Source organism: Calonectris borealis, chromosome 3 (genome assembly GCF_964195595.1).
Source record: "Calonectris borealis chromosome 3, bCalBor7.hap1.2, whole genome shotgun sequence".
In the NCBI taxonomy this organism is placed as follows: domain Eukaryota; kingdom Metazoa; phylum Chordata; class Aves; order Procellariiformes; family Procellariidae; genus Calonectris; species Calonectris borealis.
The window spans coordinates 93500922-93571260 of NC_134314.1; the positions used below are offsets into that span (position 1 = coordinate 93500922).

Here is a 70339-nt window from a genome sequence, read left to right on the forward strand (position 1 = left end):
CCATAATACAGAAATTTAGAGGAAGAATCATATTTAGAGGCAATCAGAGACTTTGAGCAGTTGTTTTTCCCCGGTTTTGATTCCCATTATCCTTTTTTTCTTCATATCCTTTCTGTTCTGGTTTTTAATTCCTCCTGGAGGTCAGACATTTGAGGCATCCAATTCTGATTGATTGCTGTGGAAATAGCGATGAGGCAAAAGTGAGAGTGGTGACATCATGGGAGAAACAGATGGTGAGAGCCGATGAACTTCTAAGAAACAAAGACACTTCTGCCAGTAAGTGTTCCTAGAGAACAAGAAAAAGAAAACTGAGAAAAACAATCTTAGTTCATAATGCAAAGAGGGAGTGCTTCGAAATGACTCCTTACCAGCAGACCGTCTGGAAGGAAGAACAACTAGCATTGTGGATAGCTTTTTGGACTCCACTTGGCCTTTGACCCAAACTAAATTAAAGCAGCGTTGAATACTGGAAGAGCAGATAGTAGAAGAACATTCAGGGTGCAAAATCTCCCAGACCCTTCCACATGATTAGGAAGGTAGTTTAGAGTGAGCTCACAAAAACTGTCCCTCTTTGCTCAGACATCTTTGGAAAATTTGCTTTTGGGGAACGAGAGCCCTCACAACAAACGAGGCTTTTCAGTTATGGGTGATATGGTGTCTTTAATAACCTTGTTGAGATGCTGACATTGTGCAAATGTAGCTAAATTTGAAAAGGAATATAGATAAAATGGCAGTCAGCCCTGCTATTAAAGAAGAGAAAAAACAGGAATCTGCGCAAGTGGTTGTCTGTTGTCTTCTAGTGTGAAGAACATGAAGAAACGGTTGGTTTGGGGAGGGGAATGGCAACCACCTGTCATAATACTGGCATTACAATTACTTTGGTGTCTAAATATGAAATTATTTTGCGATTACAAGCTTGATTAAAAGCCTGCTATCTACAGTTGCTGGACTGTCTGCATCATCACTGGGGGTAATAATTGCAATGTCTATTCTTGACGTGATTTGGAGGGCGTCTAAGTATGGCCCTCCATACTTAGATAGTATGAGGTCTCACTGGTGACAAGCTGCAAACTGTGCTAATGAAGGCAACTGAGTTGATACACCTTCTTGATATAAATTTAGAGATGGTGAAGTATTTTGCCTCACATTACTTTGGGGAAACATGAGATAGCATTATGGAAGACTGCATCTTATTGGCATCTGCTCGGTGACACCAGAAAAGCAGCTCTTCTCTCAAACGGAGTTTGCTATGGAGCCATTCTTCCTCTTGCTGAGACAGGACAATCTGACTCCACTGATGGCAGCAGAAATACTTGAACAAAAGTTGTTAGGTTTGCGGCTGAGGCATAAGCCTCACTGTCTTCAGGCATGTCAGCGGATACCACTCCCAGACAAGGAGTATAGGGTTGTGATTCCTTTATAGAAAATCCTCTTCCTTATTTTCTATTACTATTTGATCACATCATGGAAAGCACAAGCATAGATATTACTTCATGCACTACAAAAGACCTAAAGCCCAAAGGTGACTATTGAAGTGCCTTTGTATTAGGCACTTTGAGGACCATACACTTTCATCTCACCTAACTTTTGATGTTTATGTTTGAGCTTCTGCTCCAGGCAATCTTTATAGCCAATGGAGAGAGATAGGCACTTCCAGGACTAGGTTCATCTGAACGCTTTTCAACATCTTCCTTAAAATGAGATTACCCATGCCCCAGAATGCCTGTTTCTCTCTGCTGACTTAAAGTAAGTCTAGACGTCTAGCTCTGATGTAAATGCCAACATCTGGACAGGTTTATCCCACCAGCAAAATGTCCCCTGGTAAAATCCAGAGCAATTACTTCGTTCTCTTGAAAGGACAAACAGCTAAATCAGCTGAGAGCAGAGGAGAGTGAGGCTGAAGAGAAAGTCAGGGAGAAAATTATAAAGTGATCAAATTCCCACACCACTTCAGGACCGGTAAGGAACAGAATCAGTGCAGAGGCCCAGCTTACCCCCTTATCTATGGATTTGGTGGGAAGAATTTATAGATTTCAGAGGGAGGAGACAGGAGTATCTGAATGTTTTGATATGGTCTCTAGAAATAAGCTAATAAGTACTGGCCCTGTATGTAAATGCAATTATGCCATTAGCTTAAACTCTGTGATAGTGTTCTGGCTTTAAAGCATGAGCTGCTATATGCAAAGGATCTGTACATTGTAAAAAAAAAAGAAGAGGGGGAAAAAAAAAAAAAGAAAAAAGAAAAAAAGAAAAAAAAAGAAAAAGGGAAGAAAAGACAAAACCCAAAAATGCTATGGTGTTCTAGAGGAAAGCAGAGCTGCTATGAGTTAGGTCACCCAGTGACGACTGTCCTGCTTATCCACAACAGAAGCAAAAAAGCAGTGCTAGGTGGTGTGTCATTAAAGACGATCGCTTCTTTTATCAGCTGCCCCAGAACAAAGGAGCCTATAGATAGCTGCTTTCTCACATACTTGAGAATACTTGATGATATTTTCATTCCTTTCTTTTCTACCTCTGCTCTTCCATCAAACCAACAGACACTGAATTCTGTCTCTTTAAATTTGATCCCTTAAGATATTGCACATGCAGGGTTGCTGAACTTGACCAAGACGGCACAACACAACATTATTTGCCATTCACTTGTGTGTAGATGCATTTTTCTTCTTCTTCTTTTAAAATTTCCCTCTCAAACATTAAAGATGCATCTGTTCTTAAATTTTCAGTGTCCTGCTGCTACGTGTAAAGGCAATTACTATTTTGTGTGAGGAACACTCTCCGTGTGACTGCAGTGTATATTTATTACTCAGTTTTCTGCTGTAATGGTGTCAGTTAAAATTCATTTAGTGTAAGGAGTAAAATAACAGTGTGACTAGTGGAAAGCAAACCAGCAAGAAATGTCCTACATAGGGGTATTCATATATGACTTGTTATAAAATACAACATAAAATATGAGGGGAAGAATGTTGCTATAATTAAAAACAAAGGACTGGAAGCAAGAATATCTGGTTTCTGCTTTCGGCTGTGTCACAGACGCTCTGTGTGGCTGTAGAAGGATCACTTCTCTCTCCCGTGGGTTTCCCCATCTGGAAAATGGTCTAATGATACCTTCCAAAAAGGTGCTTGAGAAGCATGATTCATTAATATTTGTAAATATCCAGGGATCAAAGGGCCTGTAGATATACAACGTAACATATTATTATGCTGCTGTTCTTTGCCAATTTCCCTTCTCTGTAAGGATGAGCTCTTTGAATTTATTGCTTTTGACTCAAGAAAATGGCCCCGTGGGACTCCGTGTTTTTATTGACTCCAGATGAAGTTTTCTCATGTTTACAAATAAGGCGATAACTTACTGACCTCCAATGCCCACCACGCAAGCCCGCCTTTGAATCTGGCTCCCAAAAGTGGTTCTCTCTGGTGCATGGCAATAAGCAAAATGCCACATTTCTGGTGAGCAGAACCAGTTTTCTCTCTCATAGCCGGATGGCTCCTGTGGGGCGAGCACAGAGGGAAGAGCCCTGGGTGGGAGTTTCGAGAGTAAGCAGCACGAGGCAGGCACAGGGAGCTCAGCCTTGCCGTAAGGAGTGGTCATGGCTACAGATATTTTGCAGACCACGATATGATGCTGTTCTAGTAACGATTGGTCCTGTTTTCCCTGTCCTGGGATGCAGACAGTTTACAGTTCTTCTTATAAGGCAAATCACTTCTGCAGCTGCTCCGCTGTGGGGATCTTTCAGAGCCAGAAGAGCCAGAGAGCAGCTCCTGCAAAATGTTTTCTCTAACTGAAGAGAATGTATCACCAAACCAAAACAGTCTTGGAAATGCTTGAAAATAACACCAGGGTTATAAACTTTCAGCTATTGGAGTGTGTAAGAGAGGCTGAATGTGCGGGAGTCCAGTGGCAGATAACAATTCCAGAGAGTGATTCTGCATAGTTGCAGTCAAAGTGTTTCATCAGCCCTTAAAAGACAGAATTTACTTCAAAATTTGCTTACTGTTATTTTTTTCTCTGGGGACAGCTGAAAGAGTTTGTGATCTGGTAAGATGAATGGGTAGCTTTTACTTACTGGAATACTCATGTCTTTTGGAGTTGGATGGAAACTGTGTTTTGCTTAAAACAAAGTGCTTGAGCATTTCAGATATAGCTGCATTTCTCCAAAGGCACCATACAACCCACTAGAGAAGAAAGAAGTGTGATGGCCTAAAGCCAACATTGGCTAAATTAGGGACAGAAGCTTTACTCAGGGGAAAACTGCTGTAGTTTTGGGTAATTTTTAAAAAAAATTATTATTCAAAAATGTTATCTTCATGGGAACAAGAGGTTGCAGGAGAGGCCAGGGCTGACCACTTTGAGCAGGAAATTATTAACGATTCTTATCTTCTGGAATTTGAGTAGATTTGGTTGGTGATCTTTATAGAACAATATTTATCTTTCCCTGGTGGACTTTCTCTTTGTCTCCACCAGCTATCAGAATTATAACCTGGCGTTCTGCATGAGTGGTCTTGTAACTGTGAGCCGAGGGACCCGGGAGCAAAGACAATAGAATTACGGTTACAGTTGGCAAATTGTGAAGACTTTTTGTTTAAAGGTTGGATGGTAATCACAGGAGATTGGGGTTTGTGATTACTAATGGTCCGTCACTCCCCTTTCCCATGTGAGTCTTTGCCTGTACAAAGCTGCAAGAAATTGCGTGGAGGGAGACTTTCTTTTTTGCATGCTATTAATGTGAGTTAAGATTTCAGTGTGTTTTTTCCCTCCCCCTGTTTATGCAGCTTCTGTGTTTACGAAGGAGAGGAAAAACACAAATGTTCTTTGGAGATCATCTGATGTTTAAAACTTTCTCATTCAAATTCTTGTCTTCCTCAATCTCTCAACTGCCCTGGGCAAAATTTCTCATTTTCTTTTCTTCCTACACCACCTTATCTGCCCTTCCTCACTGTGCTATCTTGTCCCATAAATACCCTAGAATCTATATGTTTGTACAACTTCAACTATTTTTCTTACACTATCTTGAGCTATTCCTGCTGCATATGCAATAGTAAACAATGATAGCACAAACTGATGGCGTTTTTTACTCTTTGTATATAAATGTGTCTAATCCCAGTTGTTGGAGAAGTTGCTCTTCGCTTCCCTACTTGAAAACTGGTAGTGTTGTATGGGCTAACAGTGTGAGAAGTGTCCTACCACAGAGGAAATCAGTGCTGGGTTCCTTACCAGATAGGCCAGAGATATACTAAAAATTCAACTTATCGCTAGTGGGGCTGTGCTGTCCCTGTTACAGCAAGGTCTGTGCTCCCTTATTGCTTTATTCAAAGTGTTTTGGTGGTGGTGCACAGCCCACAGACCAGACCACAGGCTGGTCTGTTGTGTTGGTAGGCATATCGGAGTCCTTTCCTACCAAAGCCTGGGCCGTATTTTCCCCGATGAACCAACTTCTTCTGAAAGAGAAAGTGGGTTCGGTTGGAGGGAGAGCTTCAGCAGGAGATGACAGGGTTATTTTGACAGAAAGATAACGCCAGAGAGATGGAGGTATCCCATGGGATTCTTGAGCCTCAGCTCTCTCCAACAGGAGTATAATCCTGGTTTTCTTCTTTGGGGTTTAGCAGCCTTGCCCCAAAGTCCTCTACACACAAAGAAAATGCTCAGAGTAGCTTCAGTGTGCTCAGGGTCAGGCCTTCTAATGGCCTGATGGGATCTGGGGAGCACAAGAAATATGAGGTGCAAGGCCAGTTGCATTTCACTCTGGAATTTGTCCATCTTCTCGCAGCTAGAATACATTCCCTGGAAGGCCCAACTAACATGCCCCTCCATTAGCCGCATGTTAATTATTACCAGCTATCTCAGAAACGGAAATCTTCACTCATTTTTCTCCTTAATCCCTATCTTCAGCAGAAAAGTCCTGTCTTCAGAGGGTGGCTGGCAGGAGGGGACAGACCATTCCTTTGAGTTAGTACTCCTGTATCTAGCTTCTTAGTAATAACAACAACAACAACAATACTAATGAGTTAATTTTTAGCAATCTATTTCTGCTGGGGTTATGACCGTATTGTCAGAGGGCGCAGGTAATGGGATTGCGCTTCCACTTCCAGCTATGAGTCATGCAAAGCGTGAGGTAACATTTGAGTTAATGACATTCCTGTTCGCACGCCTGCCCAATAGCCTTTGTAGCTCTTTGATGCTGTTGAGTCTTTCCTACAGTGGCGTTTGCAGGCAGAGGCTTCCTTGGCTTGGGTGACTGTGTTTACATGGGCTTTATTTTCTTGCTAGCATCGGCCAAATAAAGAGGCATTCCTCATTGCTCCCCTCATCCAGGCTGAAATTCATGCCCTGTCGAAACACATGGGTGAGGGATATTTAATCCCGCGTACCTCCAGGCACGGGACCAGCTGCCATCGTGATCTTTTTCTGTATCTCACCTCCAGAATTTGAAGTAGCCAGAAAAACTAACAGAGGCAGAAATGGGCCAGTCCACGGCGAGGGCCGAGCGCCGGTGTGACCAGCAGGGGGGAGTGTGGGCAGCGCAAAAATTTAGTCACTTCGAAGTTACGGGAAAAACCAACCAACCGACCAAACATGATCCAAGGGTTTGAATGCTGGTGCAGGAGATGGAGTCTGCTCTGGGTCCCTTCCCTGCTCTGCCACAAACCTGGAGTATGACCTGGGCAAGCTGTTTGTCATGGGAGTTGCCTTACCTGCTCAAAAGTTGCCTTTAGCTGCCTAAAAATTTGCTTCTGACTCAAGTCTGAGGCAGTTACATAGCTGCTCTCTGTAGCCGAAGAGAGAGACATGGGGATCTTTCAGGGCATCTGTAGGGTCTTTCTCCAGAGACATCTCTTGGGATTTAACAGAAGGAGCAGGGCTGGAGGAGCGTGGAGACTTGGGCACACTGGGACAGGAGTGGAGCTGTGGGGAGCCAGGAGTGACCTGTGAGAGTTTGAACCTTGCGGAAAGCAGGAGGGAAGGTAATGAAGCAGACTGCTGCTTCTGGCTACAGAGATGAAGAAGGAAAAAAGGCTCTCAGGAAGGGAATCGCTACTCGATGCGGAGAAACAGCACTGACTGACCAGCAGGAAGGTGTGAATCCCTATTGTAATGACAGCAAGCAACAAATATACCCACAGAATCCATCAACTTTTGTAACAAATTCAGAAACATAGGGCAGAAGGGACTGTGGTGACCATCTGATCTATGTAACACCTGCCAAAGGATCTTCCTGAGTTCATCTCTGTTTGAATTAAGGAGAAACATCAAAGCTCTTTTCTAGAAAATAAATGACTGAAAGATTTCCAGTTTTCAAAAAATCCACCAGAGCTTCTTGTAATTTTTGTCAGTTGTATTTTTGCCTTATTTCTAATCTCCAGGATTGCCTTGCATAATTTCGCCTCATTGGCTCTTTTAATATTTGTAACTGCTAAACCAAAGAGAACCATTTGTTATTGCATTGCTATCTCCAGTGTAAGACTCTTACACGCCATGACCAAATCACCCATGACCTTCTCTTTCATCCAACGAACAGACTGCGTCCTGGCAGCTTTACTCCATGGCATCTTTTCCAATGCTGCAGTCATCCTCTGGCTTTTCTCAGCTCGCTCCTGACTCCTCCCCGCCTATGCAGTGATCCCAGCAGCAGTTGTCTTGGTGCTGAAGGCTGGGATAATGCAACCTCCCTTTTCCTGTTTAACATTTCCTGTTTTGCAGCCCAGGATCTTATTACCCTTGACACCATATTTCACCCTGGCAGATACATCCATGACCTCCAAGTCCTATCCAGATTTCTGGCTTGCTTGGGTAGAAATCCCCTTTTGGTAGGAGGTCTCCTGCTTTCTTCCACAGCTGTGAGTCATACATTTCTGCATTAAAATGCATCGTGTTTGCATGAGCCCGTGCAATCTGTATTGTTCTGCACCAAAGACATATCCTCTTCATTACTTAATAGTTCCCTCTTTGTTCCATCTTCAGACTTCAATAGGAATAATTTCATGTCTCTTTCTGAGCTGGATTTGAAGGAACTGGGCCAAAAGCACCACCTGCCAAATGGTGACTCTTCACTTACAGTATCACTTCCTGAGACCTGCTAGTTAGCCAGTTTTTAATCCATTTAATAAGATCCATGCTTATGGTTCATCCTATGGCATGAACTAAAATGGACTGAAGAAGTCCAAGTAAATTACATCAACCCTGTTACCTCTGTCAAGCAAACTTGTAATCTCACTGATAGAAGTGGTAGTTATTCTAACCAGATCAATTTTCTACATATCTAGGCTCACTGATGTGAATTATGCTATCCCATTTAATTAATTCTTACTAATTGAAAAGCTCAGGAATGGCGTCTCCACCAGCTCTCTGGCTATCTTGCTGCAGTGCCACACAACCTTCTTTATATACTCATTGTAATACTGGTACAATACCACCCCGTTTCTAGGCCTATGAAACGCTTTTTCCAAAACTCATTGAAGCCCCTCAGAGTCTTTTTCTGCCAGCTCTTTTTAATGCTTTGCGGGTTTTTTTTGTGTATTCAATCTAAATCCCTGCCTTCAGGTTTCTTACACTTCTGTTAAATTCTTAAAAATCTCCGTAGTCCCTATTCGGAAGGAAATACGTGTCATCACTGTCCAAAGTCTACAACAGTCATATTTGTTGGCTACATCTGTTCTCTGTATCATTATTGGATAATTATTTCACAACTACTTCCACGTAGAAATGGATAAGAATTGTTTTATGATATCCTTTGTTTTGACTCTGCTTGAAAAAAGCTGTCTTACTGCCCTTAAACCTACTGTCCACAAATACCTTCCTGTCCTTTTGCTCCCCCTATCAATTTTCTACAGTTGCAATCAATTAAATTATCAGTCAAATTAATTATTGCTACCAGCTTCTCTCTTCCCCCCTCATATCTACATACACACAAATCCATACAGAGCGCGCAATGTCTACATATTTAATATTTGCAACTGCTTTATTTTCCCTCCAAATCAGCCTTCTTTCTCAATTGTGATGTTTCAGCACCAATAAAAATATTCAGTTTCCCAACTATTCCATTTCTTCTGTTTGCGTTTCTCTCCCAGCTGATTTAGCTCAAAGCTGAATTGTTTTCAGCTTTGGAAGCTGGCCCTTTTAAAACTCCAGGTTTGCACATTAGCAGTTTGGACTTTATTCTGTTTGCCCATAACAAATCATATTGAGTCACGCTCATTTGACTCTGAACTAATCAATAATTCATTTTTAGTTCTGTAGTTGGTAGACTTCACCTAGCGCAGAATACCAATAGGCAATGAGTTTCCACCAAAGGAAGGTGTTTTGGAAGGTCCACCCTGACCCCTCCTACCCCACTCTGCCTCCGTTCTGCCTGCAAATGTGTGCTCGCTGTTGTGGGATCACCTCCCACGTCAGCCTAGGCACCACTAGTGCTGTCAGAGTAAAAGATGGGATGCAACTGGCTGTTTTGCTCTTAATCCTGCACTGCTTTGGAGTCGTACATGCTTTGGTGCCTTTGGGACAGGAGCAGCCTGGATAATATTTTCCCGTTTGCCAGCAGGTGACTGTCCCCAAGGTGTCTGCAATGACAGAGCACAGGCCATCTTCTGTAAGATGGCACAGAGTCGCTGTTCTGGCTGGCTCCAGCCGTGTGCTTGGGTGCCTCTGGCTAACTGTTATCCAGCAGCGTGTAGGGACCTCCACGTGGCCCACCTCCCGATTCTTGTCTGGTTTCTGCTACGTCTGGTGAGGAGATTGCTCCTGCATTGAGGGCCTGCCTCAGTGGTGACCCCATCAGACACCTTCGTTCTCCCAGGTGGCCAGATACGTACAGGTGGGATGCCAGGAGAGAAGTGCCAGCATGATCCTCCCAGGCCTTCCCCTGCCAGAATGAGCTGCAGACCTGGGAGAGCAGGTAGCCAACCCGATAGCCGCTCTCTGAAGCGCACGTTGTTGGAGAGAAACACAGCTGGCTCAGGCAACCTCAGCAGCTGCTTAATGAGTCTTGACTCATCTGAGTACACCAAACATTTGACCAGATGAAATCGGTGCTGGCTGATGCAGCTCCTCAATTCCCACTGCTCAGTCCAGAGCAAAATGAAAGGCAAGCGCTTTCGACCGAAACCTGGCACGAGCCCCCAGTCACCAGCCTCAGCTCTCTGCACCATAGGATGCTGTCCAGCAGCGAGGCCAGTCTGCACATGGTCTGCACCTGGGTCAAGGATGGATGTTATTAAAGAAGGCAACTCCCTTGGCAACCGCTTCATTCTCTGAGGTGGTAGCCCTTGGGCTTCTCAATGTCTCCAGTGTGTCAGAGGTGCTCTGTTACATCGTGAACTGAGAGGTTGTCCTCTTCCCATGGAATCCTCTAGGTATGGTCCCTTGGGTGAAGGGCTACAGACCCTCCTCCAGCACCTCCTCTAGCGGCCTCTGCTCCATCTCCTCACCGTGCACTCTCTGCCCAGCCCAGCCTCGTGTGCCCAGAACGCTCCTCAGTCCTGGGCAGGACAGCAACACAGCAGAGGTGTTTGTCAGTGAAGGAACAGAAGTACAGAATGAGTAAGGTATTTCTGTTTTGGAAGTCACCTCTTCCCTTCAAAGACTGCAAAGCCACCTTCCTTTTGAACAGAAAAGGCCAGCTAAATCACAGGCACGAATGCTGCTTCAGCAGAGCTTTGGAGCTGGAGCCGTTTGCCATTGCAGGGTCCCTCTGGCTGAGTAAGTCAGAACCGCAAGGGATCAAAGCAAACTCCCCAAGTGAAATGCAGTGAAATGGGCCAGTGTGCAAGGGGGAGCGCGAGCAGAAGCATCAGGGACGGACTGCAGGCCTCCAGAGCAGGGCTAGCTAGCCAGGCATGGCGCTGCATGAAGCACACTTATTCTTGCATTGAGTTCGCTGCCTGGCTTCGTTTGCTTAATTGTTTGTTTTCACAGATAGTGCTGGGTTGTGCAATCATTTTCTTTGAAAACGGGATGCAGCTCACGTTATTTCATCTAACTGGGCTGATGTTGAGTGAAGCAAAAGCTGTTTTGCTGATAGCCCTGGTCCCCAGCCAGTAACATGTACTAGGGATGTTGCCTCAGAGAACGATTTCTTGTCCTGATGTCAGGCGTGTCCCGGGGCCCCAGTACAGCACTGCACATATCAACTGGGAGACATGCAAGCCAAGCCCCCAAAAATGAATGGCACGCAGCTCCAGCTGTGGCGTAAAGGTATTTCGAATGGGCAGGAGGGAGTTTTTGCCATCCAAGCTTCAGGGTTATAAGCATTAAAAGGTAAAGTGGTTTAAGCATTTAGTCCTGGGTAGAAAGGGTGTTTTGGGGCTTTTGAAACTTTTGGGGGCTAAATGCGAAAGAAAGATGGAAAGAAATGGCATGCTGTTATTTCTAAAGGGTGAGGGAAGCTTTATTCCAACTCGGCCTACTTTTCTTGTATTTGCAAACTGGTTGGCTCTGTAAATGGGCTGTCCAGATATAAATGCATTGCTGTAAGCGTTGTTTTATGGCTCACTTTCAGGGAAAACAAACTGCTAGGTACTTCGTAGCAAGTTTTTTTTTGGAGCAAGGACTGTGTATTTTCCTTTGCTAGGAAGGCAGCTTGCTCTTTGTGAGTGCTGCTGCCTCACATTGTAATGGTAAGAGAGCACTGCCCTGTGCAGGTCTGGAGCACTGCCCTGATGGTCCTGTGCTGCCTTGCAAGATAATGCAGATGGATGAGATGTGAGTGGACAAGATGCTAGTCCACCCACAATGTAACTCTCGTGAAGTGTCCAGGAAGGGGATGGGGTAAAGCTGCTCTATATTTTTTGCTACCAGGATAGAGACAATATGTTAGATTCGCTGGAGATTTGCAAACTCACATCCCTTCCTCTGTCCATCATCCTTTGGAAGAGTTAATATTGCTCCCACATAATATGGGAATACAGACAATATTGAAAAGCAGCTTCCCTATCAAACTATAGATGTCAGAAGCTAAGCTCTTTGACCTATAGCTTAGTTCCAGAAAAACTACTTCTTTTTAGATGAGCAGAAAATAAGCTGGAAATGATGAAACTGATCATATGTTTGAACTTTGATTTTGTTGATGGATGGCAGTTGTATGAGTAGCTGCCCCTACGGTTTTTGTTTTAAATCATCTGGGCTTTTAATATTGACCTTTCTGTGAATTGGTGACATCAGAAAACCTATTACCCAATTCAGATTTTGCCAGTCATCTTCTTCAAAAGCAGTTTTATTTATGAATATCGTATTTGTAAGAAAGGGGGCATTTCTGGTATCTCAGGCATCTTAAGCCTTGGCTATGTTTTGTCCTACTGGTGTAAATGAAGTTTTCCCAGAAGTGACACTAGTGAAGTGTGTCTCAAGCTGGAGCTGTTTGGACCAAAGTTCCTTCCTCCAAGATTTGCCCTAAGAACTCGGTTTCGAAATGCTGAGAGGAAAAAGGGATTTGGGCAATTAAAATTAGCAAGGAGGAGGCTGATGAGCTTGGCCAAGGATGAGGAAGGTGCTCTCTCAAATTCTGTTCTCGAGAAATGCTGTACAGGCTGCATTTCAGTTCCAGAGCTGAGAAGTACTCCCCCAGGAGACTGAGAGCTGGAGAATTCAGGAATCTCCTAACAGCCTATTTGCCCTTGTTTTGATCTTTTATTAGTTGGAGTATTGCCCAGCCTTTTTTTGGGTGTGAAGGTGTGGCTCTGGGCAGACAGCCACCAAGGTGTGTGGGCATCTGTAGAGTCCAAAGACAGAAGGAATTTAAGAAAACCCCCCTGCTTTGAGCAAACCAATGTGCTCTCCTAAAATTGCTCACTGAGCTGTATTCAATACACTCTACTTAAGGTCCTGACGAAACTGAAATACTATCTTGTGTAAACTGTGATTCAAAAGAGTTATCAAATTTCCATTTATCCAGAACAATTTGTTGAAGTCTGTTATTTAAAAAAAATTGCATGTTTTTGGAGTGTAGAGCCAGACATTAATATACCTCTGAGATGGAAGCTTTACAATTGTATGTATGGTTTGTGGTTTACACACCAGATAAAAATCTAGTTTCAGTATGGAAATATTTAACTGGCATCCAGTTGTAGATTTGATTGGAGCATCCTTTGGTTGGGGTTTATAGCCTGCATGGTTGAGTGGGCAGGATTTCCTGAAGGGATCGGGCCCCAGGTCATTCGTGGAGGTGAGTCTGGGACGATCACGAGTTACTTGTGGGGAAGAGGGTGGGAGGAGGAAGTGGTGCAAGGAGGTCTAGAGTCACCTGTGGGGTAGTGGTGCTTGGGGATGGGGAGGTTCCCTACCTCAGACCCTAATTGCTGGGTAAGAGGCATGGGTGTTGCTTTGGTGCATATACATTTCACACCCCTCTGGTACTCTGGGATGAGGAACCACAAATGGCTGGCCAGTGGCTGCTCCCCAGCTTTTCACTCTAAGGAAGTTATAACTCTCAAACCTCCTCCTTTCACTGCAGAGGGGCGTTCGAGTCTTACCAAACAGATCTGAGAGGAGGTTGGGTCAGTGCTTGTTGGCACCATGCCTGTGCGGCAATAATCCCACAGTTTCCGAAGGGAGGCAGGAAGGGTTTCTCCTGCCTTGGAGAGAGAAGGAGGCATCAGGGTTTCTGCTGCAGCTTCTTCCTTCTAGGGGAGCACTGGTGAGTGAGTGGCCAGAGAAAAGATATGGTTTGTGACAAGGTGTATCTGTGACCCTGTCCCCATGTCCCCAGCATTTAATCTGACTGTCAGATCTGTGAGCAGGAGGGAGTTTTTCCTTGGTCAGATAGACACCACCAGTTGGGGTTTGTTACCTTCCTCTTTAGCGCTGACAACTTCTGATGGTCGTGTGGGGCACTGGTGCAAACCACAGCCTGCCACTGTCAGGGCTTGAAGACAGCCTTGCGCTCTTCTCTCTTTCTGTGGCACGTTACGTTTGTGGTATTTGGCCTTTGCTACACCTCTGAAGTGCGGTGTGAGGTGCTGGGAGGGTCTTTGTGGCCCATGGCACGTAGAATAGATGCTTTGTGGGTACCTCTGGACTGAAGTCCCATTTGCTTGTCTTTGCAGAAGACTGCACATGCTGACTGTCCAACTTCTGTGTCCCTCTGTCACCGTACTCATTTGATGTGTCATTGATGTGATTCTGATTTGGTTGTTGTATGGGTTTATTTATTGTTCGAGTCAATATTGCTAACGGCCACTTGATTTGCAGGGGAAGCGATAGGCACACTTGAGTTAGTTTTATTTTTGTTTGGTAGTTACCAAAATGTTGAAATCTGAGGCCAAGTCATACCTCCTTCAGCAAGCAACATGTGTCCAGCACCTGGGACAAACATCAAGTGATCAACCTCAAACAACAGAACAGCTTTTCTGAAATTAGCCTTTGGTTCTTAGACTCATAGCCATGAATAACACCCACTCCCTGTGCTGGGAGTGTAAAATACGACCTCCAGGACAAATGATAATAAATGAGCCCAAATGAATTCTCCCCTCCTGGAAACGATTTAATATGTAAGGCTGCCCCATCAGACGCTTCTCCGGGGACTGTGATGTAAGTGTAAGGTGAAGTACTATCGCAATAACCACGTGTGTATATTCCTACCAGCTCTATTAGCTGGGGACATGTAAGTCAGGGTCAAGATGCCTGTACCCTTAGGCTGACATTACATGTAGTTTCAGCAGGAAAAAAGCGGTTTGAGTCTCTTTATCTCTCTGTAAATTCTAAAACAATCTTGCTGATCGCTGGGGACCTGTGCTGTTACCTCCACTCGCTTGTCACTGCCTCTGCTGCCTGCTGCAAAAGGATCATATGAAGATCCAGTGAGAGACAGGAAAATATAGATGGAGAGAAGGAAAGAGGAACAACTCTTTGTAACCCCCTGTAATTGTTGACTACGGGAGAAGCACCCAGGGTACAAAATCAAGTCAGGAGGACAGAGTGAGTGATGGTGCTGCGCGTTCGTGAGCATTTTTCTCTCTTTCCAGGAGCTGCAGATCTGTGGACAAACTCCTGAGTGACAGAGGCAAGTGAAACTGCCAGTGGGTGGTGCATGGGCATCTCTAATGCTTGCAAATACAAGCCTAGCACTGCCCGTGCCCGCTACATGTATTCTATTTATACCACAGCAGAGGGAGCGTTGGCAAAGCATCTCAGAGGAGCAACCTTTTGTTATACCTACAACTGCTCCCTTCCCTGTGAGTGCAACCAAGATAAAAATAATCCCAATAATAAGGATCGTGCAGTTAATTGATTCGCTGCCTTGCGACCATGCTGCAGCCGACTCGGCCATAGCTTGGTCATTGCATCTTGTGTCCCTGTGATTTCTTACAGGGAAGGAAGCACCTGAAATACCTCAGGACATTTAGGAGCCGTTCACCTGGCTGCTCCTTTCAACAGCTCACTCCATTCTGGCCTTTCTACCATGTCTGCTAGAAGGCCGGATCAAGATGTTGATTTTCCTTGTGCTGTTCTCCAGGCTCAGCACTGAGGGACTATATTTGAAATCAGAGAGTGAGCTGTGTGTTAGGAAATAGCTCTGGCACTAAAATGTTTAAAATTACTCTTTGTTTCCCTGACTTCTCTCCTAATTTAGATTATCCAAATCCAGATTCCTCCCAGACTTGCCCACAAGATGGAATTCTAAGAAAATATTGTTTTGTTTCATTTGTTTTTTAATGTCCACATTTCTCACATTTCCTGTTCCAATTTCAAAGTGGGCCTGAGCTCCTCTGCTAGCATTGCTCTGGCTGTTATTTTGGGGATCTGAGAGAGGGGAGAAAAAATAAACAAAGTGCGGGGAATGCGTTTCGTGCATTTCCCGCTTGTCAGCCACAGGTTCTTTTAGGTGAGATGGTAAAGAGTTACTGACATTCCTCTCTTTTCAGGTTAAATAGAGGGATTAGACGAAGGGTATTACTAACGTGGGTTAAGGTATTAAAAAATGGTTGCCTAAATTTAGGCTCCTAATTTTGTATTTTGAGACCCTAAATAAGGGCTTGATCTTGTGCCCTTTGAAGTCAATGCCAAAGCTTCCACTGGATTCAATCTGCAAGATGAAGTCCTAAATTATGGTCAGGTTCTTAAAAGTTCTCAGCGTCTCACAGCTCCAAATAAATCATCACTCAGCCTCTTTGCAAATCACGCGTCTTCCCTTAAGTGCCTAAACATGGAGCTCGTGCTTTTAGGTATTCCATATTTAAAATCCTGCCTGTTGATGCCGTCTTTCTTTCTGTCTCAGAAGCCTTTGGCATGGGAAAGATAACAAGGCTAATAAAGAAGCGTAGCCTGGACACGCATTGATTTGCTTTTTCGGTGAGCGGTGCTTAGCACGAACACTGTGGATTCTATAGCAATATCATCAGTATTTATTACGGTGTAACGTTAACATGGAAGGCACATGAATGTCCTTGCTGGCGCCAGAATTCAGGCAAGTACATGACCATTTGCACAAACTTCACATACACCGCTCTCCTGGTAACAGGATGTTGGCAGGTGGGAAGATCACAGGATCCAGATGAAACGTAAGACGAGATGAGCAATCCTGTAGTGGTAATTTTAGAAGCTGGGTTCTGTACATTATTTACAGTACATTGTAGCTTTAAGGGCATAAGGCTCCCCCTTGCCACTCGTGGATTTAATCTTTTCTGTGAGATTTCTGTGTGGGACTTCCAGCAGTGCAGCAGCCGGAGGGATTTCGTCCATCCAGAGGAGTGTTAAAGTTGCAGGTTATTTGCAGCAGAGCTACCTTCATTCCTAAAACGCTCACCTAGCGGGAGGGGAAAAGGCATCTAGGTCCTTCTACCAAATAAAGAGAAAAAGGTACTGAGTGAACTATCTGCTTGCTGCTGACCTGAAGGGCAGAGGCCTGGCATGAGGAGGAAGGTGCTCACAGTGAACTGTGACAGTCGGAAGCGGTTCCTGCCTCCGGGAACTTTAGTTTGGCCTTACCTTCAGTTAGTGAAATATCCCCTCTTTTTCCCAGGGGGGACTTGAAAGTCTCCCTGTCTCTTGGAGGACATTTGTGGCAATTGCATTCTGAATACAGGAAACTCCGGTTATTTTGGATGGATATTTGTTTCTTCAGAAACCCTCTGCAACAATTAGTTAAAAAAAAACAGAGAGAGCAAAGAAAAAGGGATTCTTTTGCAATGTTTGAACAACACCCACCACTCTTCTGTAGAAATGGGATCCCTGAGGGGAAAGGGATTATATTCTCCTCCAGGCTTTCGACTAGGCTGGATTTCTCCCCTTGCCCAGAAGGAAGGCCGCGGGCAGCAGGGGTGCAGGGTGCGACCCTGCAGCTGGGGCAGCGGAGGGGCTGGACGGGAGCTGGAGTTGCTTTTTGCTCAGACAGACCTGTCACTCATCTCCCAGCCTTACTCGGGATCAGTGTGACCTGGGCGACATCCCCACATACTGCACCAAGCGGTGACACAAAATCTTTAAAAAATAAACAAAAGGAAGAACAGGTCTAAGATCTACCAAAAGCAAAGATTTTTTTTTTCTTCTTTCGTGTGTTTCCCTCAGCCAGCAGGTGCCTCTATAGAGCCAACGCTTTGCCTGTATCAGTAGGAGTCTGTGGCACAGCACTGGAATACCTGCTTTCTAATGATAATATGGCCTTTTCTTTCTTGGGTGGCTTTTTCCCCTTCTCCTTCCTCCAGCCCATGGTGAGCTCCAGGAATCTGCCAGTCTGGACTTCCCCTCCGTCCGCCACCCAAGGTCCTTGGGAGGACGGTGGCAGGAGAGAGATTTATATATGTTGACACACGCATATTGTTACTATATATCCCGCACGAGGAAATCTTGCGTGTGACACCAGCGAAGGAGCTCAGCTGCGGAATGCCTGCGGTAACCCCAGTGAGACAAAAGCTGCCTTTTTGCCCTTCAAATACCTTCCCAGAAAGCAGGGTGGGGTTTGTCTGGCAAAATCTTCACCCCTTTGGTACGACACCCTTCTGCACACAGGGGCAAGGCTTGGCCGGTGCCGGCAGGCCCCCTGAGCCAAGGGGGGTTGGCACTGGATAAAGAGGAATAAAACCCAGCTAAGGATGATGACCTCCCCTCCATTTAGCACGTAGGTGCTAAGAAATCGCTGTATCTGAAAGCGGAGGCCTGTGGGGGGGACGGGTGATGACTGTGATCACAATTTGTCCCCTTCTGCCCCCTCCCCCCAAATGGCTCCGCTGGACTTTGGAGCAATTCCCACGGGCAAGGTGAATTTTGACCCGAACGTGCACCCATCGGCAGGGCAGAAAGGGTGGAGGAAGCGCGGCCCGTGGGGCGGCCGGGGGAAAGGCAGGGCGGGGAGGTTGGGGGTGTAACGTGGGAGCCGCGGGGGGCCCCGGTCCCGAGTGGGGCGGGCGGGAAGGGCGGCGGAGGGGGCGCGCACCCCTTTACCTCCGTGGCTTTTTCGCCCAGCGCGGAAAGGGATGGGAGGGGAGGAGGGAGGGGAATCGCCGGGGAGGGTGGGACTTCGCCGGAGCGTCTCTCCCCGCGGCCGCGCCGAGCAGTTGCAGAGCGCCGGCGAGCGGGCGGTGGGGCGGGCGCTGCGCGGGGAGCGGGCGCTGCGCGGAGCCGCCGCTGGAGTGCGCGGAGCGCGGCCGCCGCCGCGCCGGGGGCGAGGAGCGCACGCCGCGCCGGCGGGGGACAGCGCGCCGCGGGAGCAGCCCTCCCCGGGCACCGGGACCTGCTGTTGGCTTGCCGCCTTGCTTTATCCTCTCGTTTAATTTATTTTTTCCCCACCTATACTTTGATCCGCTGGGATTTTTTTTTTTCCTCCCTTTCCTGCAGAGCCTCCCCCCGCCCCAGTTCCCTCCCTCTCTAGCCAGTTTGGATTTTTTCTTTTTTTTTTTTTTATATTACTATTCTGATTTTTTTTTTTTAAAGCGTGGACAGAGAGAGGGAGAGAGAGACAGAGACAGGGCAGGAGGAAAGCGCTCTGTTCGTCCCCTTCGCCACCACCACCCCGACTTGCGGAGAGGGGTCGGGCCGAGCGGCGGCGGGATCAGCCCCTTCCCCCCGGGAGGCGACCCCGGCTCGGGGAGCCGCCGGAGGCTGCCGCCGCGAAGAGGGGGCGCAGGAAAAGAGATGCATTGAAACTTTCCGCGCAAACTTTGGCGTGAGTGCGCGAAACAAGCGAGCGCGGCGCGGGTGCCTGCCTGCCCCGGCGCGGGGAGAGCGGGCGCGGACGGGCGCCGCTGTGGAGCTCGGACTGCCCGGCGGCGGGGGCCGGGCGGCGGCGGGGCGGCCGCGGAGCCTGCGCTCGGCCCGGCGGAGCGCCCACCGAAAGCAGCAGCGGGGGCCGGCGGAGAGCCGGGCTTATGGAGGGGTGAAACCGGAGACCCCGAAGAGGAACCCCGCTTCCCCCGGAGCCCCTCGCAGCGCCCGGCCGGCGGCACCCCAGGAGGCGGCGGCGGCGGGCACGGAGGAGGCGCGGGCGAGAGCGCGGCGGGGCGGCGGCGGCGGGGCGGCGGCGAGGCGGAGCGCGGCGGGCCCCGCTCCGCGGCGTGCGCCGGCAACCATGAACTTTCTGCTCACTTGGATCCACTGGGGGCTGGCGGCGCTGCTCTATCTGCAGAGCGCGGAGGTAAGCGGCGGGGACGGGGACGGCGGCGGGACGGGGGCTTTGTGCCCCGCGTACGGGGGGGGGGAGGCGGCTGAAAAGACCTTCCGCTCCCCCTCGCTTTTTTTCTCGCCCTCCCCCTTGCCTCCCACCTGCTCGGTGCGGTGCCGCCGCGCTGCTGGCACCGGCTCCGGGTGGGTGCCTGCAGCGCACACACGTGTGTGTGCGTGCGTGCAGTGCTGCAGCGGGGGCGGGGGGGGGCGGAAAGCGCTGCCCGGCGCTTCGCAGGCCCCCGGAGCAGCCGGCAGCGCCGTGCGGAGTGCCCCATTGCACGCCCCCGGGCGTGGGGTTCCCGGGGCGGCGGGGCCGTGGGGTCCCGCCGGGGCCGGGGCCGGGGCGCTGCGGCCGGCGGGGCGCGGGGCAGGGAGGCAGCGCGCTGGCTTCTTGCATCAGCCTCGCCTCCCGTCCTCGGGTCTCCTGACATTGCAAAAGGGTGTTTCGGCGGTATTTGCCTTGGGTCCCAGTTCGGGTTCGTGCCGCTGAGTGGAGTTCAAAATACCTAGCTGGAAAAACAAATAGAGATCAAAGAGGACAAAATGGATCCTGAATTTCTTCCAGATTGATTTTTTTTTTTTTCAAAATACATATCTCCTGCACCGAGATTACAAAACCGCGCATTTTTCTCTCCTCTTCCTCCTCAGTCACTTTTACTTTTGCCTCATTGTCATTCCTGAGGGATTAGAAACCAACTCTTCCTCCTGTCCTCCCTTTTTTTTTTTTTAAAGAAAAAAGAAAGGCAGCTTTCTGTGCAAACCTGGCTTATAAATCTGTCTGTTTTCTAAGGAGTCAAGAGGGCTGTGTTGCCAAGAGATATTAAGGGGTTTAGACAGAGTGCCCACATGAAAGTGGCTGTTCCCTAGGCAGGCACGGATTACGTTTTAAAGGCTATAACAGGTTAGTTCTCTCCTGCCATTTCTCCTCGGCACTTGGAGAGAACGCGGGCCAGATCATCTCCCACAATTGTGAAAATAGACTTCACTTGCAAACTAATCAGTTATTCACATTGTTTGTTCAGCACCGGTGCTGGAAGGTAACTCCCCAATTAGGAGCCATTTCAGCTGTAACTGAAGTCATGCAGGCACTGGGCGCTTTGTTTCTAGCCTGTTATATCTCTACTTTCTCCAGTGACAGCCGCACATTAGGCGCAGCTCTCGCTCGAGAGTGGCACAGACCAGCTCCATGCCGCCTGCCAGCCACATTTGGCTCGTGGGACAATTCTTTCCACTCTCCAAGAGTTTTTCCACCGTCATGTAAAACGGAGGTTTCTTTGCCTCCAGCTCCTCAGTAAACTTACACAGTAGCCTCTGTTCCCTGGCTATACGTTAGACAACTCTGTATCGGTGTCTAGTGATAATATCCTTTAACCCTCCCCTTGCGCCTTCTCCCCTCCCCTTCCTCTTCCCCAGAGGAGGAAACGGCGGATCAGGTAGAGTCCAGGTCTGTCTGTCCTCAGGAGTCGTGTAAAAGCCTCGTGCTGCCTTTTCTCCTAGGCAGGAGGATGGTGCCGACGAGAAAAGAAAGAGGATGATGGTGGGAAAAAAAGTAGGGAAGAATTACGGGGTGTCGGTGGGGTTGGGGGGAAATGTTGCGGGGACAGATACATGAGAGATTGCGAGATGTTCAGATAGCTGGGTGATGCGGGCCATATAAGTGCTCAGGCGGATCGACAGTGAGGTCTGCCCTTCGGTTCTGTCCTTATTTGTCCGTTGGTCGCCCGGGCACCACGGTGATGGGAACGTTAGAAATACCAGCAGATCTCACGTAGGCAGCTTGACGATGACTCTGGGCATGGCAGAAGGCATGACTCTTCACGCCGGGGCTAGGGTTTTGTGCTTTGATGATAATATTTATCTGTACTGTTAATCTGGCTGTGTGCTGAATAAAACCTATCTAGCTAGCCAGGCGCGTTGGAAAGCACTAAATAAAAGCGCTGGCAGAGGCTGAGTTGGGAAAGTGGGGTCCAGCGTTTGTCAGGCAGCTTTCCTGAAGGCAAAGGAGGAGGGACGCAGGAATCATGGTGAAGGGAAAGCTCCTCTGGAGAAGGTGGCAGGGGGATGCCGCCTTACTGAAGGAGTTGTTACGGTCACTCCCGCAGCGAGGCCGGAACGGTGGGAAATCGTGTCACGGTCAGGGCTGCGCGGCTCTGATGCCACAGGTGTCTGCCTCCGCTGGCGGCAATAGCCTTTCCGTGCGGGAGAGGGAGGAAAAGGTGGTTTTGAAGTGCCACCTGCCCAGCTGTTTGCCTGTGCTGAGCTGTGGTGCACAGTCCTCACGCCCCACAGGGTCAGAGAGGTTGCGTTGTTGTCCCCTTCCAGTCCCCCCTTTCCTAAAGAAGGGGGGATGGCAGGTTGTTCCCTATCTTCCTTTGTCTGAGGGTCTTGGTGGCAGCCTTGTGGCAGGTCACCCCTGATGAGGGTCTGGGAACTCTTCCCTTCCTGCCCTGAACTGCGGAGGGACCCAGATACACCAGCTGTATTGCCATAGGGAACAGGCAGCTATCAGACACCAAGGTAGGGAGAGCGAGCCTGTGACTAGACTGCTAATGATCGCACACTCACCAGGCTCCCTGCCTTTGGTGTGCCTCTGCGCCAGGCCACGATGGGGAGCCACCAGAACCTGCTTCCCCAGCCCCTAGGCAGCCGGGATGCAGTGGGTCACCTTCCCGAGAGCCGCTCTGGGCCCGTGCTCTGAGGACAGGCTGGGAGGAGGAATGCTCCTTTGGGAGCAGGGGACAGGGAAGCCCATACTGACATCTCAGGGGGGGACTCACTGATTCCTGAGCAACCCCAAATCCGCTCTCCTGTCTGTCCTGCTCCGAGTCAGAGGTGCCTCGGCTGTGCTTGCAGCTTGTGGGATTACTGACCTCTGTCTGCATGTACAATGGAGAAGGAGTGCAGTGAATCCTGTCCCCCCCCGCCTTAAGTAGAAACCGCTGAGAAGAATTTCTAGCGCCTGAGACGAAAAGTGCCTTAACTCCTGTCCCAGAGTCCCTCTCAAAGTGGATGGATTGTTTGTTCCAGTCCTAAACAGTTACAAAGCTCTTTTAATGAGGCAGCACAGATTAGGGGGAGGGGAAGGGAGAGAAAGAGTACTGGTGGTGGTGGTGAGGGGGGTGATGGTTAGAGAGGAATGACTTGATTAACCTTTTCTCTCCCTTCAGAGAATAACTTGCTTTGGACAGGGACTGGGGGAGAAGGGGGACAGGGAAGGTGCAGACACAGGGATGGTATGAGGCGGGTTTATTTATTAGGGAGGGTTTTACTCCACTGCAGGATGTGCATTTGCTGTGACCTGCAACGGGCACAGAAAGGAGCTTCCCCTTGGTCAGCCCCATTGCCAGTGTCATTCGTCCTGTTCTTGAGCCCAGGGGTTGCTTCCCCACCTCTGTGAAATGCTGAAAATCTATTGGAAGGAAACTGTGTTACAGAGCTGTTGGGTAATGCCAAAAGCCAGCAGAGGAGAGCGTGACCTTCAGGCTCCCACCGAAGGGCACGCCGGGCCTGCTTGTCCCTTGGGAGGCTTTTGGTTCCCCATTGCCCTGTCTGATATGTAGCAGCCTGGTTTACAGTGAGGCAAAAGCCCCTGCCTCACCTGCTGTTCTGGTGAACGGGCTTTGAGGGCACTAGCCACAGCTGAAAGGCACTGCCGAAAGGGCAGAAAAGTTTCTTGGTAGAGTAAGCAGAGGGCGCGTTACTGGTAGTTCTGGGAAACCTTTCAGGTTTCTGCAGAGAGCTCCTCTGGGAGTGCTCAGAAGCTCTCTGCAGGCTTCGTACCGATCTTGTTTCCTGTCCTCTGGGTGGGATCGCACCCCAGGTCTAGGTGAGCGCTGGGAGAGTGTTCTGGCTCCTGCTCCAGTACGTCAGGGGCAGGGCGAGGTGCTGGCCGGGCGCAGGTGAGCAGTGAAAGTGTGTGGCTTGCTTCTGCTTCCCATCACCTGTGCACTACGTGTGCTTGCACGTGAGGAGGCGGTGGGCTTGGCAGCCGGCTGGGCAGCCTCGCATAGAGAATGGGCAGAATGACCCTCAAGGTGTCTCTGAGCTAATTTTGCTCAGTCCGTCACGGTCATTCTGTGTGTGAACCAAAAATCCCTCTGCGAAAGGTCTTGGGGGCGTTGTGACTTGGATAAACTGAGTTGACTCGTGATCCTCTTCCTGTGCTACGACACAGATTGAGGCTTTTCTGCCCTTGATGTGGTTTTCTTTTGACCCATAGATTGTCAGGCGCTGAGTGGCTTTGGAAGGCCGCTGCAGTCTCTGCTGCCTCCATTTTGTTTGTGCTGTTGCAGTGACCTTCACACTTCAGGAATGAAACTATTTCTAGGAACCTGCTTTTTAAACTGTTGTCACAGCATTGAGGTTGGGCACACAGCCCTCTCCTCCCCAGAGAAGAAACAGATCCACACATGGGGTGGCTCAGGTCTGGGCTGGTGAGTTATGCCCAGGTACAGAAAGACGTTGGTTGAAATAAGAAGCAAGGAGTTCGGTCAGGGGGACCTCAGACAAAGGGAATTGTGCCCAGACACAAAGGAATGGCTGGGAGAGGGGCTTCTAGGGCTTTGCCATCTCTCTTGCCCCCTCCTTTTAAAAGCTGACGCTTTGGGCTGCTGGGACGGTGGTGCTGTCCTGGGCACGAGGCTGCCTAGAAGACCATAGGTGGCAGATTCCTGTTGTGAGCTTGAGGTGGACTTTGCCTGCTCAATTCAGTCCTGTCTCTGGCTACAAGATCAGAGGGCCTTTTCTAAGCCTAAATGCAGCGTATCGCTGATGAAACAGTATTTTGTGTGTATGTATTGCCACGCTCTTTATGGGCCTCTGGTGAAAGGCAGCAGGTTCTGGGGTGCATGGCGTCACACAGGTGGCAACATACCTCGGAGAAGTGAAGAAAGCTTGGCATTTTTCCGTTTTGGTTCGGAACAGAACAACAGGGGGAAACCTGACTTGGCTGGAAAGTTACGTCAGAGCTAAAACCCTCACGCAGAGCAGGAAGAGTGGAGTTTTTGTTTCACCTGGAATTAAAAGGACTTCCTTAGTAAAGCGGTGTAACGCTTCTCCATCCCGGTCTGGGGGTGGGTTACCTGTTGACAGTCCTGCCTGCGTCAGCGGTGTGGAAATGCCCCTGGTCCCAGCAGGACGGCAGGAGTGAATGCAGAGCTTGGGGCCTGTTTGGTTTTTGTCCCGGGGAAGCTGCGGGGAGCGCAGGGACAGGAGCTGAGCTGCCGCTGGGCCACGCAGGGGCTGGGGTCGGGCCCTGTGAGGTGAGGGTGCCCGGTGCCCTCCCTGCCAGAGGAGAGGAGGGAAACGCGGGCGGTTTGGCGGCATTCGTCGGCGAAGCGGTGCTGTCACAGTTAATCGCCCTGACACCCGGCCAGATACCGACACCTCGGTGGCCACCGACAGACATCTCTGACATTGAGGGGAGAGCGATGCCCTTTCGTGCCTGGCCGCCCTTCTCCCTCCTCTGCCCTCCCAGCTCCCCTCCCGGGCCAGATTCACCTTTACCGGGGGGGAGATGGAGGCCTGGGGGAGAAGAGCGGTGCCCAGGCCCGCCGGTCGTGTCAGCTGTAGAAGGTCACCCCTGTCATTTTTCTGCCCCGGGCCCAGGTTTGCTCTCTGCTTTTCGACCACAGTCACTGAAAGTGCCTCCCGAGGGACGCGTTTCTCCCTTTGGGACCTCTCTCGGGCCCGTCGCGCCGGAGGCCCGGCCGCCTCCCTCCCGCCTGCCCCTTCCCTCCGCCCGGGGCCGTTCCTCTCGGCTCCCCGGGGGCCGGGGGGGAACAAAAGGTCCCTCTGTGCCCGCCAGGCCGGCTGGAGGGGAACGGCTCCACCTCGGGGGGGCGCCCCCTCCCGCCGGGGCCTCCCTCCGCCTCCTGCCCGGTGGGGCGGCGGCGGCGGGCCCGGGAGCCCTCCCGCGCCCCGGGACCGCGTAACGGCTCCGTGTTGTGACTGATTTTCTGTTATCTTTGCAGTTGTCGAAGGCAGCTCCTGCCCTGGGGGATGGGGAGCGGAAACCCAATGAAGGTAAGCGCTGGGCGGCTTCCCGGCGGGTGGGGGCGGCCGGGGGCTCGGGGGAAGGAGGCTCGAGCCCCGGCAGCCGCTGGCGGCCAACACCGCCACCTCCCGGGGAGCGGCGGCGGCGGGAGCGGGGGGCTGCCAGCGGGAGGCGCCGCCGCCATTAACCCCTTCGCGGCGGCGGCGGCGCCGCCCCCCGCGCCCCACTCCGCGGGCCTGGGGCGGCCGCGGGGCCGTGGTGGCCGTGGGGCCGTGGAGCCGGACCGTGGGGCCGTGGTGGCCGCGGGGCCGGGCTGCAGGGCGGCCGCGGGGCCGGGGCTGGCAGCAGGGCCGGCCCAGCCCGCTGCTGGCTTCCCACAACTCTGAGGAAAACTGCGTGCGTGCACCCGTGCACATACACACGCTCATTTTTTTATATATATATATATACACACACGCGCGCGCGCGCGCGCGGGCACACACACAAAGAGCTGAGTAGCGGCGAACAGTTTGCTAGGGATTCGCCACAGTGCCGTAGGAAGGGATTTGTCATCGTCCCCGGCGGCGCTGGCGGTGCCCGGCTGGGTGGCCAGGGCTGATCCCCGAACAAAGGCTGAAGCAGCGCCCCGACTCTCCCCAGACGGCCAGGCAGCAGGTCTCCCGCGGGAGAGAAGGAAAAAAGGACAGCCCAGGGTGATTTTCCAGAGTCGTGCTTCCTGACAGTCGCGGGTACCCCCCCAGTCAGGATATTGCTAAGCACCGTGCAGAGCCAGGCTCAAAAAATACACCCTTTTACTCCGGTTTGAGCTAGCAGGCTTAGAGGGTTCAGGGGACAGCAGTGTGGCCTGATAGATTCTGCTTAATTCGTTGCTGGTGGTCCAGTGCGGACAGGACCATTGCTTGGTGAGGAAATGTGGTGGTGCCTCTGCAGCCGTTGTGATTTTGTGTCTCTCCGGCTGCCCAAAGGCCAGGCTATGGCAGAGTCCTCTGCTTCATTGGTTTGTGTGAGTAAATGTAGACCAGAGGAGCAGTGGGCCCCCAGGTTAGTCAGAGATGCCTCCTGCAAGTGCCCTGTCTGATGGAGCCCTGTGCGTTGCAGCAGGTTGGCTTTCTGCCTGCAGTCCTCAGTTCAGAAGTGGGGTAAAAGGGCTGTGGACTTTGGAGCCTTCAGGCTGAGGTGATCATCAGCTGCTTTAAGACCAACTGACTGTGTTCTCCCCATACCTTCATAGCAGAGCAGACCACTCGCTGTGTGGCAGGGTCTGACGAAGGTCTTGCAGGGTCCCCACGGGTTGTGACCTCCAGCGTTATTCCAGCTGGAGGTCAGCAGAGGGCTCTAGCAGTGTGGGCCCAGATTGGCTCTTTTTTTGTTGCACTCGATTTCAATTTCTGTAACTTTATTGGTGTGACAGGCTGCATGTGCGTTGCCAGAGGTTTGTAGCAGGCTGACTTTGGCATAGGTGTCCATTTTGCATGGGCAAAATTTCTGATTTGTTGGCGGGCTGCTGCCTGTTGTGCTTGACCCTTGCTCCTGCTGAAGTCAACAGAAGAAGGTTCAGTGACTCCAGAGGGATCGAGATGGAGCCTGCTGTGAGGCTTATTTTGGTAACCAGTCCTCTGCTGTTGGTAGAAAAGAGCTGGTATCCTCATCTGTGTCATTTGTTGTGTCCGACTACCTTCCTGGGAAGGGGAAGAATCAAACAGAATTTAATTCCCTGACACAAGAAGGCTGATGGTATCGTGGGAGAAGTTGATCTGGCAATGTGAGCGCCGAGACTTTGGTGCTATTGCCTTGGTGCTATTTCTGGTTCTGCGATGCAGATATATCTGTGAGCTAGAAATCAGGAGTCTTGGCATTACCTTCCTGGCTCTACTTCTATCCTGGTGTATGACCTTGGAGGTCCTCTCTCAGTACCTCAGTTTCTCCTCTGTGAAGAGGAGACGATGATGTGCCTCTGTTCCACAAGGACAGTCCTGCAGTTCCTTCCACTGAAGCTCTTAGGGTCTCTGGGGTTGGGGTGAAAAGTGATTTTGTGTCTTTGGCCATTTTGTGCTTGCTCTGAGATGTCAAGCTGTGACAGGTTTTTATTTGGGATGGACTTGCTCTGGTTGGAGACTGTAATTTTAGCTTCAGCGCCTACCCTTTTGTGCTCAAGAGAGCCTTCCACATGTTTTGTAGCACGGGAAGTTGTAGAGGAGTCAGACAAATACTCTTTGTTCCACGAGAAAAGATTTTCTGGTATAAATAAAGGAAACCACCAGTACTTGTGGCTGCACTTTTATTTTTAAAAGAACAGTGTGTCTGTATTGCTGCTAAGCCATTGACGGGGGGGAGGCAAAATGATCATAGACTTATTCCTTTTCTAGTCTAGCATGTTCCCACTCGACTGCTCCAAATTTGGACTTAATCCTGCCTGCTGTGGCTATGTCTGCCCTGAAGAGTTAATGTGGGCCCTGACTAGGTTTTAACCTTACTTCCCCTTCCATTCACAAAGAAGAACCTCTGACTCAAATCTGGAGGTGTTTTGCAGGGTAGGGGTGTGGGTTAAATGCGGGATTAACTTTTAACGTGGGCTGAAGCCCAAATTGCAGGAAGGGAGCAGGCCAAGTGGTGTTAGTCCTTCAGTGACCTTCCTGTGTTTCCCCATGAAAGACAGACCTTCTTCCGTCCCTGACACAACCAATGGAAAGGGAGCACAGACTGAATCAGTCCGGCAAAGTGTGGAATATGACTCCTGGTACATAGGAATAAGTGTAGGTACCGTAGCAGGGGCAGGGCTTTGCTGTGAGGATGACTGTACCTCAGTGCAAACTGGAGTCTGGGTGCTAACTGTGCAAATGAACTATGGAGCATTGCACAGTCTCTGTGTGAGTGTTCTGTGTCCAGCGAAATCAAGGCAACGCGCCTTTCGTGACAGGATGTTCTGACTGGCAGCTGGAGAAAGATTCCCTGTTTCTTTTTCAGAGGCTGATTCAGGCTTTGCAATATCATTATATGTTAAAGTAAAGGCAAAAACTCCCGGATTCTTTATGGGAACAATTTGGTCCTGTCAGATCTCCCAAATCTCAAGTATAGTCATCAGGGTGCAGTCAGGAAAGTAAAGGCTCTGCAAAAGAAGTTAAGTGTGCTGTTCTGTGGCCAATCTGTAGTCTGGATTCTCTGGTGTAATCCAGCTGCTTGCGCAGTGCAAACATTTAGAAAGCATGGCAGATGTGAATCAGTTTCACTTCAGTTTTCTACTCTGTTTCGGTTTCTGCCTCTTTATGTCCCAGACTACTGCGGTGAGCAGCATTTGATCTGCACAGGTAACTGCCACTTTCCCTCCCTCTTTTCTTCCCTCCCTCCCCTCAACGTAGGTCTGTAAGCATTTTTATCCAGAACTGTGCCTTTACTGCCAGAGTTCCCAGATCCTTTCTGCTGGCACAGTGTGAATAATCAACAGTGCAGTTCAGTAGCTGTCATTGTGCCTGCAGAATTTCCCACATATTAAATTGTTCAACTTGTTGGAACATAGGCGGTGACTAAGGTCACTCCGAAGGGGAACGGGAAGAAGGAGGTAGCTGCAGACAAGGTAGGAGAACAGACAGGAGGCTTACTGCAGTTAGGGGAGGAGGGAAGAGGAAGGGAAGGGACAAGGAGCAGAAATATGCTGTCTTCTAGATGAGGAATACCAACAAGCAGTCCATGCCTGCCAGGCTACATTTCCCTTTCACAAGCCACTTTCTCTTTTAATAGCTGCTCACGCTCTCTGACACTTCAAACTCCCTGGATGGAAGCTCCTCCCCTCTTGTACCCGCTCTCAGCACTGTGGCACTGTCAGCTCTGCATGACCTAGAATTAACTTTCAACAATTAACTGCGGGCTGTGAGCTCCAAGCCCTGCAGCTTTTGCATTTTTGTGGCAAAGTAACCTTTATGCCAGTTTGTCACAAGTTCAGGGCACTTTAGAAACGCTTACTGGAGACCATTTTTTTCCATGATGCAAGCAGTTTGTGCTTATCACTCAGAGTTATCAACCTTGGTGCTGGTAGGACTCTGCATACTGTACAGGTGGATCATTTATAGTGCATAACAGCATGGGGCAGGTACTATCTCTTTGTGCGTACTCTTATCCTCTGCTCCATTTGAGACATCCTCTTTTGCCTGCGTGCAGGTGGAGCTAGGAGACCTGGAGGGCTCCAGGTACTCACTGTTTGCAGAACTGTACCAGCAGGTGGGTTTTGTGCGTGTGTACTTATCTATCCTATCTCTCATCTCTTTAAAATCTCTCCAACCCTTGACCAAGCAGCAAAACGAAGCTTTGGCAAGAGACTGGGAAACATTGAGAAACGCTTGTGAAATCAGCGCAGATCGCGAGCAGGTAGTGTTTGCTTCATTCAGAGGGAAGGCAGGGGATAATGGCAGATCCACCCTGTTCCCCCTCCCACACTGCCTCATTGTGGTTCAGAAGCCAAGTATATGGTCTAGTTAATCCTGGAGGTGCTGTGGGCTTGCTTTGAATCTTTCAGTGGGTGGCTTGATTCCTTGGTCTGGGAGAGCGGTCAGTGTGGAGACACGGAGGCTGTGACTTGTAGCAGGAGCTGTTGTGGTTCTGAGGTGGCCTGTTGTGGTGAATGTTCTGCATGAGCAAAAAGAGGTAGCTGACAGGAAGGGTGAAGATACGTGGATGCATGGTTCAGAACCCTCTGTTTGTTCTTGGAAGTGTCTCTGCGCCGAGGCCTGTAGAAAGGATGCTTCCGGCTTACCCCCTCGCCTTCTAAAACCCACTGGGACATCCACTGGCTGTTTTGAAAGGGGGTGAAAGGCAAACCGGTGAAGGGCCTTAATCCAGACCGTAGATCATCTGCAGCAGCCTCAGGTGGTTTTTGGCTGAGCTAATACGCTTTGTGGCAGCATATCCGAGAGTTTGGGGGATAGCAGGGAAGGGGTTTGGGAAGGAGGCACCTGTGGGATGCATCATGGTGCCAGGGAGGCAAATAGCGAGGCTCTCTTGACTATCTTGCCTCTACCCTGAAGCAGTGGTAGGAAGAGATTGTCTCTTTCTCTTCCCCACTTGATTTGTGTGTGTGTTTGTAGGGCAGAGACAAAGGACTTAGGCCTGCAAGACTGTTAGCGAAGAGCATAGGGTAGTTGTGTTGCAACTGTCTGGCTCATTTTAAGGGGCGAAGCACTAGACGTTCTTGAGCTAAGTTTGCGTTAACTTATTCCCTCCATTCCTCCTTTTAGTTATCAAATTCCTGGAAGTCTACGAGCGCAGCTTCTGCAGGACAATTGAGACCCTGGTGGACATTTTCCAGGAGTACCCTGATGAGGTGGAGTACATATTCAAGCCATCCTGTGTGCCTCTGATGAGATGTGCGGGTTGCTGCGGCGATGAGGGCCTAGAATGTGTCCCTGTGGATGTGTACAACGTCACGATGGAGGTGAGGGCCCAGCTTGCAAGCTGGCATGCTTGGATGGAGGAAGCAAGTCAACCATCACAGCTACTCCAAGTCCCAGTTCCCAGCTAACTCAGAGGAAGGGCAGCCTACCTCAGGGAACTGGAGGTTGTCGGATCAGGGGGGCTCACCTCTCTCCTGACCCTTGTGCCCAGCATTACATCATGCAGGGTTAAAAGATGAGTTGCGTATCTCTACTCAAGGCTAAGAGGAGAATCTGTTTTTTGGCTCTGACCTCTCAAGTGCTCAAACATGGTAGCTAGGAGCATACAAAGGAACGCTTCATGCTTAGAGAATGCAAAGGAACATTTCTGATGCTGTTATCTCTGATGCCCCAAAGGAGATACTCCTTGGCCCCTTGCTCCACCTTAACTCTGCGTTTGGTCCACACAGCTGTTGCTCTGAAGGCAGCTGAGTAGTGCAAAAGGGGAAAGCCTGTCAGTACTCTCTCCCGGAGGGCATGTGAGGTCAGTCTTTACCAACAGAGCAGGGGATTTGGGTCATTAGCTACATTGGCACAGCAGGGGTGGAAAGGGGCTCTAAGAAACACACTGCTTCAGTGTCAAGTGGAAAAGCCTTTCTGCCTCTGGGCGTCCTCCTCCTTTGTTTGGAGGCTGCTGGATTCATTCCTTGGAAGAGACAGAGATGGCTGTGATAGCAAAGGCTGGGCACATGGGGAAGATGCAAACTCAGCTTTAGAGGGCTTTGTCACTGCCCTTGTCTGCCAGCCTGGATCCCAGCTTGTGTCCACAATGGTGCTGGTGCCCATTACCTTTATCCCATAGCTCCTTCACCTACTTTTGTCCCTCAGCCTCTTGAATGGCTACTGTAAATATTGCCATCACTTTTTTATATGGATGAGAGACATGCAGGACTATGTGATTACCAGCAAGCTCTGTTTACTTGTCATTTGAGCTGTGTTTGAACTCTGGTGGAGAACTTGTCTGTTCCCTTCCATGGTTCCCCATACTGCTTTTCCACTTGCAGGCTCCAGCCTGGGCCAGAGCCTACTAGCATGCTGTAGCTAGGGATAGTTTTCTTCCTACCATTCCTTGCTGAATTACAGTTTTTGGCTGGTATGCCCACATGCCTGTAAAGTGTCAGAGGCACTTGAGCATATCTCTGGTGCAAATGTTAGAGCTAGTGGTCCAGCCAGGTTCTGGGTTGAGAGACTGACAATACATGCATAGCTTCCAGTATAACTTCCCTGGAGGCACATGGGGCTGGCAGATGGGCAATGTCTGGCTCTGCAGGGCTGTTTTAAGCACAGATCACCAGGTTTATTTTGTGTGTCGAGTCAGTGAGAAGGTGCGATGTCAGCTGGGAAGGAGCGGTGGCTTAGGGAAAAGGAGTCGGATATGGAGCTTTGGGCCTTTGCATTAGACTGAAGCATGCCTCTACGTGAGAGCAGGCTAGATGCTCCGTTATGTCTCTCTAGCATCGACCAGGGATGGCGCAGTGAGAACCTTGCCGTGGTGTTACGCCCTCTCCCGTGCCTATCTCCAAGGCAGTCCACCAGTGCTGGCACCTTGCATGCATGAGCAAACAGAGCTTTGGCACGAGCCTAGTGTTGCCGCTTGCCTGTGATCAAAGGCCTTCCCTGACTGGGAGAATGGGGCCTCAGAGGCAGATCAAACTCTGCCATGCTCTTCCCAGGAGCACCTGGGGTGCAAATGCTTTGCTGCGCAGCGGGCTGATTTGGAGCTGTGAGTATAAATAGTGAATGGGCAGTGACCCTCTCTGTTTCTTTCATTCCAGATCATGAGAATTAAACCCCATCAGAGTCAGCACATAGCGCACATGAGCTTCTTACAGCACAGTAAATGTGACTGCAGGTGAGAATGGAGCAGCACTGGTTCCTCTTGCAATAAACTTATTCTGAGCCTTTCCTTTTTTCTGCCATTGGGTTGGGACTGTTGTCCAGGGGCTTCCGCAGTCTCCTCAGGTGGTTTGCAGTGCAATGGCTGAGCCTGGGAAAAGAAGTCCTTTGCTGGGGAGGCCTCTCCATCTCTAGATATCACAGGTGGAGGATGCTAGCCTGCAACCTGCAACCTGGGTCTTTTGGCACTGGCTGCCAGCGAGGTGCAACAGGAGAGCAAACACTTTGAGAAGGACCACTTAACCTGTGCTATGGGCATCCTGCAATGCCAGCTCTACATGTCCTTCCTGGGACTTGGCGGGAACTGGGGATAATACTGGAAGTGTATGTGGTAAGCTCCCTTCTAATGAGGCCTTTGTTCTCTCTTCCCCAACAGACCAAAGAAAGATGTCAAAAACAAACAAGAAAAGTAAGTGACAAGCCTTTCCTCCTTTCTCTTTTGGTGGTTGGTTGGCGTTTCCTCTCCCCACTGCCCCTTGCCCTTTTCTTTGGTTGGAGATACTCACTTTGAGAAGGTGTTTTTGGAAATGGCATATGGTAATGCATAGGGCGACACTCTGAATCCGTTCCAGGTGGGCACAGAAACCCAGATCTGATGGTCCTTCCTTCATACCCCAGACCTGGAGCTTGCATGACCCACAGCCTTGGCAGTCATTCTTAATGCTTTATCCCGAGTCAGGGAAGTCCCATCGTGCGTGTCCTACCAGAATGGATTCAAGGTGCAGCCCCCATTCTCCCTTCCCTCTTCTGGGGTATTTCTGGTTACTGCAAATCACTGCCTTTCTTTATTATTAATTTTTTTCTCGCTGCTTGAGTGAGTACTTGCTGGCTTCTTTCACAGCAGCTTGGGTAGGAACTCTGCTGGCTACGAGGAGAGGTGGCAATAGAGGCCTGGTGGAGGCAGGACTGATGCCATGCAGGATGGGATGCTGGTTTTGGTTGGGTGGGGGCCCAGGAGGGTGTAAAGGGAGGTGGATGTCCTAGCCAGCTCTTGGTGGAGGCTTTCATGAGAGTTTTTTTCAATCTGATGGATTTGCGCTGGTGACCTTAAGAAGGTTAAGGCACAACCTTCCCTTTCCTTCCTCCCCAAAGTAAAAAGGTTGTGGAAAGTAGAGAAATAAGCTCTCGTCCTGCAGTAGTCGCAGGGACGATCACAAAATGTGGAACAACATCGAAAAGAAAGAGTGACCTCTCTGGGCGAGAGGGTCAGCTGGACTGCGCATGGCTGGGATAGCGACTCTGCCATTTAGAGGTGCGGAGTTGGAGACGAAGGGGGTGAATATTGGGAGATGAGGCTGAAACAGACAGAGAACAAGCAGGAGAGTGAGAGAACTTCTTTCACCCCTCTCCTGGTGGTTGTATATTTCTAGCTGCCTTCCAGCCTCTCCTCCTCCCCCTGGAAATCTGCTCCTGGCTGCATTGGGCTGCGTGCAGCCAACACTCCTCTCTGTGCAGGGCCGTGTCGGGGACGGTCGGTCTGCGTGGCTCTGTGGTTTGAAGGTGTGCGAGAGTTGGGTCTGTGTGAACTCTGGTGAGGATGGGGTGTGGGTGAAGCAGCCAGCCCGGACTGCGTTGCATTCCCTTTCCTCTTCTAACAGCACCTTGCCTGCTCTTTGCTGGTTCTGCACTCCCGGGGAAGGAAGGGAAGGGATGGGAGAGATTGGTGTGCTTTGATTTGTGCTGGATTGAAAATCCTGTTATATTGGTGCCCCTCTCCTCCCTTCAGGTCGATTTTCTTCCCCTCACCTGTGACTCCTGACATGTAGGGCAGAGGCTGGGAGCGAGCTGATGCTCTGACACTCGTTCCAGTGAGACGACTTGAACAGGGCCTAAGAAACACCTATGGTGCTTTCCCTTCTGTCCCCCCCATGTTCCCTCGACAGCTCCCTCCCGAGACGGGCTGCTCCAGGGAACAGGGAGCCTTTGCTGAACTGCCACAGTGCTGGGGCTCACTTGCCTGACAAGCCCTGGTGCTTTGCCTGGGGCCTTCTCCTTGCATGTCTCTCCCTTGGTCCTGTGCTAACGTGGCTCAAGGAGCGGCGCAGGCTCCAGCCTCCCTCCCTCCCTGTGCTCTCACTGGCCTGTAGGGATCCACGGTTAGTGTCCAGGCCTGCACGTCCTAGTCCCTGCCTGCCCCAGCTCCTGCCTAAGAGTCAGGAGCAACTGGTGAATTTCTCAGAAGAGAGTCAGTGCCTTGGCTCCGTCCACTTGTCTGTCTGGCAGATCCGTGTGGAAGGCGAGAGGAGGGAGGGAAAATCTGACAGCTGCTCTGCTGGTCATCTCCTGGGTGTCATAACTAGGTCAGGCCTCCCTCTTTCCCCTTCGGTACTCAGGATGGAGGCTGCCAGAGGGGATGTTAGCAGACATCCAGCGAGGTCTCCTGAAGTCCTCCGGACCACAGGCAGGAGGTGAGGTGGGTGAGCAGAGCCTTCAAGCTAGGTAGCCCTCTCCCACATAGCAGACTAGGTCTCTCCCCATGTCTGCGGGGTGCTGAGGCCAGGCCCCCTTTGCTCCCGTCCCAAGGCAGGGTTACCGCCAGCCCTGCAGCAGAGCTGTTGGAGCTCGGCTGCCCCCTCCTAGGTCCGGTGCTGGGCGGCGCATCAGGTCAGAGCGGTTTCCTTTTCCCTGGGGAGAGCCCCTCTGCTCAGGTTGCCTCTTGTCAGTCAGCGTGTGCCTGCGCTTGTCGCCTGGAACGGTTGTCTGCACTCACTGCGGTTGCGTGATGCTTTCACGAAGCTTTCTGTTCCTTCGCCCTTGCCCCCTGTCCCTTTCCCACTGCCCCTCTCTGCAGGGTGCAGGTGCCCCTCTGAGGCTCCAGCAGATCCGCCTTGCTGGCAGCAGCCCTGCTGAAGGGGGTCTCTGCTGAGTCCCCTGGCGTTGGCTTGGCTGGTGGGCAGGCTGGTTGCGGTGCTGGCAGGAGCACAGGAGGGCCGGTGAATGTGTGTGCGAGGTCGAGATCTGTGCTTCGGCCCTGGGACTTGCCCTCCAGTCCTGCCTCATGTGCTTCCCCCCTCCCAGCAAGGCACATGGCTGTATTTTTTTTCTCTCCTTCCTTGCATTTTCTTCCGTTTTCTCTCTGTCTCTCCCTTTCTTTCCTTCTCTCTCTCTCCCTTTCTCTTTTTTTTTTGTTTTTCTTCCAGAAAATCAAAGCGAGGAAAGGGGAAGGGTCAAAAGAGAAAGCGCAAGAAAGGCCGGTACAAACCACCCAGCTTGTACGTTTGTGTCCTCTGCTTGTAGACTTTCTTCCCTCCCTATCCCCAAACCAATCCGCCTGCTTGCTGCTCACTCAAATCTCACCCTCCCCTCCCAGTCACTGGTGGGCTGCAGATCCTGCAGGGGCAGCACTGGTGGTGGCACCGCTCTGGCACTAAGGGTATCTCAGGGAAGGTGGCTTTAGCTTGCTTGGCTCTCTCTAATCATCAGTGGCGACCATTTTCTCAAGGCACAAGAGCGTGGGTGGGTGGGCGAGCACCCTGCACCTCTTTTCCATGCCTTCCAGTTGCAACTCTGTCATCCGCTTTCCCCGACTCGTCTTGTGCCCTCGCTGCTACGACTGGCGACAGGCAGGCTGGCATCTGCCGTGCATGTGTGTGTGTGCGTGCGTGCGCGCGTGTGCGTGCGTGTGTGGTGGAGTCACAGGTGGAGAGGAGAGGTGGGACGGTGGGAAGCCGGAGAGGGGGTGCTGGGGAAGTGGGGGGGCTTTCTCCCTCTTTTTTTCTCTCTTTCTCTGCTGGATTTGGTAGCTTCTCTCTCCCTGTCTCTGTCTGTTTTGCTCTGCCTCTGTCACGGTGGTTCACAGAATTCTGCATTGTAAACTCATGGCCCCTCCGTAGGAGACTCCTAGGTGGCAAGGTTGGGATGGGGCTTACAGAAAGGAGGGCAGTGCCGGCTGCAAGGGCTAAGCACGTGATGGTGGAGCCCAGCTGCTTTCCAGGGGAGGAGAGACCCTGTGTATTTAACTCGTTTAGCCGCTGGCCTCTTTCTACTCGAATAGCCCACTTTAGAGAACTCCTTTCATTGATACGTCAATAGCTGGTTGGGACCTCTCACCTTCCCATCCTTGCTTTCCCCTTCTTCCTCCCTCTGGCCTGTGCTGATGGATCCAATGCAGCATTTGTGAATACTGTGCAGAGAGCCTGTTTTCTTTCTCTTTACGCTAATGCAAGGGGGTGCTGTCCTGGGGCTGCCGGGGTGCTGCTGGAAAATCCATCAGGCCGCGACGCTCCAGTGGGCAGCGTGGGGGCTGCGGGAGGGGGCAAGGGGATTGCTTTGATGTTTAGGGTGTTGCATGTGTATTTTCTTTCTGCTGAAGCGCTGTAGCTTAGACATCTTTCCTTTTGCCTTTTTGCAGTCACTGTGAGCCTTGCTCAGAGAGGAGAAAGCACTTGTTTGTACAAGATCCCCAGACCTGTAAATGTTCCTGCAAATTCACAGACTCACGTTGCAAGTCGAGGCAGCTTGAGTTAAACGAGCGCACTTGCAGGTTTGTGTCCTGAAGGATGAAAGAGAAACACACAAAGAGAAAGAGAGAGAAAGAGAAAAAGGGGGGAGCTCGCTTCCTGCTGACTTCTGGCACCAGTGCTATATGATTACTTCTTTTCTCTGTCCTACGTGGGCCAGAGGGCAGAGGGGCTAACTGAGATGAGGACAGAGTTCCCCTGTGTCAAAGGGCGGCTGTGCGTTTCAGATGTGCTGTCAGGACTTGGATGGGGACGGCTCCCAGAGACAGGGCATTTGTATCTATGGTACCTTTCCTGTAAAACAAGATAACGGAGTTCATGTTGCTGAAGTAGCCAAGGGGAGGGTCTGTAGCCCTCTGTACATTATCTGTATGCAACTCTGGGTGTACTGTTGGACCAAGACAAATCCTTAGCTGACCAGGATTTGACCACCCCTGTCTTCCAACCCCTTGTTATGCGGCTTGTGGACACTCTGCTGTGTGCAGAGTGAGGAAAGCCAGGCCAGGAGCCTCCCTCAAGGCTGTCCCCACATTCTCCTTTGCCTCTTTGTTATTAAAAGCCAGGGAGAGCACCCTGTCCTTTTGCACTGTGCTCACAGTTCCCTGCCCATGTCTCGGCCAGAGTTGTCGTTTGAGGGACTGGTCTCAGGGCTGTGACGTGGGATACAGCAGGATTGAGTCTGTCTCTAGGTGAAGGCAGGCAGAGGTCTGTATTTTAGGTGTGAGGTGGGAGATGCAAAGACACCGTATGATTAGTGTTTGTTCAAAGACCCATGCTGTGCATGTGTCATCTGAGTGCTCTCTGCCACGCGCCATCTGTGGCATAGATGTGGAGAAACTGATTCCTGGTTATCAGCTGCACGCGTTGGTGAACTCAGTGGGGTCTCCTGCCTCGCACCAGCTGCGTGTGCATCTCTGGTGTGGGATCATCCTACCTATCCAGAGAGAGACATAGAAATAGGGTTGCTAACGAGCCTTTGACTGTGACTCTGAACTCAGGCCCCTTTCACAGAGATCTAGGAGATTCCTCCTGTCAAGAGAGTATTGCAGTGGCAGTGGCTGGATGGGAGAGAAGAAGGGAGATACCTGGGGTCCTCTGTGGCTACATCCTGAAAGAGGAGACATCCTTTTGCTTCCGTTTGCCTGCCTGGAATTGGCTAGGTGACTAAGGCTGCTACAAGTAGCAAGTGGTTCCTTCAGGTGTGAAAATGCTCTGTGCCCAAACCAGAGAGGTGTTGGCACTGCCAGCGTGGTGGAAACTGCTCTGTATACAGAGGAATTTTCTGGGGTGCTGTAATTTCAGTGGGAAAGTGATTGATGAGGGGCCAGAATAGAGCAGCTTCTGGAATTAAACTTCTCCTAGCAAGCATAACCCTTGAGGCGTGAGACCAGACCTAACTTGGCCTTTTCCCTTTGTTCCTGTTCCCAAACTCCAGAATAACTGGAAATTACCCTACAGAGTTTGAAGAGCGAGAAATAGTCACAAATACAAAGAAAAAACAAAGAATACCCCAAAGAAGTCATGACGGCAGAAGGGGTTTACTAGTTTCTCTTACTAGTCCCTCTCTGTGGTGGGATAATTGGCACTAAGGGAGGTTTCCAGAGCTGGTGTGTTGGCCAGAAAGATAGGAAGGAGTCATAGGAGTGGGTAGCTTATCTGTTTCCAGATAAAAAGCTGGTTAAGCTGAAGTTCCTCATGCTCTTTCTTGTAGAATTAGAATTGGGCCCTACAGGGGAGGGTAAATTCTCATTTCTCCTGCTGCTTCTTGAGGCTGCTGCTGCTGTTCTCTGGTGCTAACCCCTGCTTATGGCAGCTAGTGGAATGAGAGGCACTTTCTTTTCACCTCCTTGCCTGCATGAGGCCTTGTTGTCTCCACTGCTTCCAACCCAAACAACAGGCTAGGTGGAGAGCTGAAGGGAGTGTGTCTTTCTGCATGTATTGCTTAGCCTTGTTTTTCTGTGTGTTTGTGTGTATCTATGTGCGCATGGTGTGAGAGGGTGCAAACAAGACACTCAGCTCATCTGTGAGGAAGCCTCTGATTCTGCTCCTAAATTTAGTCCTGTACCAGTATCCCCCCCTGCACCGTCTGAGTGAGCCTGGGGGAATAGAATTCATCGACCCATTCATGGGTCGAGATTCTCAGCTGTTTTGCCCCATCTGCACAGCACTTCACCCCACCAGTGACGTCATGCCATGTCTTAACACCATGTGCTCTTAAACACATTAGCCACCTCCCTTCCTTCCCTTCCCTCTCCTACTTGCACCCCCATCACAAACATTAACCCCTCCTCTCTTTTTTTCCTTCCCTCTCCTCTCTGACAGATGTGAAAAACCGAGACGGTGAGCAGCGGAAAAGAAGGGGGAACAGCCCTGTTTCTGGAGCCTGATTTCTCGCCTGGACAGAAAAAAAACAAAACAAAACACTAATCCAAATGAACCCTAAAAATGAAGGATCGGTAGAGCACAGCACTTTCAGTACGGACGATGGACTCCGGAAGGAACATTCCCCAAGGCACCCGCCGCACAGAATTCACCTTTGGGTTTTGAACTGTTTTACTTTATTTTTCTTTTCATGCTGCTAAATAACAGAGCCAGGAAGACTATAGGGGTGTATTTGATGGGTTTTCCCATGCATACATATATATGTGTGTATACATGCATATACATATATATATATGTATATATATTTTAACCACATCTATATATACATATATGTATATCTTAACCACACACACACACACATATATATAATATATATATATATATACTGATTATTTTTTTTAACATTGCTAATGTTATTGGTGTCTTCACTGGATAATACTCGACTGCTGTGGACACAAGCGGGCTACTTGGGGCATAAGAAACAAGCTAAGACTGGACTTGAGTAGAAGCGCTGGGTGTAAACTTCTTAACTCTAACTGACTTGTGCGGCCTCCGCTGTTTCTCTGTAGAGTGTGCTGTACCACAAACCACCTTCTCCTTGCCTGGGACAGGGAGGAGAGGTGACGGAGAGGATGGGCAGGGAGTTCCAAAGAGCGGCATCCTAGGGTGCGATGGGTCAAAGGCCAAGGAAATGGCCGTCTGCGTGATCAAGGATTCCTCCTCCCCTCTCTTCCCCCAACCTTCGCCCTTACTCGTCTCATAACCTGCCTGCCTTGCTGGGACATGGGATGTCAGTGTACATTTTGCGTTGACTTTATTCGCTATAGAAACTTTGCCAGAGAGACGTGCTGGCTTCTCTTAAGGATGGTGGGCAGCTGATGCGCACTAACTTTCCGTTCAAGGAAGTATCACAGGAGTCTAGATTCCCCGCCCTTGGTGGCTGCAAAAGGACACAAGGCCTAAGTGTGCTGAAGCAAGAATGGGGACCGGTGCATAGCCACACAGTTGTTCAGCACTGTCTGCTTTCTTCATGCACAGAGCTGCCACTCAAGAGCATCCAAGATGCTTACGGAACATTTCTGGAAAGGGATATTAATCAAAAGTATATACACAGTAGGGGGGTGTGTGTGTGTATGTGAATGTGTGCATTTGTGTCTGTGTGTGTGTCTGTTTGTGTTTTTCTCTCTTTTTTATATATATATATTTATTTTTATACATATATATATATAAAAAATAATATATATGTATGCCAAGATTTAAGGGGGGAAAAAGAAAGCAACTTTGGCTGCCTTCAGTTTGTGTGCCCAGTGTGAATGACCCTTAAGAATGTCAAGATTTTTTTTTAATGACGTGCTGTAAATATCAGGCCCCTTTTCCACATCTTGGGCTGGGGAATCAAACGTGAAGGCAGCCAGAATCCCTAAGCCGTGTCTGAGAATCTTGGCTAGGTGTGTATCTGCAAAATACGCTGTGGTGTATGTGAAACCCACCTTACACACGTGCGCACACACACACACACCCCTGAAAGCGTGTTTGTACATCTATGTGGATATATATAATCTAGTTCTGTGATTAAAATTATTATTAATAATAATAATAATCAAAAAGGTACTCGGTCTGTGTCAGAATGCTGCCAAACATCATCTGCAATTGAATTTTCAACGCCTGATAATGTACAACACGGAAAGCTTCCAAAAAGACAAGACAGTCTAAAAACAGACTCACAACAAGCGACTACTAACCACTAGGAACTCCCCATCCGACTGATGGCTTTCAGAAGGAGAAAAAACACACGGGTGGGTGCTTGCATCTGCAATGTATAATACTCATGCTGCATCGTGCGCAAGACAGAGGCTTCCGATGGGGGGGAGGGAAGAGAAAGTGTTTTATATACTTATTTAATATCCCTTTTTAAATTAGAAATTAAACAGATAATTTAATTAAAAGAGTAGGGATTTTTCAGTATTCTTTGTTAATATTTAATTTCAACTATTTATAAGCCGTACCTCCTTTTTTTTTTTTTTTTTTTTATTTGTACTGGTTGTGTATAAATTTAACCTTCCTGTTGTCCCGTCCCATCTCTCCCCAATTGTTGGCAGAGTCAGTAGCATGTTATGGGCAGTTATTTAATTAATTTCTCTAACACCTACCCCTACACATTCCTATTGAGACAAGGGTTAGATATACATCTACATACTATATATATATTTGGCTATGTGTTTGTATATATATATATATGTTTATGTATATGTGTGATTCGGATTAAATAGACGCTACGATTTTTTTATATATGTAAAAAGAAGAAACAGGAAAAATAGAAAATTCTACATCTTGAATCTCTCTCCTTTTTAATTTTAATATTTGTTATCATTTTATTTATTGGTGCTACTGTTTATCTGTAATAATTGCGGGGAAAAAAGATATTAACACTACATATTGTGTCTAGTGAATTTTTTCAAGATATTCCTTAGTACATATTTATTTTTAAACAAAGAAATTACAGATATATCTTAAAAAAACGACGACGACGACAAGAAACAAACTTTTTTTTGTATTAAAGAATTTAATTCTGACCTTGATTTCCTTTGCCTTCTCCTTCTGCCTTGCATCCTGGTTTTCTTCCATTGTGTAACAGACCCTCCAGCATTGCCTCTGGAGGCTACAGGGCACCAGCAACCTGCCAGTCGGACTCTTGGATTTGGGCCCAGAGCCTCCAGAAGCATCTAGGTACCTAAAGCCCGTTGAAATGAATGGGAGGTAGGCACCAGAATACTTGTGTAGCTCAGCCCGAGTTCCCAGCTCAGTGAGAAGAGGGTGGTCTGATGGGCAGGAATGAGGGGGCAGGACTCCAGGGTTCCTTCCCAGACTCTGTTGCCAAGGAGCGCGGTGATGGTCCCAACCCTACCTCCGTCGTGTCAGGAGCCAAGCCCCATGTCCTGGGTGCTGTGCAGGCACGAGTAGACGCGATGCCGGTGGAGCTTACAATCCAAGACGAAAGTAATGCTCTGAGCCTGCCCTTCACTCGGTAACGGACTTGGTGTTTGCAGTTGGAGCAGCGTGTGTGTAACCAGCTGCCAGTGATGGCTCAGCAACACCTCGCCATCCTGGCTGACGTTGAACAAAGAACTGTTCAGCTCTGACCGTGCTCATCACTTCCTGAGGGATCTTGATACCGTTGCATCTTTTGTGATGTGCCTTGGGGTCTTTGGGAGGAAGAGCTCTTTGGAAGTGGTGTCGTTTCCTCATCAGCCATGGAAGTGAGTGTATCACCTGTCAGTCATCTGGCCACGCTGGAAAGGAGCATACAGGGTGTTCCTGGATGTCTGGGAGGCGACTCACCTGGGTTAATACAGACCACTGAGTTCATGGCTGCCTCCGTCCTGCTCTTGTGAACGTGAAGGATATGGCTTTTATTTAGGGTGGACTTAGGCAGCTTAACAGGTGGATCTGCAGTCACAGCCTCTGCAGAAGGCAGAGTGGAGGAAGGAGGTCAAGTACTTGAGGAGGCTCTGGTTCGTCTTGTTCAGTAACATCTTGTGGAGTGCAGCGGTGAGGTGAGAAGGTGAGCGGGGCTGAACATGGATGCTGCTGCGTGAGGAATCCACGGAGTTGCTTCCTTGTGTATTCACCACCGGCTTTTGGCTTGTGAGGATCTATGGGCTGTTTCACAGACGGCTGTGCAAGGTAACAAAGACAGCAAGACCCGCATTGCCTCTATGTGAGCTGGGAAATGTTTACAAGTCAGCAAATGGAAAAGATTGAAACCGGTAGATCAGTGTTGCTCCCCTGGGCTGAGCTGGATGTGAAATCTCAGCATGAGGGAACCCACGTCTCCCGGATGGAAGAGGCAGCGGATCCCTACTGTCAGCTGCAACACATCAAACGCTGCCCGCTGATGGCGAGCTGGGCTGGCTGCTCCTGGGGCATGGAGGAGAATAGCGTGCTGCACCCTTCTCTTTTCCTTCCTCTGAGGGCTCAGGAGAAGTAGGATATCTGCAGAGCCGGGTGACCTGGTAACCACCTGCTCCATGAGGCAGCGGCTGTGCCTGACTGGATGGCACGTTTCAGCTGGGACAACTCTACCCGCTCCAAGGATTCGCTTGTGTGTGGCTGCAGCAGAGCCGAGGCAGCTGCCTCAAACCACTGCAGTGGGAACCTGCCCAAGGCAGCTCCGAAGGAGGTACCTGGGGCCCTGGAAGCACTCCAGCTCTTCTCCTTAATCCTCCAGGGTGGGTATGGCTGGGCTGTCACCTCTTGCGAGGAGAGTGATCGCAGCTCGATGTTGGAGGGGAGCTCAGCCTGGCTGGAGAGGCTGCACACGGGTGAGGATCCCGCTCCTGGAGGAGCTGGGATGCAGAAGCGTGGCTGCCCCTCACCCTGCCCAGCCTGAGCCTGTGTCTCACGCCCGGCTAACGTGTGCCCTGTCCCAAAGTGAGGCGAGGATGCGTGGAACGAGGCCAGGTTTGCAGGCTGGTGCTCTGATCTTGGTGTGCAGCCTTTCACCCTGCGCACGAGGACTTTTCCTCAAAGGCTTTTCGTCATGTCTACATTTTGGTGGCTGGCTAATTAAAATGCTATCTTCAGGCAGCCGGCTGGTGCTTTCCTCATGCCCGCTTCATTTATTCTGTGGGATTCAAAGAGCGGAGGCACCTTAAGAGGGAGAAAAGGGTGCCCCGGCTGACATGACAGAAATCCCCACCAGCAATGGGAAAAGGATGCTTTTGGTTGGAAACCCCTTCTGTCTTTCCCGTTTGGCACCTGCTAGCTCATTTAACCCCTTGTTGCTAATGTCTTACACTGCTGATCGGGTCTGTAAGTCCAGCTTAGGCTCCGCCATCACCTGCAGCGCCTGTTAGAAATGCCTGTAAAGCTTCTGTCCTTCAGCATGGTCCCACGAAGGACCTTGGAAGCCCAAAGGAAATCTGTCCCACAGGCCACATCCTCCACTGTCCGCCCGCAGGAGCTTTGGTAGTGAGAGACAGGTATTTTTATCCCAGGCCACGAGGTGAAAGTGGGGGGAGCCTCTCTGTCCTTGGGATGCCTGAAATTTAAGGCTAATCCCATTCGTCCAGCACAAGGTCTGCAGTCCCGGTCCATGGAAGCACCATGCTTGCTCCCAGCACCCTGTTCAGGGCTGGGCCAGCATGGCCCCACGGCACCGTGCCACCCCACAGGCAGCTGCTGGCCCCTGCCATGCCCTGCAGCACCCAACACCCTGCAAAGCAACAGGGCTGCTGAGTTGCCGGCCATCCCAGAGGGACCAGGCGCTCGTGCCTGGATCTCCAGCCAAGTCCCCCCATATCTCGTAGGAGGTGGTGAGTTGTGGATAAGAATGGAGAGGTGATATCCCCTGCACCAGCAGCGAAGGAGGGTGCGAAAGGAATGCAAAGAGCGCCTGACCACGGCTTTGGGGAAGGCTTTCCCTTTGGTTCAGGGAGCTGGGAGAACCATGGGGGCTTTGCACCACGGAGGGGACAAGGGTCAGGTCCCCCCTCAACTGTCAGTGGTTTGCTGGCAGCACACATCGGGGAGCGGCACCCAGGTTCCTCTGCTGCCCACCCCGCGCTGCCCGTCTCCTGGCCGAGCCTGGTGCACAGAGCAGTGGGAAGGCACTCTGCTGCAAGCCCGATGGGGGCACGGCAGGGGTTCAGCTAGGGCGTTACTTTGACACCTCCTTTGCCAGCTATTCCGGGAGCTTTTGGTGCGCTCTGTGCTTGGGGCATGTCGCGTGGTGGGACCCGGGCTGGGAAAGGCGACTGGCTCTGCTGAGCACCCTGCCAGGACTGCCGATGAGTGGCAATTCCTGCTGAGCACTCCCCAGGGAGGCCCATGTAATGCCGAAATAATCTGGGATGCAGGTCAGGATGTCTTGCTCCCAACCTGTGTGGTGCCTTGGAGGTGAGAAGCTTTGGCCGTGGCTGGCAATACCTCTGAATCTTGGTTGAACGGGTCTGTGGCGAAGGAAGGGTGTGTCTCACGCAAGCCCTTGGGCCTTTTGTGTGCAACCCTGTTCAATGGGAGCATTATCTAAGCAAAAGGGGAGAGACCTAACCCCTTAGCTGCAAGCCCTACAGACAGCTCAGGAGAGGTGGCACAAGATGAGTGCAATGATCAGCTTAAGCAAATAATCCAGTTCCATCACCTCTTCAGAGATTTTATGGCCAGAAGAGTGACCTGCCTGAACCGACCAGAGCCCTTCTCCTTCGTCTTGCCCATAACTCCTACCTGAGCCGTGGTGTAGACTTTGCAAAGGCATCCAAGCTGCCATCTCACTGCCTGTCCTTCCTGTCCTTCTCACCCACAGACAGCCTGCTGGCACTGGAGGCAGCCTGTGCCACGAACATGCTGATACCTGGGGGTATGTGTTTGTGTCATCGGCCTCTTCTCCAGAAGCTGGGCTCCTACTGGCACCCCTCCCTGCCCTTCCTGCCTGTGCTCGGCTCTGACTCCATGAATGCAGAAGCAAAAGCCCCAACAGAGCTTTATGATGGACTCATTCCTTTCAAAGAAACCCCTCACCTGGCTGCTCAGAGGCCAGTGCAAGTACTAACTTCTGAAAAAGCAACTTGCTGTCAATCACCTCCACTGGTTTTTTTTCCAGCTTGAATTGGCTCATTCCTTTGTCAAGTCCCCTTCCTTATGTTGGGCAGCTTGCCGGAATGTTCATGCCTTCTTTTTTTGCATTGCAAAGACCTCATATCTGGGAGAAGCAGTCTGGAGACTCCTGAGTAGATCTTCTTCTAAGGTGTTGTCGCTCCTGGGGAATAAGGAGCCAACTCCCACTTGTTTTGATTTATCTCACCATTGGAAGTGCGGCGAATGGGGGGTCAACAGCACTGGATCTGATTGTTTCCAGTCTCCATAGGCACCAAAAATTATGAGTCACAGGATCATCCTGAGTTATTTGGTGACTAATCTGAGGCTGGTCTTGAGGCTTAGGGCCAATTTCTTGCTCGCAGTATTGGCTTGCCAGAGCTCTGTGTTGTGAATGTGTAGTGTGGACCTAGTCAATACACGGCACCTAGGAGAACTGGCTGAGCTGCCAGAGGTGGTGCTGATGAGTCAGGGAGTGGCACTGCCCACTGCACCAGTACCCCACTGGGGTGGCTGGATGTACAGTGCAAGAGGCTGTGACGTTCGTGAGTCACTTTGTGGGACTGAGTGTGATCCACACCCCTGCTGAATTGTTGGGACCAGTCATGGACTCAGAGACATCCCAAGAGGAAAAATTTCTGGGTTTAGGTTGTCTTGTCAGCCAGTTGCAAATGTGCTGCTGTTCTGAACATGTCTATCTTCGTGCAGGTCATACCCCGCAGCCTAACATGTTGCACTGCCTGGACTCTGCCCTGCTCTTTAGGCTCTGTTTTCTCTGCCTTAATTTCACCCTGTTGCTCTAAGTTTGCATATGTGTCAGTAGACGTGTTCCCTTCCTCTCTGACATAGACCCCTCAGATGCTTGTGGAGTCTCATCACGTCTCCTCTGCGGACGTTTCTTGGCCAGTGACATAAAATGGTTCTTCAAAGCCCCGGCATCAGCTCATCGAGCTCTGCCCTCGATCATTCCTCTTCCTCATCTCCTGACACCTTTCATGTATAACAATACTCCTCCTTTTCCCTCAAAAGGTGTCTGCTGCAGAACACACTCAAAAGTGGATCACTCCAGAACCACAGAAAAGGAAACAGGCAGCTGGCTCTGAACGTATCCCCTTGTGTCCCTCTCTGGATGCATCTCTCCATGGTTGCTCTTTCTCAACCTCTTCTGGCAGTTCTGCTTTCCAGGGTGTCCCCTCCCACCGCAAAGCAGCTTTGCCCCAGATACATTAGCTTATCTTTTCCCAAGTTAAATCTCATTTTGTTTCCTGCTCATTTCTAATCTCTCTAAATCCTTTTGGAGGATTTCTCAGTTTGCACTGGAATTCCTAATCATTTCTGCTGGAGGTTCCAGCTCGGGGAGTTCATGGGGGAACCTTCTCCTTGGTGCTGCTGAGTCAGGAGGGTGCTGCGGCTCCCAGTGCCGGGGTGGGAGTGGTGGTGCCCCACAATGTGGGTGCAGGTGTGGCCCTGCACGTAGCTGTGTTCAATCATCTGGTGAGCTGTATTTCTCCCTCACCATCAGATAGGAATTGCCTAGCGCAGCTGGAGGAACCGTGGGAGTCAGCGGGTCCCAGTCTTTAGGGCAGAGCAGAGGTGTGGGAAGTGAAGGAGCTGGGTTGAGTTCCCAGCTGGGCCACCGATGCTCTGCTTTCCCTCCCCGGCTTGATTTCTCCATGCATAAGACAAATCCCATCCTCCTCTTTTGGGACCCTTGACAGATGATCAAGTGCCATTCACTGCTTATTATTTTATTGCCAGTTAGTAGAAGGCTTCCCATCTTGCCGAAATTGTTAGGGATCTCTGTGTACTTTCCCCAAAAGCAGGTGAGTCATTGTCCCCTCACCACCCAGTCCCAGCTGCAGTCATGTCTCCCTGCTCCTCTCCATCATTTGAGAGAGAACCTCCACAGATATTTTGGTACCGATAGCACCTCCTTCCATCTGCTCTTTGGGAAGGGGACAGGAGCATATGGGGTACGGGGGTGGAGGGGAGGGGAAACAGCAAGGTACAGCTCAGGAGGGGCTTTGCTGGCTGGGAGAGGTAGGGGACAGCACAAGGCCCCCGATGAGGGGGGAAGGTAAGGGATGCCCTGTGAGGTGGGAGGATGAGGAGGAATAGGCTGACTGTGTCTCAGGAGTGGGGCGGGGCAGGCCTGAGATTATCTGGCAGCCCCGGGCGCAGGGAACCCTCCCGCTTACGAAACCTCCTGCACTCCCATGGACATATCTCTCGCTGGTGTGAATTGCTTTGAGTGCTGGAAAACTCGTGGTTAGGGTTTGCGGGAGTGCCTGAGCTGCCAGCTTCACCAGCACCTGGGGAGCCTTCCCTGGGCAGCCCCTCGGCCTCCCCGTGCCACGGAGAGCCCTGCTGCAGAAAGGGCGGTCGTGAGACGCTGCACGGCTGCTTCCATGGCTGTCGACTCCCCGGAGTCTCCCCTCTCTCTGGGGTGACCATGCAGGCGAAGAGGCAGCTGCTAGAGCCCAGGCTGGCCAATGCTGAGAATCTTGTGCTACTTACACCAGCACAAGAGCCGTATGGTGTGCAAGGCTACCGGCTTTTGGTCAAACCAAAAAGCTTTCAATCCTTCATACTCGTCAAAAAATAAAATCCAACATGACCCAGGTATACTCCAAAAGCTCAGAAGGCAAACGTCCCCAGATTGCGTTAGTTTTCAAACTGCTGTGGGGTTCAGCTGGGCGGGTGATTTGCCAGCAATGATTTTCCCTCCTAGCCTTAAATCCTGGCAGTGAGTCCCCCCGGGCACGCTTCAGACTCTGTTCTCCAGGCTCTCGCCATATCTCCAGGCTCTCGCCATATCCCTTTACGTCCAGGTTCCACCCTATTTTTAATCCACTCCCCATCTTCTGGTGTTGTCAATCTCAGACCTTTCCTAAGCCTGGAAGAGGATTGTATATAGGTCCTTGTCTTGCTGTGGATATTTTTCACAGTTTCTCTCCTGGTTTTAAGTCATTTGAGCCCTGTTTGCCTTTTGGGTTGTAGATACACACAAAAGCCAGTCATCCAATCAGAGGTATCCACAGCAACTGCTAAATATTTTTTTCCAGAGGGGACCTTCAAGGCCTGTTGGTGGAGAGGTGAAGCTTTGGCTGTCCTGTGCCAGGGTACGTCACCTTGCACCTATCCAGAGGCCGTTTCAGAGGGCTGTTGCACTGCTTCACTCCAAAGTATCTTTACATCCCTTTCAGGCTCCTCCGACATCTGAGCACCATGAGCCAAACCCATTAGCTCCTCATCCTCGGTGTCCTGGGATCATTCGGTGGTGACCAGAGCACCGGCACCCTGTGGCTTCCTCATTGGAGGCTCTGCTCCGAGCACAGAGTTTTCACTTTTTCTTTAATCACATCACCAAGTTTTAATGCCCAGCAAGAACTTCGACCCTTATCCAGGGATTAGTTGTTATCCTTAAGAGCTTTCTGCGGCAAGCCTTATAAAAGAACTCCAGCTTTGGAGAATGCGGGCAAATCATGTCCACTGGGTTAATTTTCTTTATTAGCTGACTACCTCCTTTTTCCGTCCACAGCCCTCGGATATTGTCTCCTCGCTTCGGGAGAAGGGCCGTTCCCATCAGTTCACAGGAAGTTCACTGCCGGGATCCTTGTGACCACCAAACCACCCTTAGCAAGAAGGGAAAATCTCGGCCTTGGTGAAATTAAGGGAAAAACGTTATGTTCCCTCGTTGGGCTGTTTCGCATCCCGCCCCAGCAAAATTAGGCAGTGCTGGAGGGCTGCCAGACAGACCCTGTAAAGAGGCAAAACGTTTTAAATAGGGACTGCAGAGGCAGCTGGGGTTAAGCAGAGGTAGCAAAATCCATTCAGCTGTTTAGCAAGTTGTCTTCTTGAAAAGAAATGCGGGCATCTGTCTCTTTCCTTGTATCTCTATCACAGCCTATTTCAAGTATAATCCTGTTTACTGAGCAGGATTTTAGTAAGGCATAAAAGGGGATTTTTGTTCTGGTTATTGACTGTTGTTTTGCATGTGTCTGCAAGGTACTCAGATACGGGAAAACCGGGAGCACAGTGTTTTTTGCTCTAAGTAATTAGAGGCAGGATTCACAGGTATATTCTGGCTGCTTTCAGCCTTTCCCGTGACAGAAAGCAGCTGCACACCCAGCATTAGCCAATCTGCTAATAGGCTGTGTCACAAGACACAGCATCACCATGTCTCACAAAGCAACTGCATTGTCCTCTCTAAGCTTATTGTGCGAAATATCACGGGAACAGCACCAAATCGTGTCCCGCAGACCGTTCCAGACTAAACATCCACGGCCCGGCTCCCTGACCTGGATTGGGGTCCTTGAAGGAGGAGAGGAGGTATCTCGCTTTTGCTATGCTGGGAGCACAGGAGGTCCGTGCGCTTGTTTGGCATCTCTGTGCAGACCTGCCTGTATGCATGAACTTCGATGCATCCAGAGGCTCCTCATTTTCTTGTTCAGACGATAAGTGCCTGGAACATGTTAGTGACAAAAATCAGTCTGTGGGTACCTCTGAACCAGGTCCTTGGCTCTCCCAGCCCAGGCGGCCAGGCAGACCGAGCCCTGCACCAGAAAAGAGTGGATCCTTTGAATCCAAGGTGCTAGCTAGCACTGGATGGCTGATCTCCGACTCGCTGCGGGTAAGGGGCTGTGGGTAAAGACGGAAGGCAGAGTAATGACAGGAAACCTGCTTGAAGGTTACTACAGAGAATGAAGGCAGTTTTGGATAGGATCTTTTAGCCAAGACGAACCAAAACTGCAGCCTCTATGGAAGATATTTCGGCAAACCCTGTGTTTTGGCTTGGTGTAAAAGAAACTGGCTAAAAGGTACAGGGTTGTGCAGTACAGGTGATCCTGTACCTTGGTGCTGTGCCAGAGCTGGGACTCCTGGGTCCTCTTCCCAGCCCTATGCCTCGCTTGCTAATTAGAGCGGTGTCAATCACTACTCTGGTCTCTGCCTCAGTTTCCTCATCTGTTAGTGGCGATAACAGTACCGGGGCGATAACAGTACTGAGCTACCCTGGGGGATGATCTGTGAGTGAATTAATGGCAAGGAGTTAAAGACGGATTAATTGGTAGCCTCTGTCAGGTGCTCAGAGATTCCACGATAGTGGGCAGCGAGTGGCGAGCCCAAGTTTTGCATGCTGTGCAAAGCACGACTTTTGCTTACATTGCAGCCTGTCTCTTAGTCTTTGCTCTTCTCTGTGTGGCTCCAAAGGAAAGTCCCGCCTTGATTAAAACAAGCGCTCATCAGTCACCTAATGTTATTTCCAGGTGTGCAGCAGTCTGTGTGGGCAGGATGGAGTAGCTTCCCAGCTGCAACTGTCTTCCCCTGGAGCAATATGTACAGAGATAATGCAGGGGTAACATCCTCTAGGAGACCCCCGCATGTTGCATGTGATGACAGAGAAAAGGGAAAAAACTAGGAGAAAAAGAGCAAGGTGGGAAGTTGCTTGTAGCATACTAGTGCTGTAGTGTTTAACCAGAAACTGGTAAAAGCTAGGGAGCACAGCTCTGGAGGAGAGAAACCTGGAGAGTGCAAAGCATCACACAAAGTCTGCTGGGAGGGTAAGATCAGGGACTGGAAAGAAATGTCTGCTGAGAGCTGGATTTGGCCTCCACCTCCACAGTATGAACTGTGAGTCTGGGGTATGACAACTGCTTCTCAGGTTTCAAGTTTTTTCAGTCTCTGAACTCCTACCCCTCTTCCAGGGGCATTTCAGAGCTCTTCAGAGAAGTCAGATGCGTAGTTCTCTGCAGAACACCCAGTGAAGTGCCCTACTTGTTCTGGATCACTAAGATGTAGTTGCCAGATCTGTGATCATCTCTGGAACACAGGCAGTTCATCACTCTTGGTGGATCATGGCACCTCTCTCCACCTCAATTTCCTTCTCTGTGAAACAGGGATGTTAAAACCAACATCCTCCTAAACAGCAGCTTGGTGCCCAGAGGCTGGCAGGGGCCATGGGGCAGGAGCGAGGGGCGGGGGCAGAGCTGGGGGGCCTAGGTAGGTCTGAGCGAGACCCCAGAGGACCAGAACTCTTCATGGGTAGGGGATGGTGCCTCCAGTGCAGCCGAGGGCAGGCGATGGGAAGACAGTGGATGCTCAGCGCTGGCACGTTCTGCTCTGCACCCGTTTGCACAAGCTGTGCTGTGTGCTACGCAGGTAATCCCGGGGATCTGGGCCCCCCCGTCCATGGGGGCTGCCCTGCGCCTCTATTCAGGATGCTCTGCTTGTAACCCCCTCCCCTGCAGGTCCCCCAGGCAGCCGGGCACCCACCTCGCCCCCCATCCCCGCGGCTTCTGCCTCCAAAGATGGAGCCTCTTTCCCCTGAGAACTGAGCAATGTGGCAACGCTCTCAGACCTTGGCTTCTAACAGCAGTAACCTCCGAGCTGCTGACTGTTGCTCAGCAATAAACACCACTCGTGCTATTAATAAACACTATCTGTCAGCCTTGGTATTTTTAATGCCGGGACACTGTGCCCTGGCATGTGGAGCCACTCAGAGACTGAAGGCTGGATTCAGAGACGAGTCTAAACTGGCGTAAGGCGCTGCATCGTGCAGCCCTGCAGCCTGCGCCTGTTGCAAGGTGGAAGGTCTCTGCTCTCCTTGGTGTATTAGACAGGATCCAAGTTCCTCCCCACAAGGGATTTCCTCTCCCACCCATTGCAATCCCAAGGCACTGAGACTCAAAGACGGGCTCTACCCGCTCTCATAGCCTGGGATAGATCTAACAGGATCTCTGGACCCGTGTGAGTCAGTGAAAATACTTCAGCTTTTTCCCCATGATGTGCCAGTACGTTTAGCTGAATCAGCAAGGGAACACTGCCTATTTACACGGTGTCTTTGGACTCCCAGTCCTGGTATAGAAGGTTTCAAGCACGAGCTTGAGACGTGCTCCCCTGTGCACAGAGGTCGTCAAGAAAGTCCTGATGGGATTGACGCCTCTGAACTGGGCGCCTGGATCCTGCCCGCCATGTGCGACTCCTCCGCTGAGAGCCTGGAAAAGAAATAGGAAGGAAAAGGAAAAGGAAAAGGAAGCGTGTATTGCAGCTGGTCATGTTGTACTGAAGCTCCCGGCTGCTTCCACCTGGCTGGGGTGTGAGCCATCCCTGCATCGAGCTGGTTTGTTCTCTGCTGGGGTTAATCTGTGCCCAGGCAGGGCCAAAGGGGGCTGGTGTGATGCCGTGAGGGCGTCTGCGTGGGAGAGGGTCCGGGGCAGCGGGAAAGAGCCGGTTTCACCTGCAGCCTCAGCGTTTGGCCCTGGAAGCGCGGCTCGGCTGGTGGGTGGGTGGCTCCTCCCGTGCTCGGGGGCAGGGAGTGGGGCTGCGGGTGCTGGTGAGCCGGGGTGGGGTGATGGTGATGTCAGAGGGGAGCAGCGCGGCCCCGGGGCTGGCTGCTGCTGGGGTGCACACCGGGCTGCCGGACTGGCTGGGGCTGCACCCCGGGGTGCTTCGCCCTTCACTGCTGTGAGCGTGGCAAGGGTGGCTGCGGAGGGTTTTGGAGGGGCGGGGGGGGAGGAACGGTGGAGCAAACAGTGAGCTGGCCGAGCAAACAGCTGCCAAAGTGAAACAATCGAGTCCCATTCTGGTAAAGCTCAGCAAATACTGCGTAAAACCTGCTGCTGGCAGTGGTGCTTGCCCTAGTCATCAGGTATAGCACTATCAGAGGGCAGATACAGAGCAACCTAGGGAGGCAGGGAGAGGTTGTGCAAGAGAAAGCTCTGGCCAGCATGACTCAACACTCATTAGCAGTGGCACACCTACGAGAAGCCCATTAAAACTGAAAGGAAGAAGCTCAAGCACCTTATTTCTTCTGTTTGCTGTAAACCACCTCTTTTCCCATGTGTGCATCTCGGTGTCTGCAGTGATGGCAGCAGAGAGAGACGCGCTGTGGATCGTAATCCCTGGTTCTTGGAGCTGCACAGCATTTCTGGAGAATTAGTCCCCGGTAATGCTTCCAGCATCACTGGAAGCAAGTCATTATAATGCAGTGCATGCGGCCAGAGGAAAGGGAGGTGGAAGAACAAAGTGGAGATAATTCCTTACTCCACCCTTTAACTCCCTTTAAATTCCCCCAAAACCTGGCCCCAGGCCCCCCAGCTCTTCCTCTGCCCCTCTCTCCTGTCCCATGGCCCCTGCTAGCCCAGCCCCCAAGAGCTCCCTCCAGCCTCCTTGGCTTGTCAGTGATGTGATCCAAAGCTCATTTTTCAGCCACTGCCTTGGACTCCGGTTTCTTCAGAGCCATCCACCCTGATGTCTGCAACCTCTTATAAAGGCTGAAGTAGCCGAAGGATGGCACTGCCCTTGTGCTCTGTGTCAGCTGGGCTGACAGTGTCCGTAGCACAGTTGTAGATCTGCATCTGTGAGGTGCCCTCAGCTTTTAGGGTGAAGCTGTGCTCTCTGAACACCATCCACCTGCCAATTTTCCCTTGCCTGCTGGCTGGATTCTTGGAAGAAAGCACCAAACTAGAGAGAGAGGGGACTTCTACGTGTCTAGGTATAAATACCCTGACCTGGGGTGTGCAGAGTGGAGACATGAGCAGAAAGCATGTCTGCAGCACACCTTCCTGACACTGATGTCCCTTGCTGGTACATCACTGGGAAAACGGCTTCAGTTTTCTGCTCCCATTAAAGACACGAGAACATAGGTTTACCCTGAAGTGCTTAGTATACAGGTCTAGGACTGGCCTTGGAGTAAAACTCCCTTAAGTCACTTCTCCATTAGTATTTTACAAGGAGATAGCTAAATCCAGTCATCCCTTGGGTATGTCTGCATTGCATTCCAGAGGTGGGATCGCAGCTTGGTAAACACACCCTAACGAGCTTGGGTTTTAATCTGAGTTTTAACCTAGTTTTCTGCCTGTTAGCGTGGGTACAGTAGCGGTGTGTCACCGAGATGTCTGGATTGCAGACCCCTCCTAGGCCAAGCTTGGCTGTCTGCGGCTGCGCATACTCTCCCATTAGTCCCCAGCTAGTTTAAAGCTGGCTCAAGGATGTCTCCCCAAGCCATCCTCATGATTTTGGACTGCTGGTTTGGTACTTTTCATCACTGTCAAACTCCCACCGCATCCTTCAGTCCAGAGCCACCGCGAGTGCTCCCCTTCTGCCCTGCTGCTCCCCATCGTGTCTGAGCTCTTGGGCTTGCTGGTTTGGACCAAGGTGCGCAGCGCTCTTGCAGTGTGGAAGAAGGGATCTCTCCGCAAAGACAGGGGCTCCGGGAGGTCTGCTGCGTGCTGCAGTGGGGACGGGTGGTCCCAGCCCTCTGTGCCGAGGGTGGCTTTGCTGTTCTAGACAATTATCTGCCGCAAAGGAGACAGGACATCCTGCCCCATCCTTCCTCCCTGTGCCCCTCTCTCCCGCCCTCATGGTGCCCACAGCAAGTCTTTAGGAGGGGTCTTCTCTCTCAGAAACATCCTCGTAGGCCCACTGTCTTTTATCTGATTCAGATTAGGTTTCTTTCTGCTTTTCTCTTCCCTCTGTTGACACACAGAAGAGTGATATCCCCACAGGGGAGGGTCCGGACGTGCTCCAAATGATGTCAGCTTTGATTTATTATTGTTTAATATCGTGTTGCTTACTGTTGCCATTGCATGGAGTTAGCTCGGTTTGGGAAAGACTGCTCTTCTTTGGACAGGACAGATGGTCTGAAAATTATTTTTTTCCCTTGCCTGCCTAAATATCCAAAGCAGGCTGTTCTGTCATCAGAGCTTTGCTTAGGCAAGATCTTTCCTCGGCAGAAGTGGCAGGGGAGAAGGTGGGGATAAGGGGGAGAGCAAGAGGGGGATGAGTGCGCTCTACCACAGTTGAGGTTTCTCAGTTTGTCTCCTCGTCTCCCCTCCACAGAGCCTCCTTCCACTCCTGCCAGTTTCCCAGTGCTCTCATTCAGAATTGCATCTGGGACGGGGCCAGTGCCAGACACTGCAGGGAAGAGGGGCAGGAAATGCAGCTGCAGGTAATCTGAGCAACCTGCTCAGATGTGTCGTTTCGTCTTAATCCCTGTCAGTCAGGGCTGGCTTGTATCCTGAAGCAAGAGGGCTTAGATGTCTTACATTTTTATTCTATCTCGTGTAGCTCTGGATGTTCTTTTTTATCCATTGAAACATCTGATCCTTTCGTGCTTCCTGCAAAGCTCTTGGCCTCCCTGATGACAATGATTTCCATCTGTGCTCTCCCTCAGATCATTTCCAGGCTCCTTTTGGTGAACGTGTGGGTTCGCAGGGATTTGAGCTCCTGTTTTGTGAATGAGCTCAAGGGCTTGCTGGGAAGACTGCTTGAGCTCTTGCTGCCTCGCAAGCTCCACAAAGCTCGGCACCCTGTCCTGCAGTTGACAGGACTGTGTGGGTCCTGGTCAGTGTAGATGGGTCCTGGTCAGTGTAGATGGGTCCTGTTGTGTTTCTTGCCAGGGTCACAAGCCAAGCTGTTGGGCTGTTCAGAGCAGGGAGAAGACTCCAAGCAGGAGGAGAGGAAGGGAAGATGCCCAGAACCCACATGCTTAAGCCAGCTCCAGTTTCAGTCTTAGCCAAGACGCTACCTGACACACACTTTACTTCTTGTACGTCCACCAGGCAGATGAAGAACACTGCATTTGTTGCCACTACTACTTTTAGTATGCAGCTCTCAAACGCATAGACCTATATCGTCTCAAAATGTTCGCTTATTTTGTTTGGCCTGAATCCTAGAGGACATAACTGTGGGTTTCCGAATATTTAAGGCCAATGTGTTATTTATAAGCCATGTCGGAAACATCCTGAGCATGTGGAGTTTTAGTGAGGAGAGTCTGGGTTTGGTATGTCTGCACACCTCGGGTTTGCCGTTCTGCAATGCTGTCTGTGGTGGTGATTGCATTTGAGGTTAGCAACGTCTGTAGCTGCGCTAGTCTCATGACATTCTCTTCTTAATGTCTTCAAACCTACTGGCAAACAGCAATGAATTAATAAGGTGGGTAGCGAAGGACTGAGGGAGACCTTGTGTGCTTTTGGATCCCTTGCAGTGCCCCCATTTAAACTCCTAGCAGCCGTCACCCCCCCGCTCTCTACTGTCCTTTGGCTCCCTGACAGAGCCCTTGCCCTTTTCTACTGAGATGGTGACACCATCCTCGGCGTAGCACCCCAACCTGTGACCACCTCCCCAGGGAGGAGCAGGAGACAGAGAATCGAGCCTCCTCCTCTCAGTGCTGCTCCATCCACCCATCCCTCGTGGTGTTTAAACGGAGCTCATCTCTGTGCTGGCTGCCCGCAGTGTCCCTCCTCAGCAGCCTTTCCTCCGAGATACAGGATACCTGCAGCGCAACTGCCCGGCAATTAGCTGAGAGCCAGCGTGGCTCCTGGGGCCCACGTTTTCCTTCTCCTGCAGGAGCAATTAGGCTGCTCCGAAGCTGTCTTCAGTAGGCTGATGTTATCTCCACCATGACGCAGGCGAGCAGCCCTTGTAATAACCATGCCAGGGTCACTCTCTCCCCACTGCCTGTGTGCCTCTACCTGTGAGATAGGCTGAGCTCCAGGACTCTTCCAGCTATCTTCAGCCAACGGGCAAAGCCTTTCCTTTAGCAGCACCAAAGCTTGAGAAAGCCTCTCTGCTCTGTGCTTGAGGCAAGCCCGCAAGGCTTTTCGGAGGGGAGACACATCCTGCAGCTCCTGTGAAAGCCACGCTTTGCTTGGCGTGTAGAGGCCAAGGAGCTGCTCCGATTGGGGACTTGGTTCTGGCTTTCCGACCAAACCACAGAAGGTCTGAGATTTTGCTGCCCGCTAATTGAGACAAGATAAAAGTTTGTGTCAGGGACGCCTGCTCCTGCTGACACCATCATATCCAGCGGGCCTGCTCTGCTCGGGTGTTAATTGTGTCTAGGAGCGCTCCCAGCCGCCCCGTGTCACTGCCCAGAGAGAGGCGATCTCTACCCTAGAAAGCTTTTACCTAATCAGACAAGACAGGGAGGGAGGGAGACAGAAAGAAGGAAGTGGCAGAATGTCTTGCCCAGGGCCACGTGTCGGGTGAGTCGCAGCAGCAGGACGTGAAGCCAGGTCTCGTGGCGCTGCTGCCACGGGTACGTGTTGCCTCCACGGCAGGGCTCCGGCACAGCGTGGTACCGGACCCGTTGTGGGGCCAGGCACCTTCCAGCCCACCCTTGCCCTTTGCCTGCGGACTGCAGGAGGGTGCTTTCCTCTCCTGGCACAGACCATATCTCGGCAGGGAAAGCCTGGCCTGGCTGGGGGAGCGGGTGGGAGGACGGGGAGGCAAGTACTGGCCAGCCAGCAGCCCCCGAGAGCAGACAGAGGGTTTGGGGCACTGTCTGCAGTGGGAGGTGACAGCCAGGCGAATGAGGGGTATGTGGTTCTGGAGCCAGGGGCAGGCAGGTGTCGTGGCTGATGCCAGTGATAAACATGCGCAGCCATGGGAGTGACGCGGTCTGCCATTCCCGTGTACCCGCGGGTGGGTTCCCCTTGCCCAGAAAGACCATGGCATCGACCACTAAGCCTGGGGCCACCTCTCTGAGGTTGTAGTGTCTGATGCTGCATCGGTCACCGGAGAGAGAAGACCACAGGTCAGGCTCCGCACAGGGCACCAGTCCCATCGTACTCTGTCCCTGACTAATGTGGAATTTGCCATGGGACAAGGGGGCTGGACTGGCACCAAAACCACCCCCCTGATACCTGCCTTGCCTTGAGCGTGGCTCCAAAGTAAAAATAAACCAGACATACTACCTACACTTCTCTGTATGCTGCAGGACACATCCTTCCAGGTCAGCTCAGCCCTGCCCCGATCTCACACTGACCAAAGCTCTACCCTGTATCGGCCAGTTTTGCTGCAGAGCTGAGGGATTTGAGTGACAGGACATACAAAAAGACGAGTCTGGGCTAGGGCCCTTCTTGCTGAGCTGTTTTATTCTGCTACCCACGATTATTTGGGGTACATCAAGATCTTTAGTTATACATCCTGGCAGAACACTTTATATCTTATGGTGATTGCAAGTTCTTTAAACAGCAAGCCAAGGCCTTGCAAAGGAGGGGAAGGGCAGGGGTGAAAGAAAATGGCCCTGAACTGTGAGACACTGAGTGGAAGAAAGATGCTTATTTCAGCTGTTTCAGCAGACAGAGTTTCCTCTAGATACCAACAAGTATTTGGGGACTGCTTGCGGCTCCCCAGAGCCCTGAAGCATGAATGGGAGAGGAGGTAAGTTAGGAACGATGTGCTTCCAGCGAGCTAGGAGGACCATATCTACTGGGCTTCAGGTTCAGCCTGGTCTGCAAGCCATTTCAGTGCATGCATGCTCACACGTTATTGCCCACAGGATTACATTAGTGGGACTGTTTTTGCCCCATTCAGTTATTTCTGATGTTGGGGATCACCTGGCGTTTTGCTCACAGGCTTTATTCGTTGAGGAAAGTCAGCCAGGGCAAGCAACGAGGTGTTTCACCTTTATCCCTGATTAGATGAGCCAGTCCCATGCAATTAAGCAGCTTAGCTCAAGGCAACAGAAGCCATTATCGCTGGGCTCTTCTGCTCTGCTTGAACTCTGTTATCCAGCTAAAAATGTCAGAGAAAGAAAACATTTCCTTCTCTCCCCGGCGTCTCCCTGGCGCTGGCTGAGTGGCAGGTGCATATCTGAGATACCTGTATGTGCATCTATCTGATCACCCTCTCTCCCCACTTCAGACTGTCTAATTTGAGGTGGGGTGGGATTCGGTCTCATGAGAGAGCGAGAACACCTGGCCCAGTGTGACTCTCAGCCCTCCTTGGGGAAAACCTCTTTGGTTTGGCAACCTTCCTACCTCTCAGGGAGAGAGCTCATCTTAGCTGCTGAGGGCATCACGCAAAACTGTCCACCCGCCCCTTAGGAAACAACAAGGGTTGAGGAGAAGCCCTCCTCTGACTGCCTCTGTGCTTCTCCATCCTTCTCCAGGGCACCTGCGCTGGGCCTGCACCAGAAGAGAGGGGATGCCCGAGGAAGGCATGTAAAACACCCCACTTTCTGGATAATCCCGTGACTTTCTATCTGAGCCTGAGCTTGGCATGTGCTACAGGGTTGGGAGGGGTTTTGCAGGTAGGCATAAATGTTGCAGGGATTATTCTCTTGTGGTTATCGATGTTCATGCTGCAGTCCCACTCCCCCTTATCTGGGCAAAAATGTGTAACATTCAAAGAAAACCACACACAAACACAAGCATGCATGTATGTAGGTACACACATACATGTGCAATACACAGAACTGATCCCCGTGCATAGCCCCAAAAGCAACTGATGCTTGAGGGCAGGGTGTATTCACTCCTGTCCAAAACCACAGACCATCTCTTCCTTCACAGCTGGTCCCTGTTGATTTCCTACCTATTTACCCAGATGTCACCAAGCGTTGCTCTGTTACTCAGACATGTTTCCTGGTCATAACTCATTGTGGGTTTTCACATTCAGGTGCTATTATCACCCATTCATGTGATAATAAAGACAATTAAAGGCCTGTTTTTAGAAAGAAACCTCTTTCCAGTAAAGATGCCTCTAATCCACCTTGCTGGTTAGAAAGTCCTCAGTGTCTGTTGGCACAACAATAGCCGTGTTATGGCCCAGTGGTTTCCTTCCAGCCAAATAGCCTAAGAAGGTGTCCCAAGCTCTCTGGGTATCTCTGAAAGGGATGTGGGCACTTCCATAGCACTTCAAACACCACTTTTGCTACTGGCTGTGAAGTGGCCCCACAGGAGATGTTGGTGTATATCATAGCAGCTGGAACATGTGTTGCTCAGGACAGGACAGCAGAGCTGGGGAGTCAGGGCACGGAGGGCAGAGTTTGAACCCAGTCAGGAAAGAGTAGTAAGATCTGTGGAGGCAAACTAATCCTGCTTGTGCTGGATGCTGAAGCACATAACCTCCAACAACACAGACTACTGTGGACATAACTGAACTGTGCGGATAGACCTCTCTCTTTCTTTTAGGAGACACAAGTCTCATACTATCACCCTGGCTGGGAGAAGATCAGAATGAACTGGTTTGGCTCCAAGGTGGGCAGCCATGCAGGATTAGGTAGGAATATAAGCTTTTATCCTTATGAAACACCTCTGATTGATTAGAATTGAAGATCTCAGCCCTTTCCTTGAAGAGATTGCATGGGGTTTAAGAGCGAAGCTGCACAGATGAGCAATAGAATTTGCTGCCAAATGGGGAAAGCTCCTCTGTGCAGGGAGGAGAGCTTTCTGGTGGGCTAGATAACCTTCTGCAGGAGCAAAGGACCATCGCAAGCCTTCTGTTTTACACGTGAGAGCACTTCTTCAAAGATTCTTTCTCTGGCTATGATACCTGGTGAGCAAAATAAACTGCTTGCATTACCTGTGTACGTCTGCCTGTGGGAGAGGAATGAGGAAAGAAGGAGTCCCACAGGGCAGATGTTAGTCAGACTGCCTCAGGTGCTACTGGGAGGTCTTCAGATACCACCACGATATGTTCATGTAAGGAAGGGAGCAACTCCGAGGTTGCGTTACTGTGGACTGGGGGCCACGGCTGCTGGTGCGGAGTCTGACATTTGGGTAAGAGTCAGCAAAGCATCAGAAGTGGGAGAAATGTCTGGTCCTACAAAAATGACACATGGACAGGGTTAGAGAAAGGAGGGCCTCTTCTTGTGAAGTGGTGTCAGGAGAGGGCTTCGTTTTTTACTTTAGCAGGTGGTACGTCACTCTGGGATGGGCAATGATGGACTCATTTCTGAAGCTGCTCGTTCCTGTGTTCCTACAGACACAAATATTCCCCCCAATGCTTTTACAACACAGAGAGGAAAGTGACTTCATGGCATTCCTTTTCTGACTGTTTCTCTGCCATGTGCTTTCTAAACATAGATCTAAAAATCAGAAAGCACCAGGAGAATTACGGGTTTCTACACCCTATTGTGCTTTATAATAATTATAATTATTGTAAATACGGCCCAGACACTGTAATTTTCTGCTCTCCATTGGGTCTTTCTTTTTCATTTTCTTCTTCTTTTTATGACTGTTTTCTAAGAAAGTTTTCATATTTCACCTTATAGATGGGAAATGGCAGAGTCAGCTCTTAAAATAAAAGGAGAGGAGTGGCTTGGGGGGATGGAGAGAGGGATGAGAAGGGAGTGAGGAGAGAGAAATGTCAGATAGTCTGTGGCGAGGGCACCAGTGGGGACAATCAGGAGACCTGGTGCTGTACCTAATCTAATGCCAACCTGCTGTGTGATTATAGGCTCTATCTTTGTACCTATTTTTGGTTGTGGGAGCCTTCTTTTATCTCTTCTCATTGCTTGGCTCAGCAACTACCTGATCTTAAGTTTAGAGGTGCTGAGCACTTCTCACATGCAATGTCTGGTTGAAGTTATTGTAAGAAGATATAGTATAGATATTTGAATAGGTGGAGTTTTTGCGGCATTGTTCAGGTACAGTCAGAAAAAAATGGTTTACACTATGGATAGATGTATGCTATGGTATAGACTCTGGTCCTATGCCCTATGAGTGTCCAGTGCAGAGATGTGGCTGAGATGTGTCTTCCTGCCCAGGCAACTTGGTCTTATTCTTGTGGACATTAAGGCATGGGGTAGAGTGGGGAGAGACTGAGAATCGAGTATATCCAGGTTTTATCCCACCAGGAAATCAGAATGTGGCCAGGTTATGGACTTAGACAGGTAAAGTGAAAAATACTCCTACACTTCAGAGAACAGACACAGCTAATGCCCTCTGGAGCTTTACATAGGAGTGGTGAGGAAAGGAAAGACGCAGTAAACAGCATCAGGGGAAACAAAAGACAAAATATCCAGATACCCAGAAGGCAGACAAGAGAGATTACATCGAATTCAGACTGAATTTAAAGAAAGAATTAGAAAGAAAATGGAAAAAGGTAAGATAAGGATGGGTAAGACCTGGTAAAAGGTGTGGGGGATATAGTGTGATGGATAGTAGAAAAATAGCAAAAATATCTATGTGATGTAAAGAATAGGAAAGCAGAAGACAGGCAAAGGAAAAGTCACCTGGAATGAGAATCCCTGTTTTTAAGTAAGGAACTGAGTTGAAACATCATCACCAGAAACCCAGCAGAGACTCAGACTGAACTGCAATTAATTTATCCAACTTTTGTCCAAACAGGATAGTTGGGTAGCCTCTCATTGAGACCTCGGGCTTCTTCCTCTCCTCGAGAGTCTCCCCTGGAGACTTCCAAAGCAAACCAAAGAGCAGAGAGCTGCTGTCTGTCACACAACCAGGGGAACCTTGGTTTTATATAATTTTCAAGCGAATGGGGGAGTCTTTCTACAAAGAGTGTAGGGTTTACAGTGTGGACTAGGGGCTTGAGAGATGCCAATGAAAAGAGAAGTAGTTTAGAGATTGCAGCTGGTGATGGGACTCAGGATTTTGGCTTCTAGTTCCAGGCTTGGGAAGTGACTGACTGTAGCCTGGAAGTGAAAAGTGGGTTAGTGGAGTTTAATTCCTGCCTTCCCAACTGTCCTACAGCAACCTCCTGAATCACTCTCTTAGTACAGCAACACCAATTAATTGCTTCACAGAGGGTTTCCCTGATGCTGAAGTCACTGTTTGCAAAGTGCACAGAAATCTGCTGGTGAAAGGTGATTTGGAGGAACAATGATTATCCCTTCACCTTATGGGGCAAGAACTTCTTACAAGAAGGTTTGTGTATTTGCCTCTGGCCATCCATAAATACACTGCTATTGCAGGCAATGCAATAGGCTGAGCAAGCCCTGTGCATTAGAAAGACCAGTTGCCGTAGTATTTGGAAATAAGTCAAATCCTTGGCTATCTGCGTTTCGTACAAATACCACAGATTCCTTACGTTTGTGCCTCCACCATTCCAAGCTGTTGCTTTGACTTGCTAATAGGTCTCTGTTCTAAAAAAACTGTGGGTGCTGCTTTTTTTTTTATGGGGCTAACACTCAGATGTTACTTTGTGCCCAGCAAGACAGCAAGAACATGGAGTCTGCTGGATTCCAGAAGGAAAGGTCTGCAGGGATCCTGGAGGGAAAACTGCCAGCCAGGTATTTATGAAAAGGAGGTGATCTGATTGATTCAAGAATGTACTACAAGCTAGATGCTTATCTGGTGTCAATCGACAGTTTCATTGGATTAATTGGAGCTATGCTGATTTATAACTACTGAGGATTTGGCCAAGTCTATATAAACAACTCTAATTAAGCCCCTTTCAAGGCAGCAAGAGTTAGTGCCAACAGATAAATCTCGATGAGCTATAGGTCTTTGCCAGTTGTCTTCCAAACTCCGTTCTTTCTTGTCACTGTAAAGAGCGTACGGAGCTTTCGTGATCCAGGTTCAGCCAGCTCACTTTCCACCTCTCTCAGCTTTGCTGATGCAACTCCTCCAGCCTGTGCTGAGTCACTGATCACAACTGAAAACAAACAGCAAACCTAAAGAGATGAGCAGCCCCACAAGCAACTGCATCAGGTGGGAGCCAACGAACAGAGCTAGGTTCATGTGGCAAATTCTAGCTTGACCCATGGAGAAATACATAGCAATGGAATGGGATCACCAAGATTTGCACTCTCAAGTTGAGCTTGGCTGACTTTCTGAGAGATACGCTTTATCTCCCTCAGCAATCACCGAGACTTGAGGAAGAGAGGACTGGCAGAAATGTCACGGTACTGAGCAGGTATTAAGCAGGAAGCTGGATGAAAAGTGCCCGAGGATCCCTGTGGGCATGTTAGAGGTAAGGATTTAGCACTCAGACAGCAACCGTTGTTTGTGGGCTCACATCATCTTCCCCACAGACCTGCTCATGAAGTGGGAGCAACACTCAGTGGCTATTTCCCCAGCAGTGGGTGGAGGATGGCCGATACGTTACCCACCGTACTTCATTGCAAGATTGCCAGAGGGCTGTGCGGCACTTTCTGCTCTTCTCCAGGCCTGGATATTGGTTTTGCAAGACTCAACGCAGACCCGGGGCTCCAGGGCTGCATATGTTGCTTAGAGGACTCAAAAAGGGGAGAGCATGAGGATCTCCAGAGTAGGCAGCTGGCAGTTTAATTTCAGCACGGATAGGTACACAGTAATACAACATGAAAGATCAATTTAAACTACTTATGTAACACGACAGGCCCTAAATTAATTATTTCTTATTCAGGAAAATATCAAGGTCCTTTTCAGGCTCCTTGAGCAATAGTGATCACAATAGCTAGCTAGCACTGAAAAGATTGTCTTGTAATACTTTCCTATGAATCAAAATGATGTCTACATTTGAAATGACGTGCTCAGATTTTGTCACTTTTCTGAAAGACATCAGAAATAGAAGGTATCTAAAGATAGATGATGCAAATTATTAGAAGACCTAGAAGGATTTCACAAAGAAAAGACCATTAATTTAGTGAGAGGGATGTGACACGGGAATGAAAAGAACAGTGGCAGGGAGAAGACACATGAGACCCTGCTATTTATCCTTTACTAAAATACCAGAATGAGAAAGAAAAAGCTCATGACTTAAAATACTGCACCTGAAATACTAATAAAGGAACACACTGCGTTACACAATACGTAACCTGTGGAATTCACTGTTTGAAAATACGACGGGGGCCAAGAGCTTGGGAAGACATTACTCTCACATTTTCCATACAGGAGCAATAAAAATATCATCCACCCCTACACCAGCTGGGATAAAAACCTACACGGGATATAAATCTTCCTCTTGCACGACAATAATTGCTGCGAGCTAGACGAGGGAGCCTATTGCATAACTGTCCACTACGAGGGTTTTACTACCTCCCATGAAGCATGTGGTGCTGGCTGCTAGCGGAGCTGGGCGGCTGGGAGGGACACTGCCGTTTTCCCTTGCCACCCCTCCCCTCTCCACGCACATCCTTTCGTCTGGGGCAGGTCCCTTAGGTGTGCCGGGGACTTCTGCAGCAGTGAATGGGACAGACCACCCTCCTCAATGCTCTCAGCAGCGAGGGCTGTATTTGGCGTGCGTGGCATTGTTCTGGTGAGCTGGCTGAAATGAGACGTGCCTCTGGCCTTGGGAGATGTGAAAGCTGTAGTCATTCACCCGGCTCCCTGCAGGACACTCCAGGGGTAGGAGTCAGCAGCAAGGAAGACACCCGTCTGCTGCAGACATCGGCCTTCCCCTCGAGAGAGATTTTCGGGTGAATCATTGCAGCTGTGAGCGGCGACGATCAGAAAGCATGAAGCAGTTCCCTTAGGCAGCCAGCGCCCAGACCATGAATTGGTTTGGAGAAGAGGGCTGAAAGTCTGGATTTGGCCCAAAATTTGGTATGGAGCTGGTGCAGAGAACCAAAGGGTTTGGTGTTTGAAGTTGGTGCCCAACCCGGAGTTAAGGGGAATAAATTCGGGAGCGGTCGTCTCTGGAAAGGCTGCATCAAAATGTGAACCCAATGGGAAAGAGGTGTTGTCTCCTTGCCAAAAGATGCTTTATTACTATTCAGCTGCAGTATGGTTAGGTGCCAGCCAAGAATGGGACTCTGCTGCTCGAGGCAATGTTCATACAGAGCAGCAGATACAAATCTAACAGATGTGGCTATTTCAATGTCTAGAAGCAATGAGGAGTCAGGGGAACACCAAGGCCGCGGGTTGTCCTAACATGCCAAAAAATGGGGCCGATGATGTAAGTTCTTCTTAGCCCTTGCCTGCTGATTTTCAGGGCGAGACCCTCAGCTGTTCCATGGGAAGAGAAATTCTGAAAGGTATTTGCAAGCCAAATCAATTATTTTTAGAATTTTCTTACAAAATGGATTCTCATAGAGTTTCCAGCTTCGGATTTTGGATTTCACATTTTGTGTTTCATGCACGTTCTGGAATTTCAAAGCATCAGTTAGAAATCCTAATTCATGTCCTTTTCGTGTTTTACAATGACTACTGACTGTTTTAGGATAAAGTTTTAGTGCATAATATAGCAAGAGATTTGAAGCCTTCCATTCTTTTATTTTTAAACACAATTAAGGGCAGCTGTTATATAGTACTAATTAAAAAATCTTATCTTTCTCTACAGATCAAAGTGACTTTTGTTTGTTTTGTAACGAAGCAGTCTGACAAAAAGTCAAACACAAAAAGTGTCAAACTGCTTCATTACAAAACAAACAGGAGACACTTTGATCTGTGAAAAAAGATAAGGTGTTTTAATTAGTACTAAATAACAGCTGTCCATCATGATTTAAGAAAGGAAATAAAACTCTAATATTTCAAGTCTTTCATACGGTGATGTGCACGCTGAGGAGCTCTCATAAAGTTAAAAAGCATTACAATGAAAATTGGGATAAAATTTTGACATTTATAAATTTATGAAATTGTATTTCTCAACCCAGAGCAAAGAAGATGCCCATACTGACATATTTTGCCAGGGGAAAGTTCCGTTGTCATCAATATCTGGTTATTAAAAACAATGCATTTAATCAAAACGTCTTTTAGGACGAAAAGCTGTGTTTAAAAACATTCCAGCCTGCTCTGCCTGCAGACACTGGTTTCAGCTGTGGCCCGGGTGGGTGGGGTATGGAGGTAAATAACAATATAATGCAGAAGCAGCTTCACCGACATGTTGCTGGCATGTCTGCAGCCAGTGCGATGCAAATGCCGCACTCCAAGCACGTATCACCTGATTAAGTCATTCTGGACTTACGGCTGGGCCCTTGACACCTCTCTTCACTGCACCATGAAGCCACATGCATGCGTTCATGGAGGTGTTGGGGGAAAGGCAGGTGAGCTCGGGTCTTGCAGGTAGCGCTGGCTGTTGGGAGGCAGCGCCTGATCCCAGCCTTCTCTGCAAGGAATGAGGCGCCCTTTCGGTGTGGTCCTGCTGAGCTTTTCCACATTCCTGGGCCAGGGCAAGTGTTTTGAAGCTGGCTGTGTCAAATATTGCCAAGAGCAATGCAAGTCTGCTCTTAGAAAAACAACAGTTATCTATTAGTAAGTATTTCCACTGATTCTCCCCGGGACTGCGTGTTGTGCAAACCTGGTGCAGGGAAACTCCTGTCCCAGGGAGCTACGCTTAGCAGAGGGAGCATAAACCGCAGGAGGACCCCATTCCTGCTAATGAGGCCAGGGTGATGGATGACCAGGCGGTGGGCGAGCATGTCAGAGGGTCAATCAGTGGTCTGAGCCGCGGACTTGGTTTTTTTCTTCCTTCCACCTTGCTGTTAACAGCCAGTGAATTTCCTACAGGAACCCCATGGAAAGGGTCCTCAAAACAGTGTCCTATGATCTCAGGGGCAAGCAAACATCAGTCTCAGTCCAATTCTTGGACGTCAACTCTGCCCCTTGTTCCCGGATCATTGAGAGCTGCTGGGCTATGCTGCTTGCTTTTCACGGCCTCCTGTTTATCTCACCTTTGGTCCTGCTCTGTGTTTACAGTTAAGCTGTTCATTCAAGTGCCATATAGTTTGTCAGGATTTGTGAGGGAGCAAAGGTCTTCAAGCAGAAGATGAGAGCAGAGGAAAAACAGCCTCTGGCTGCCACACTTGTCCACGGCTTGCTTCAGAGAGGTTGCTCAAGGCAGGTTGGCAGCTAATATGTACAAAAAAAGATAGCAGTAGCAGTATGTCGGCAAAATTTGGAGGCCTCTGAGACTCCCCTTTGTTGTCATTTTTGGTTGATTCCTCAGTGCCTTTATGATGATGATGACGCAGTCATTGCTGATTTTACTTCTAGTATTTTATCAGGAATGTTTTTTATGGTTGCACTAAATTCTGAAATATAGATGGGGTGACTGCTTCTGCTGCCTCACCCCAGCCCTTCACATTTACAGTCTCCCATATTCGTGTTATAGCTGTGGTAGGTAAAAGAATATAAATAAACAAAGTGTCATGGGGAGAAAATATGCCTTTTACTTGAACCAAATCAGAGAGTTAGGAAAAAAGACAAGCTTTCAGGCACCTGAAGGCAGGTTTCCCCTCACTCGCTCATATCCTACAGTAATATAAGACATCAAGATTTAGCATTTTCGTTCTTCAAAGAAGAAAACCTTGGCAGGCTAGGCCTTTTTGACAGGATCCTTGATATCTATGCGAGGTAGGCACAGGCCTCCAGTGCTGTAAGAATCCTTCAGTCATTGCTGCGACTGAAATACCATGAAATTATTTGGGATGCAAGAAATTCAAGGCTGTGAGTGAAAGCAATGACCTGTTGCTTAAGAGGTAAACAGAAGTGGGAGCCACTGGAGGAGAATGCTAATGACTAAGAAGACCCATCTGCATATTAAAGGACAGCGAAAACATTGTGTGAAGGTGGAAAACAGGTGATTATTTACACAATTTCAAAGGAACTCTTGAAATAATATTTATGAAGGGTCAGGAGAGAAAAATCCAGCTATTTATCCAGGAAACCATACTGAATAAGACTCGAAATGGCGACAACACCAGGGGTCAAGACCAGGCATGGGCGTCGCATTTCAACCACTTCCCTCAGGCTGGCGGTGACGTTAGGGAAGGGTGGCCGAGCAGGTGGCTCGGGCCTCGGGTTGTGACTCCCGTGGCAAGAGCAGGTCTGAAGAAGCAAGCTCCTATGCAGGTTAAGAGCTAGTCCTCTTGGTAGGCAGTGTGATGTAAATGTGGAGGGTTAGAGCTAAAAGGCTGAGGTGAGGAGGTGGCTGGAGGAACTGAAGGAATAAACACACTGGAGATGGAATTATGTGTTTTGCTATATTTTCCAGCTTGAGAGTCTGAGGAATCACAGCTGGGGTTGCAGGACAGGTCCTAAGTGAAAGCTATCCCTGTCCAGAAGGACCACCTCCATCCCACTTACACCCAAGGAGTACCTACCACAGGGACTGTCCTCCCCGCGTCCTTCCTGGCCGGGTCTGTCATTTTGGTGATCCAAGGACTCCCTTATTTCCCATAGCCCATATTTATGTCCCGAAATCACAGCCCCTTTCCCCGCTAACCACTGCCTCCCCAGGCTCACCAGGGAAGGTCAATCACCTCTCCAGGCATTAATCAGCTTCCTTGGCAGCCTCCCCTGGGGAAGGGACCCGGTATCCTCATGCACCCCACGTGCTCTGAGGCCGTGCCAGCCCTGCGTAGGCAGCGAGTGGCACCTCCTGAGGCTGCCCCTGAGCCGCC

At 50.1% G+C, this 70339-nt stretch overlaps 1 protein-coding gene across 7 annotated transcripts; it reads left to right on the forward strand.

Moving 5' to 3' along the window:
- Positions 1-19431: 19431 nt before the first annotated feature.
- VEGFA (vascular endothelial growth factor A) lies at positions 19432-42308 on the forward strand. 7 transcript variants are annotated; one of them, XM_075146750.1, is made up of 9 exons: positions 19435-19553; positions 25555-25606; positions 30803-30999; positions 32773-32849; positions 33270-33302; positions 33466-33612; positions 36034-36105; positions 37245-37376; positions 39676-42308. In XM_075146750.1, exons 1-9 carry the CDS (start codon positions 19488-19490, stop codon positions 39695-39697), a joined length of 798 nt encoding a protein of 265 aa, XP_075002851.1. In that variant the 5' UTR covers positions 19435-19487; the 3' UTR covers positions 39698-42308. The 7 variants fall into 7 exon arrangements, with proteins under 7 accessions (XP_075002853.1, XP_075002851.1, XP_075002857.1 ...); XM_075146752.1 differs by lacking the exon at positions 37245-37376 and having other exon boundaries at positions 19432-19553; XM_075146751.1 differs by lacking the exon at positions 36034-36105 and having other exon boundaries at positions 19436-19553.
- Positions 42309-70339: the final 28031 nt, after the last annotated feature.

Bases quoted from the DNA above. Each gene is read 5' to 3' on its own strand.
- VEGFA (XM_075146750.1), top strand. From the start codon at position 19,488: ATGAACTTTCTGCTCACTTGGATCCACTGGGGGCTGGCGGCGCTGCTC. The intron at 19,554-25,554 runs GTAAGCGGCGGG...TTATCTTTGCAG, and splicing joins TCTATCTGCAGAGCGCGGAG to TTGTCGAAGGCAGCTCCTGC. The intron at 33,303-33,465 runs GTAAGTGACAAG...AATCCGTTCCAG, and splicing joins GTCAAAAACAAACAAGAAAA to GTGGGCACAGAAACCCAGAT.